The sequence below is a fragment of the Zea mays genome, chromosome 7 (assembly GCF_902167145.1).
Source record: "Zea mays cultivar B73 chromosome 7, Zm-B73-REFERENCE-NAM-5.0, whole genome shotgun sequence".
NCBI classification, from domain to species: Eukaryota; Viridiplantae; Streptophyta; class Magnoliopsida; order Poales; family Poaceae; genus Zea; species Zea mays.
The window spans coordinates 152,682,818-152,753,163 of record NC_050102.1 but is presented as its reverse complement, the minus strand read 5'-3'; the positions used below and the strand labels follow the sequence as shown (position 1 = coordinate 152,753,163).

Sequence of the window (70,346 nt, the reverse complement as noted above, 5' to 3'; positions counted from 1 at the left end):
TAAAACTTGCATTTGGGTCCCTAAGACAATTTTGACTAACCTTGTAGGACCCAACAAGAGTTGGGTACCTAAGACCCAAGCCTAAATTTGCCTTGCAGGTTTATGCATCCGGGGGTTCAAGCTGGATTATCGACAGCGGATGCACGAACCATATGACGGGGGAAAAGAAGATGTTCACCTTCTACGTCAAGAATAAGGATTCCCAAGATTTAATCATATTCGGTGATGGGAACCAAGGCAAGATGAAAGGTTTAGGCAAAATTGCAATATCAAATGAGCACTCTATCTCTAATGTGTTTTTAGTTGAGTCTCTTGGATATAATTTACTATCTGTCAGTCAATTATGTAATATGGGATATAATTGTCTATTTACAAATGTAGATGTGTCTGTCTTTAGAAGATGTGATGGTTCACTAGCTTTTAAGGGTGTACTAGACGGCAAACTTTATTTAGTTGATTTTGCAAAAGAGGAGGCCGGTCTAGATGCATGCTTAATTGCTAAGACTAGCATGGGCTGGCTGTGGCATCGCCGCTTAGCACATGTGGGGATGAAGAACCTTCACAAGCTTTTAAAGGGAGAACACGTGATAGGTTTGACTAACGTGCAATTCGAAAAAGATAGACCTTGTGCAGCTTGTCAAGCAGGTAAACAAGTGGGAGGAGCACATCACAGCAAGAATGTGATGACCACATCAAGACCTCTGGAGCTGCTGCATATGGACCTCTTCGGACCCGTCGCCTATCTGAGCATAGGAGGAAGTAAGTATGGTCTAGTTATTGTTGATGCCTTTTCCCGCTTCACTTGGGTGTTCTTTTTGCAGGATAAGTCTGAAACTCAAGGGACCCTCAAGCGCTTTCTAAGGAGAGCTCAAAATGAGTTTGAGCTCAAGGTGAAGAAGATAAGAAGCGACAACGGGTCCGAATTCAAGAATCTTCAAGTGGAGGAGTTCCTTGAGGAGGAGGGGATCAAGCACGAGTTCTCCGCTCCCTACACACCTCAACAAAATGGTGTGGTAGAGAGGAAGAACAGGATGCTCATTGATATGGCGAGGACTATGCTTGGAGAGTTCAAGACCCCCGAGCGTTTTTGGTCGGAAGCCGTGAACACGGCTTGCCACGCCATCAACAGGGTCTACCTTCACCGCCTCCTCAAAAAGACTTCATATGAGCTGCTAACTGGTAACAAACCCAATGTGTCTTATTTTCGTGTATTTGGGAGCAAGTGTTATATTCTTGTGAAGAAAGGTAGAACTTCTAAATTTGCTCCCAAAGCTGTAGAAGGGTTTTTATTAGGTTATGATTCAAATACAAAGGCGTATAGGGTCTTCAACAAATCATCGGGTTTGGTTGAAGTCTCTAGCGACGTTGTATTTGATGAGACTAATGGCTCTCCAAGAGAGCAAGTTGTTGATCTTGATGATGTAGATGAAGAAGATGTTCCAACGGCCGCGATACGCACCATGGCGATTGGAGATGTGCGGCCTCAGGAACAATTGGAGCAAGATCAACTGTCTTCCTCAACTATGGTGCATCCCCCAACCCAAGATGACGAACAGGTACCTCAAGTGGAGGCGCATGATCAAGGGGGAGCACAGGATGATCAAGTTGAAGAGGAAGAAGCACCTCAGGCACCTCCAACCCAAGCTCGAGCGACGATTCAAAGGGATCATCCCGTCGACCAAATATTGGGTGATATTAGCAAGGGAGTAACTACTCGTTCGAGATTAGTTAATTTTTGTGAGCATTACTCCTTTGTCTCTTCTATTGAGCCTTTCAGGGTAGAAGAGGCCTTGCTAGATCCGGACTGGGTGTTGGCCATGCAGGAGGAACTCAACAACTTCAAGCGCAATGAAGTTTGGACACTGGTGCCTCGTCCCAAGCAAAATGTTGTGGGAACCAAATGGGTGTTTCGCAACAAACAGGACAAGCACGGGGTGGTGACAAGGAACAAGGCTCGACTTGTGGCAAAAGGTTATGCCCAAGTCGCAGGTTTGGACTTTAAGGAGACATTCGCTCCTGTGGCTAGGCTAGAATCAATTCGTATTTTGCTAGCATATGCCGCTCACCATTCTTTCAGGTTGTACCAAATGGATGTGAAGAGCGCTTTCCTCAACGGGCCGATCAAAGAGGAGGTGTACGTGGAGCAACCCCCTGGCTTCGAGGATGAACGGTACCCCGATCACGTGTGTAAGCTCTCTAAGGCGCTCTATGGACTTAAGCAAGCCCCAAGAGCATGGTATGAATGCCTTAGAGACTTTTTAATTGCTAATGCTTTCAAGGTTGGGAAAGCCGATCCAACTCTTTTTACTAAGACTTGCGATGGTGATCTTTTTGTGTGCCAAATTTATGTCGATGACATAATATTTGGTTCTACTAACCAAAAGTCTTGTGAAGAGTTTAGCAGGGTGATGACGCAGAAATTTGAGATGTCGATGATGGGCGAGTTGAACTACTTCCTTGGGTTCCAAGTGAAGCAACTCAAGGACGACACCTTCATCTCCCAAACGAAGTACACGCAAGATTTGCTAAAGCGGTTTGGGATGAAGGACGCCAAGCCCGCAAAGACGCCGATGGGAACCGACGGACACACCGACCTCAACAAAGGTGGTAAGTCCGTTGATCAAAAAGCATACCGGTCCATGATAGGTTCTTTGCTTTATTTATGTGCTAGTAGACCGGATATTATGCTTAGCGTATGCATGTGTGCTAGATTTCAATCCGATCCTAAGGAGTGTCACTTAGTGGCTGTGAAGCGAATTCTTAGATATTTAGTCGCTATGCCTTGCTTCGGGATCTGGTATCCAAAGGGGTCTAACTTTGACTTGATTGGATATTCAGATTCCGACTATGCTGGATGTAAGGTCGATAGGAAGAGTACATCGGGGACGTGCCAATTCTTAGGAAGGTCCCTGGTGTCGTGGAACTCTAAGAAACAAATCTCCGTTGCCCTATCCACCGCTGAGGCCGAGTACGTTGCCGCAAGACAGTGTTGCGCGCAACTACTTTGGATGAGCCAAACCCTCCGGGACTTTGGCTACAATCTGAGCAAAGTCCCACTCCTATGTGACAATGAGAGTGCTATCCGAATAGCGGAAAATCCTGTTGAGCACAGCCGCACAAAGCACATTGACATCCGGCATCACTTTTTGAGAGACCACCAACAAAAGGAAGATATCGAAGTGTTTCATGTTAGCACCGAGAACCAGCTAGCCAATATCTTCACTAAGCCTTTAGATGAAAAGACCTTTTGCAGGCTGCGTAGTGAGCTAAATGTTCTAGATTCGCGGAACTTGGATTGATTTATAACATACATGTGTTTATGCCTTTGATCATGTTCCTTATGCATTTTGTTGCTTACTATGGTGCTCAAGTTGTACAATCACTCTCCGGACCTCACAAGTCCTTGTGCAAGTGATGCACATATTTAGGGGGAGTTGTGCTACAACTTGACCTTTTGAGACTAACCGTTTGCTTGAGTTTGCTTGAATTTAGTCTCAAAGGAGGTTTGAAAGGGAAAAGGTGGACTTGGACCATGAAAGACTTCCACTGCACTCCGATGAGAGGGTAACTTACTCCAAGTTCATCTCATGTCCTCTTATTGCCTTTGTACTCTTATTTGAAGATTTTGGTGAGGCAATGGGGTTAAAGGGCCAAGATTAATCCCGTTTTGGTGTTTGATGCCAAAGGGGGAGAAAATAAAGGCCAAAGCGATAAATGGATCAGCTACCACTTGAGAAATTTTGAAAATAGTAAAATAGAGCTTTTGGTTTGTCAAAACTCTTTTATTGTCTCTCTTGTCAAAAGTTGGCTTCTTGTGGGGAGAAATGTTGATTATGGGAAAAAGGGGGGAGTTTTTGAAATCTTGAATCAATTTCTCTTGTAATGACTCTCTTTATGTTTTAACAAGTATGTTTGACTTAGAGTTAGAAATTTGGGTTTGATTTGCAAAAACAAATCAAGTGGTGGCAAATGATGATCCATATATGTCAAAATTGAATCAAAACAATTTTGAGTTCTTATTTGAATTGATTTTGTACTTGTTCTACTTGCTTTATGTTGTGTTGGCATAAATCACCAAAAAGGGGGAGATTGAAAGGAAAATGTGCCCTTGGGCCATTTCTAAGTATTTTGGTGATTTAGTGTCCAACACAAGTGCCCTAGTGTAAAAAGGTGGACAAAGTACAAATCAAGGATAAAGGTATGTTTCTCAGACTTAGTACATTGTTTTATGGACTAATGTATTGTGTCTAAGTGTTGGAAACAGGAAAAATCCAATTGAAAATGCCTTGGCTCGAGCAGCCAAGAGTCTGCTCAGTCTGGAGCACCAGACTGTCCGGTGGTGCACCGGACAGTGTCCGGTGCGCCAGGTTGGCTCTGGCGAACAGGCTGTTCTCGGGACTTCGACGGCGGTGTACGGCTATAATTCACCGGACTGTCCGGTGGTGCACCGGACTGTCCGGTGGGCCGTTCACAGGCGAACTCGTCGCTCTCGGGAATTCATCGGCGACGTACGGCTATAATTCACCGGACTGTCCGGTGTGCACCGGACTGTCCGGTGAGCCAACGGTCGGCAGGGCCAACGGTCGGCCGCGCGATCTGCGCGGAACACGTGGCCGAGCCAACGGCTAGAAGGGGGCACCGGACTGTCCGGTGGGCACCGGACATGTCCGGTGCGCCAACGGCTCTCAGGCTGCCAACGGTCGACTGCGCCATTTTTGGAAGGAAATCGGGCACCGGACAGTGTCCGGTGTGCACCGGACTGTCCGGTGCGCCAGTCGACAGAAGGCAAGATCAGCCTTCCTAGATTGCTCTCAACGGCTCCTAGCTGCCTTGGGGCTATAAAAGGGACCCCTAGGCGCATGGAGGAGAACACCAAGCATTCCTACAACATTCCTAAGCACTAAGACCTCGATTCCGCGCCTTTGATTCTTTGCAATAGCAATTAGAGCTCTAGTTGAGTGGTGAACTCATTGAGTTGTGTTGTGAGCTCTCGTTGCGACTTGTGTGCGTGGTATTGCTGTGATTTTTGTGTCTTGTGTGTGTTGCTAATCCCACCCTTGCTCCGTGCTTCTTTGTGAACTTCAAGTGTAAGGGCGAGAGGCTCCAAGTTGTGGAGATTCCTCGCAAACGGGATTAAGAAAAGCAAGCAAAACACCGTGGTATTCAAGTGGGTCTTTGGACCGCTTGAGAGGGGTTGATTGCAACCCTCGTCCGTTGGGACGCCACAACGTGGAGTAGGCAAGCGTTGGTCTTGGCCGAACCACGGGATAACCACCGTGCCATCTCTGTGATTGATCTCTTGTGGTTATTGTGTTTTGACTCCTCTCTAGCCACTTGGCAATTATTGTGCTAACACTTAACCAAGTTTTTGTGGCTTAAGTTTCAAGTTTTACCGGATCACCTATTCACCCCCCTCTAGGTGCTCTCAAACCCCCCTACGTCCATAGGCTCCATTGGATATAGAGGTGGAGTATAGAGGAGAAACGAGGAGGAAGAAGAAGATATAAAAATGAGCTCCCATATCATTAGAGAAATAGGAGCATGATAGAGGAGAAGGGAGAAGGATGAAGAATAGAGAAAAATAAGGCTCTACCAGCTTATGCTACCTTCACCACTAGTCACTAGAAAATTAGCCCCCCTTTTGGTCCATTTCTGAACTCGTCACTGTTACCCTCTTACCATAAATGATGTGAGTTCATCAAAGCAATTCTAGACTTTGGATCTAGGAGGATGCTTCCTCAAGGTCGAGCTACTACAGACAACAATGCTTTGTTATGGATGTTGGGCTCGTAGAACCTATGGCAATCCCACCACCAAGTAGTGCATCATGGTCATCAATGTTGATAGCATTACTAACATCGAACATGGCCTGATCGTCCTCATCCTTTTTATGGCCCTAGAGATAGTACTCTGCGCCCGAATCAGTGTCCATGACCTCGATCAACTATCTAGCGCCTCGTCGGTGACTCATGTTCTTCAATAGTTAGGTGACATCGCCATGAGACGAAGATTGATACCTACAAGGCACAAGCAAACAATGAAAGGTTAAGATATATGGGATGAATATTAGAAGTGGGGGTAAAGGAGGTCAACATCTATGGGAGAGGAGAGAATTGATGGGAAAAAAGCTCACCTACATAGCCGGAGCACCTGAATCACCTGTAAAGACACCAAGTGGAGGAACACCACACCCATGAACTACGTGCGGTAAGAAGGGGATTGTAGCCAATTGAGGCTAGATTGATTGGTTGGAATGATTCTCAGTCGAATTGCTTTCTTTACTTTATATAAACTTTGATCATCTGAAATGGTTTTAGGTGCAATCCTGCACAAATGAACAAGATCTAAAGGAATGTTTAAATTAAGTAAAAAACTAAGGTAGTGTTTGGTTGAAGAGCCAAGTAGAACGGAGCTGTTCTGTCCCAGTTTTGTTGTTGTTTGGTTACAAAGTAACTAGAACGGAGTGGCTCCAATTAGGGAATATTCTCCTCAGATCCGGAACCATTCTACTCTAAAAAATCAACCGGATAGAGCCGCTCTGTTCCCAGCCCGCTCGCACAGTCACGGATGGAGCCTGCATGTTGTGATGAACTTCAGTGACTCTTCAACCAAACAAAGGATGGAGCCGCTTTGCTCCAGTTCACTCTGCAACCAAACAAAAAACAGAGCCGCTCCATTCCAGCTTACCAAACACAGAACAGAGCGGCTTCGTTCCTAAAATCAGGGATGGAACGACTCCGTTCTAGTTGGCTCCTCAACCAAACACTACCCTAGATACTCTTGAGTGCGTTTGGTTGTAATGACAACACGGGACAGGATGAGACGATCCCTCGAATAAGGTTGTTTGGTTCAGGATCAAGAATTGAGACATGACTATTTTAATATTGTCCCTAGTTGTCTCCAGTTATCTCTTAAAATTGGAGGGACGAGAGAGGACGCCAGAGGACGTCCCTGTCCTCGATATCCCGGAACCAAACGTACCCTTGGATTTAGAGAGGGGTAGGGCTGCATGGGCCGCAGTTAGTACGTGCGCCACGCGGCAGGCTATGCGGGATGCATCGTGTCAGTCTCGAACTCTCGTCAGATAACCTATAAACCTGGGTCATGCATAGAGATGGCAATGGGTACCCGCTACCCGAAACCCGGTGGGTTTTTGCTCTATTAGGGTATGGGTTTGGGTCAATTTCTCTACCCATGAGTTTGTTAATGGGTTCAAATGGAAACCCAACGGGTACGTGGGTACGGGTTCGTTCTTCCACTACCCATACCTGCAAACCCATGGATTTTTAAAACCCGCCTTAAAATCAACATTCCTTATAAATATGTCTCATAATATTATTAATTAAATATGTTCTAATTGAAATAAACTTCATGTAATAAATTTTAGGCTAAAATTAGTTATCACTTGTTCCTTTTATGCTAGCTTATTAATGTATTGATTGTCATTTACATGATGAATTATTTTTTATGTTGATGTTAGTGGGTATGAGAAACCCGTTGGGTACCCGAAACCCGCATGGGTATGGGTTTGGGCAAAATTTCATACCCGTCATGGGTATGGGTTTTTTAGCGGGCGTATTTTTTCTTCGCGGGTATGGGTTTGGGCACGTAATACCCAGCGGGTTTTTACCCATTGCCATCTCTAGCCATGCACTGTCCTTCATTCGCGCGACCAGACCAACTCACTAAAAACATCATGGGCCTCGAACTGTCCGTCTCGGAAAGGGCTCTCAGCCATGGGAAGCCCAACGAGAACTCGGGCCTAATCCGCTCACGCACCTTTCTCCGTCTTCACGAACGAATCACGATCACGGGTGCCACAACTCCCTGCCGATCCAGTCCCCCGGCAAATTCCCAACCGCCGCACAGCAACACCAGCGGTCGGATCGGGGGAGAAACGGAAGGGCAACAGCAGAGCGCGAATTCCTCAGACAAATCCAAGGTTTCGAGCACAGACACAGGCGAAACTCGATGGCGGAGGGGTCCAAGCCGGACGTGCCGCTGTTCCAGCTCCTCAGCGATCTTCTCCAGCAGGTACGCAGCTGTGCCTCTGCGGTCCCGATCTTCCAATCGATTCGGTTCTTCCATGGCCGCCGATTTGGGGAGAATTGCCGGGCGGGTGCGGCCGCACTAATTTCTCCGACTCGGAGCGTTGCTGCGTTTCGTCGTCCCACAGTTTTTGTTTCCTGGATCTCGATTAGAGCATAAAAGATCAAACTACTGGCGGTGTCATCATTAATCAGTAACTTCTGCATCCAAATTAGCCTCGAATAATGGAATGGATGCATCTCATATGGTCATCTCAGTCCCTTGTAAATACTGTAAACTAATTAGACGTGGTGGTAGGTAGCACCTCTAATGCATTAGCTCAAGGGGCATGCCAGCATGAATCTGTTAATGCATGCCCATCCGGTTACTGCTGGACTTCTCTGCGTGTAATTCCTTGTGTTTTTACAACTCCTTGTAGTTCTTAAACAATCATCTTTTCCTACCATCCTTTCAAATCTGTCCATGTTGCTTGTGTTGTGACAAGACAAAACAGGGACAGGCATAATTTTGTTTGTGCCTGTGACTCGTGACATGACAAAATAGATATTAATCAGAATCATACTCGTGCTGTTACCCTTGCTTCACCCAATGGTCAGGTAGAGCCAGCTGAGTTGATCTTGTCAGTTTATGTCTGAAGCCAGTCTGGCTGAAAACAACTAGGGACATGCAAACATTGTTGGAGCCAGCAGAAACCCTTTGCTTACTGTCCATTCGCACCTTAGAGAGAACTATTTTGTATTGGAAGCTGGTCTTAGGAAAGTCCCACCCATACTGGCACCATGCACAAGACAGAGAATTGAACCCTTTGCTATCTAAAGTGTCTGTTGAAACTTGTGAGAAATGCTGACCAAGTGACCTGGACCCATTAAGGCCCTGTTTGGATACAAAGTGTTTTTGAGGTATTGGAGAAATAATGCTATGGTTTTACAGAATACTTTGGTTTTCAAAAGCTACTAGGTGTTTGGATGCAACAAATCAATGTTTCTCTGAAACCATGATTTTGTCAAAACTGTAGCCTTTTTGGAGTTTTAGAAACTCCACTCATGACCTCTTTTTTCCCTAAACTACAGTTTTGTGCCTCTTTGCCCTTATAAACCACAGTTTTGTGATTCTAAGGTTTTCAAAAACTGCATCATCTAAACAGGCCCAACATATTAGCATAATCTTTATTCTACGATAATGGGTGGTTTTGTTGGTTCTGTATTGTGCTTGCGTTCTTTTGCATATAATACGTAAAGAGCATTACTCTGGTATAGCAGTGATTGGTTGCTATGCTGTGCTATTTTTCTACCGCTGTCATGTCATAATTTTTTTTCCATTCGTTGTCTTTCAAACTTAATCCTGGTCTGTTCAGTTGGAAACTTTTCTTTTCTGTTTTATATTTCTGACATATGGTAGCAGAAAGACAGCAGCACTTGTATCTGTAGGCTGATTATTGAACAATGGGTATTTGATTTATACAAATGTAGGTGGAGTCAATGAGCAATCAGGAAGAAGTAGAGCTGCGCGCTAAGATTGAAGCATTAGGATTAGAAGTCACTAAGGTACCAGAGCAGCCCGCTAATCATCTCAGCGAGGTAAATGCAGATGCTCTTATATCATGTATAATTGTTCTCTTCACCATGCACCATTTGAATTGTCTCATCGGCTCCCGTTTGGCCTTCTTTAGCTAGAAATAGCTGCAGAGTTGGACAAGCTGTCATCGCGGCTTGATAACGTCGACAAGATGATATCATCTGCCATGGCCTCAGATCCAGAGGTGAAGTCTCTTCTGAGCAGCACATCTGATATCTGGATGCCGGTCATAACAGCGTCTGCCAATGAGAGGCGGGGGTTTGTTGGGACGAGCAGCGAAGGCAGCCAGGAAGAGCAGGAGAATTCCAAGCAATAGCTGGTATATGGGCTGTTAATAGTTTCGTTTTGTGGGTCTGTACCGACCTTATCTATGTTCATTCAAACTAGTGTTTCCATGCCAAAAAGTTTGTGGCGTAATAAACAATAAAAACCCATGTCCTTCATTCGGATTAGTAATGAGTGTGATGATAGAGCTAAACTACTATCACTGTCGCCCGCTAGTTTATTTTTAACTAAAACGCGACAAATAAAAAAGAATGAAGGGAGTATGATTTATGAGACCTTAAGCTGCCCCCAAAGTAAAACTTTTCACTTCTTTTTTGAGGCCGTTATTCTGTTCTGTTCTGTTTCAAAGCTGCCAATGCATTGAGTACCCTGGATGAAAAAGGGTAATCCCATTTCCATTTCTAAAATCTGTTGAATTATCTGTGGATGGCACGATTTGTCAGGTCCTGCTGACGAGTTTCTCACAACTAGATTAGCGATCACGTCAGTTAATCCAGCGTGCCACGTGGAATGCCACATATCATCCACACATTATCTTGTAGTAAAACCTGTTTGTGCCGAGCCATTGGCAATTTTGCCATTATCAGTTGTGGGCTTCGCCAGTATGCCATCGGACCCACAAATCATAGACACAGACGGTCCCACCAGTCATAGACACGGGATGGCATAATAACAGGCAGCCAAATTTGAGAGTGGCAAAACAGCAAATTTCTCGTTTGTGCCCGACGTGTCTTCACAGCACAAGGACTCGAACTATCCATCCAGATCCAGCATATATCGGGACCAATTTAGCGCTAAACCAACGGTCACATGAACACCGCAAGTTTGCCCGCCTCTTCTCCTCCATCCGCTCCTTCCGAATCACTCCAAAACTGTCACCAACCACGGCGCCGTCAACGTCCTCCCTCTCATCCCGCCATACACTTCACCGTCTCCACTCCTCCCATCCCTCACTTATCCACTCGACAGGCTTTACTTGCTTCCTGGCTTGACGAACTTAGCAAGCTACCAGCGGTCGGTGAGGTCGAGCGCTGGTGCATCGCCATGGCCGAGGACGGGAAGTCCAATGATCAAATCCTCAGTGAGCTCGACGCACTCAGCCACACGCTCTACCAGACGCACACCAAGCGCCGCACCACCTCGCTCGCGCTCCGTCGCTCTGCCGTCGACGAAAATGCAGGCGGCGCTGACGCTGTCGCTGTCCGCACCGCGGCGCGCCCGCTCTCCCGCCGCATGTCCATGTCGCCGTTCCGGTCGAGGCCTAAGCTGGACAATAACTTGAACGACGACGACGACGAAGACGACGACGCGGGCGTGGCGCTGCCGTCCAAGAGCCAGAGCTTCGCTGCGGTGACAACGTCGCCGACCGTGGTCGGGGAGAAAAAGGGCATTCGGGGATGGAAGCCGATGCGCGCGTTGTCGCGCATCGGCATGCATCGGATGGGCTGCCTCTTCTCCGTGGAGGTGGTGGCCGCGCAGGGCCTTCCCACGTCCATGAATGGGCTGCGCCTCGCGGTGGCCGTTCGCAAGAAGGAGACGCGCGACGGCGGCGTGCAGACCATGCCGTCGCGCGTGCAGCAGGGTGCGGCCGACTTCGAGGAGACGCTCTTCGTCCGGTGCAACCTCTACTGCAGCGGGGGCGGCGCCACGGGTAAGCCACTCAAGTTCGAGCCCCGGCCGTTCCTCGTGTCTGCGGTCGCCGTGGAGGCGCCGGAGCTCGACTTGGGCCGGAATGCCGTGGACTTGAGCCTTCTCGTGAAGGAGTCCTCGGAAAAGAGCCAGCAAGGGGAGCGTGTCAGGCAGTGGCACATGGCGTTCCCACTAGCCGGTAAGGCCAAGGGCGGCGAGCTCGTCGTCAAGCTGGCGTTCCAGATCATGGATGACGGAGGCGTCGGGCTGTACAGCCAACCGCCCGTTGCAGCTTCAGGCAAAACTAGCTCCTCTTCGTCCTCCTCCTTGTTTGCACGGAAACATAGCAAGTCGTCGTTCAGCATCCCGAGCCCCAAGGTGATGCGCTCGGAGCCGGCGCTGATACCATCCATGGGAGCGCCATCGGTGGACTTGCTAGGAATCGACGATTTCAAGCTCGATGAGCCTAGCCCGGTGGTGGCCGAGGTCAAGCAGGAGCCACAGAAAGAGCCGGAGCGCGTGCCCGAGGACGCGAAAGCCGATGACTCGGAGTTCCCGGAGTTCGACTTCGACATCGTCGACAAGGGCGTGGAGGTGCAAGAAGAGAAAGATGAACCGAAAGAAGAGGCTGAGGACAAGAAAGAAACCGGGGACGGGGAGGAGGGTGAGGAGGAGGATGCTTCAGCGGCTACCGGGGACGAGGTGGTCAAGGAGGTGGTGCTCGACAGTGCGCACACGTGGCGCCTCAACGAACTCGAGGCGATCACCAATCAGATCAAGGCCCTCGAGAATATGATGCACAGTGATGTGCTGGAGGCTGGCGCCAAGTCGCCGGAGCGGCAGGACGACGAGGTCGCGGTGCTCGACACCTATGAGGAGGAAGTGACTAGAGAGTTCTTGATGCTGATGGAACAAGGGGAGGAAAAAGGCGCGAACGCCAAGTCTTCGTCTCCACAGGTGTCCTCGCTCAAGTCCGGAGCGAAGCCCGGCTCTGGCGTCGACGCCACGTGCTACATCTCCGACCTCGGTAAGGGTCTGGGCCCCGTCGTGCAGACCCGGGACGGCGGCTACCTGGCTGCCACGAACCCATTCGACATCCCGGTGGAGCGGAAGGAGCTCCCCAAGCTCGCCATGCAACTGTCCAAGCCGTTCATCCTCCGCGACCAGAAGCCCCCCGGCGGTGGCGCCGAGGTGTTCCAACGCCTGTGCGCGGGCGGGTCTGAGGCACTGTGCGCGAAGCTGGGCGCGCTCATCTCCATGGACGACGTCGTTGGCAAGACAGCCGAGCAGATCGCGTTCGAGGGCATGGCCTCCGCGATCATCAGCGCACGCAGCAAGGATCTCGTCGCGAGCTCCAGCGCGGCCGAGTCCGTCTCGTTGCTCCGGACAATGTCCGCGGCGACGAACTACGGGCGCCAGGAAAGGATCGCCACCGGCATCTGGAACGCCCAGGAAGCGCCGGTGACTGCCGACGAGATCCTGGCGTTCTCGCTGCCGAAGATCGAGTCGATGGCAGTGGAAGCGCTCAAGGTCCAGGCCGACATGAGCGACGAGCAGGCCCCGTTCGAGGTATCGCCAGATGCGGCACAGGCGGCGGGGCACCTTCTGGACGCCGCCACGCCACCAGAGGAGTGGGCGAGCGCCTGCGCCAGCGCGGACGCGGTCACTCTGCTCGTGGTGGTCCAGCTGAGGGATCCCCTGCGCCGGTACGAGGCCGTGGGCGCACCGTCAGTCGTGATCATCCAGGCCGTGCGTGCCGGCGGCGTCAGGGACGACGAGCCGAAGTTCAAGGTAGCGAACCTGCACCTCGGAGGCCTGCGGCTGAAGTCGCCCGACCGGCGCAACATGTGGGACGGCGAGAAGCAGCGGCTTACGGCGATGCACTGGCTCGTCGCCTACGGGCTGGGCAAGGCCGCCGGCAGGAAGAACCGAGCCGCGGTGTCCGGGAAGGCCGGGAATGAAGTGCTGTGGAGCATGTCGTCGAGGGTGATGGCTGACATGTGGCTCAAGCCGATGCGCAATCCGGACGTGAAGATCTACCAGAAGTAGTGTTACTACAGCGAGTCCGGCTTCCTGCCCTGGGACTGTCTAGTGGCTAAAGCATCACGTGCAAATAAGCTTTTGCATTTTGTTTGAGAAAATTGTACGAATTCTTGCAATAAACCATGAATACTACTGTTGCAATAAATGAGAGAAAGTTTGGCCCGAAAATGTAGAAGTGCCAAAGAAAATATATGCAATGAGACAGTTGACATCGCCGCAGAACATGAACATTCCCTCCAGTCAACTTTAAATGATGTTTCGAGGCTTATTTGTGGTTCTATCCTGCTGTCCAAAACATCACATACTACATGGTAAAGATGAATGCCTTTAGGAAATATCAACCATATGGCAGGGAAAAAATAAAAATTAAGGGCATGTTTGGTTTGATAACTAAGTTGTCACACTTTAACTAACTTTTCTACCTAAGGTTAGTTCTTCAATCCGAACAACTAACAAAAGGCAAAATGTGACACAGTTAGCCACGAACCAAACAGGCCCTAAGAACACTAGCATAACACAGAATTGCACTTCTAATTTCGGTCCTTTCAAAGGGATTGTTGACAATAAAGGTTGCATAAGAAGTGCATTCTTCTCACACATTAGATCTTACAAAATACTGAATGGACTTACACTTACTCGAGCACCATCTGGCCACAATGCTGTACCTGGAGGGGTGCTGAAGCTCATGATTGTTTAAGACGTGGAAAAACTTACACTGCAAGGCAAACTTTCATACGCAACAGCAGAAATCTTACACATGCTGTATTCCGGTCAGTTGGCTCTTCCCTGAAACTATCAAACAGTACTACCTCCGTTTTTGAATATTTATCATATGCTAATCTATTTTTAAACTAAACCGCGACAAATAAAAAGAAGGGACCCTAAAAAGAATGGAGGGAATACCAATCATACTCTTCTCCTAGCAAAGTAGCAAGTCTGGGGTGGTAATGAGCAACATCCATACCAGCTTGCAGCAGCATAGTCTACAGGTTAGTAGGTCTCAGAGCTGGTAATCACAACCACCCGATTCAACACAAGCCGCATAGCTTAGTCCTTATTGGGTTATTCCTATTCTATGGGGGTTGAAGATGATTAAAAGGTATTAGGAGTGAATTTGACTTGCTATGGATTTAAACCACTAAACCCCCTCCATTCATATGAATCTAGATTAAAACGATAAGATACTTAGCAGCCCAAAAAGAAAGAACAACAGACCATCGGTTAAATAAAAAAGAATTCAACGACCTAACAGTCAAATAGACATCTCAAACAAACAAAAGCAGATAGTTTTATAACATTATTTGTACCATATAAAAAGCAAACATTAGCTGGTTTCCCATAATATAATATTACACCATGGGCCAGGTGCTGATGAACCCACAAACGACTTCCTTTATTATGAAGGCAGGCAGGCAATCAAAGTTCAGCCTGACACTGCTAGCCAAAGCCAACCCACCTGGAACTGGAAGAGCATATTCAAAGCATACCCTACCACTACCAGGCAACAGGTCTTCCGCTGAAAACTTCAGAATGGCGGTATGGATGTGGCTAAATCGCGCCCTTTGATGGGCACAATCTCACACGACAAGTTGGCGGTGCTGTCACTTCCTTGCGCAAACTGCAGAACTTCTCGCGGGACTTGAGCGGTGAGGAAATCGGGGACAGTTCTTCTGTTGTTCTTGCTCCTAGGATCGGTGGTCGCGCCAGGACGTCTCTTGTGGCAAGGCCAGGTCCGGTGCTCTGTCCTGCTTTGAGCAAGCAGGCCATTCCACTGCTCTCTTGGTGACGGGGTGACTGGGCCTTGCCACTGGGAGAAGCTCTGGATTGTATGGTTGCAATGTGTTGTCTGTCCTGCTAAGTTCTCTGTTAGGACTGGCAGTGGGATTCCTGATGCATTAGTTTTCCCTTTCCCTGGTCCAGTATGAGAGAAGGAGGTATTATTCGTATCGTGATGATTGATAACAAGCCTGACATCATTGATGGTGTGCCTCTGCCTCCTATCATCCAGCTCGTTCTTCTTTATTCTGTCGAAATGCTTCTGAGCATGGCTTGCCAACTGGGCTGGTGTCCTGGACGGGACAAAATACTTGGAAATCCATTTCCACTCGCCTCGCCCGAAATGCTGTACACCACGTAGAAACTGCCTGCATGCATTTGCACGTAGATTGATAAGCTGCACTCTACCAGGTAATGGAGTGAGTGACAACTACTGTGTTAGTCAGACAATGTGAAGTGACCGCTACAGATTATAATTCCATAGACTATAAACACAAGGGATTCCATCTGAGTCTCATGTGGAATTCTGATTCACAATATCCACAGTACGTATTTCTAGTTGAAAATGCTTGTTCGAATGTTCGATTGACATTTGACAACATACAGATATATAAAAAGAAAGAGAACGACCGTTGTACAAGCATAACTTAGGTGCAAGCGTGTAAGCGAGCCTGGGGATTTTAGATCATGAAATAAGTCTTTACTACCCACATGTCTTATTCAGAGATACACATAACTGTATAAGTTGTGGAAAGTAAAATATAAAGGAACAAGAACATAATAAAACAAAATTGAAGGAGGGTGTGTGTGTGTGTGTGAAAGAACGAACCTGTGTTCCTCGGCAGTCCAAGCTTGCCTTTCCTTCCGTGATGGTTCGCAGTGTGACCTTTGAATTACCTCCTGATCTCCAGCTGCCTTGAATACCACTTGTTCAGAAGGTTGGAACAAAGATGTTTCCACTGGTGGTCCCAGAACTGAGTCATGGGCGTCTCCTTCTAAAAGTCTGTACCAATCATGCAAATCACTAGTTGCATCATCTCTGCTTGGTTGACCATCTATCTCGCTGTAAAGCATGTCCGCAAAGACTTCAGCATATTTATCTCTCAGCTGCTGAACAGTCTTTGCAGGGAACCTCTTTGCAAGCACCTCCATCCTGTCACATGGTTTTTCATTCCTTAGCTCGGCAAAAAGTGCCTTGAACTCTGCTGCTTCGCATGATGACCACTCTTGGGTAGCCTTCAGATCCATAACTTCAACGAGTTTGTGTGCCCCTGTTGTAAAGTTAATAAAATAAGTGCATATCCAATCCAACTGATCAGTTGAAATTTGAGATTTGCATGGGCAAGAAATAGGCCAGGCTAACCAAAAAAAATGACACTTCCCTTACCTTCGATTCAGGTCGCTCAACCTCAAAAACAATTCAGGATCAGATCCTCCCACTCTTGGTAAAGAGAGGAAGCTTTGTGATTTTCTTATGTCAAAGAGAGTCAAAGCTTAAAGGGGATTATATAGGACTATGTGATTAATGGAAAAACTGTGTGCAGCATGCATGAAATGATATCTAGCCATATCACACAAAGATTGTGCATTTACTTTCTAAATCAAATTTGAGAAATATAAACAGGGTTTGACATTAATGCACTGGTCAATAATTGAGAACAATCTTTTGTGCCACATATTAACACAATACCATCACATAACACGCCAACAGAAAAAAAAAGATGTTGCTGAATATGATAATGCCTTATTTTAAAATACTGTGTACATGCACAGCAGAAACTTTAGTCTCGGAAATATTGGTTCGAGATATTGCAATAAACGTCTTGATATCCACTGGTATCTGCTAGCTATTCGACCCACTTAGAAAATCCACAGATTATTCTTCAATATACTGGTAACGTGTAACTATATAAGCCATTTGCAAGCTATGTCATACGTTGACTTTGTGACAACTTTCTTCTCTCTCTAACCCTCCTAAGAAATTTGATAGTATCTTACAAAATTGTTGGCATTATACGCGTGCAAGTCAACATTGATCGCAAGAACTATATGTTCAGTGATACATGGATGAATTACTCGTTTATTGCTGCATATGTATAAAGACTAAAACAGCAGATTTACCATCGTTGACCTCATGTTCATTCATTCGGGACATGGTACTACTGCAGATGTGACAAGAGCATTTCCAGTACAAAGTTCAAAGCACCCATCAGACAATAACGCACCTGCAGCATCCAAAGCGTGAAGCTTTAACCTATTATACCACCACATGGCAAACACTGACCTCCTTTGAAACGAATGATTGGTAAAACATAGGGATAGGAAAAATGTAGAGATAGAGTTGCATGGCATTGAAAATCATAGAAGAAGTTCCAAAAGGTTGGACCACGTGTTAGAAATCCTCTAAAATCCCACTACAATGGTAAAACCCATAGAGATTTTTAAAGGATTTTGTAGGAACTCGATGCTTTGTTTCAAAGGATCACATAGAAACCTTTCTTATATGATTTTAATCCTTCTAAATTACTTCACTTTCCCTTTATTTCAAAGAAAGCCTAAGTTCGTGGAGCTTGTTTGGAATACAAACCCTCTTGGTCTCGACAAGAAACTAACATAGCCTATTCAAATAGAAAGTATACTCTAGCTCAAAAGACTGGTCAGAGAAAATGCATCTACACTGAAGCCAAACTGGCTCGATCAGCATCAGACAATACAACGACCCGACCCAACCCAACCCAACCCAAATCCCAATCACGAATCATCCATCACCCAGTAACAGCTATTCAGTTAAATTATTCTGATCCTCCTCTGACCCTTCCGCACGGGGGCATCCTGCAATCCATACAGCATCAAAATTAGCCGCAAACTAATAGGATGTTTAGTTTGAGAAATAAATTACTCTATCTTTTTTTCATTTCTCACTTTTTTATTTGATTTACAGAATGAAATGAGTTGATCCATTACCACCTTAATTTTTATTGTTAGTTAGTACTAATATGAGAAATGAAGTCATCCTACCAAATTTGAGAAATACACTTATAATATACCGCCTTATCGGATTCAGTGATTGCTCAAACTAAACACATCTTTAGAATGTTTAGTTTGAGGATTGAGTTAGTCTATCATCCTCTCACTTCTCAATTTTTTGTTTGATCTGTGGAATGTAATGAGTTGATCCATCATCACCTTATTTCTCATAATTAGTTAGTTAGTACTAATATAAGAAATAAGGTCATTCCACTAAATTTAAGAAATTAACTTATGATACACCATCTAAGTGACGCGAATGAAATGTCTTCCCGACGAACCAGCACATCGACTCTCGAACTGGACACATGTTTGTGAGGCTGGAACTAGGGCTGGAAATGAACTGAGCTCGGCTCGGCTCGGTGCCTGAACGATCTCGGCTTGGCTCGTCCATTCCACGTGCTGGTGAAAGAGGCTCGGCTCGACTAGCGAGCCATATTTTGGTACTCATTGTTGCATTATTTAGTGTATTAACATTATATAAATTTGAAATATAGAATCATAATTTAACATTATGAGTAATTTAAATTATAATTTATAATTTATTTATCATCAAAGACTAAAAATGAGCTATTATCTATAAAATTATCTAATATTTTTTATTATTATATAAATTGATTAATTTTGCAAGAACGGCTCACGAGCTGGAGCTGGAACGTGTCGGCTCGACTCGCTGAAAAAACGAGCTCAAAGAAGAAGCTCGGCTTATATCGTTCCAGACTCACGAGCAGCTTCGAGCCAAGCCGTACCGCTCTGAGCTTATTTTCCAGCCCAGCTGCAAGCCTGCAACCCACGAGTACCATGCGAGCCTTCTTCCCGGCAGCAACACCAGCTTCTCCACGCTGCCCCCGTGTCTAGCCACTAGGCCAGTACGGCACTGATGAAATGCCGAAATGGAGTGAAAATGTGATCGACGCGAATGGATACCGAATCAACAAGGTAGTACCGGCAGGAAGGAGACTACCTGAATTTTCTGGGGGAAAAGAACGAAGTCTGTTTATGCCGGCAAAAAAGGGCCGCTTTTATGCACGTCAGTTAGGCCTTTTGGGCTGTAACAACGAAGCAAGCCTGCTTTACACGTCATCCAGTTTATTTTAAAGGAATGGTGAATCGAGTATATCAGGAGAGAATTATCATAACCGTGGAATTTTACTAAGGCTTCGTGAGTTTACATCAATTAGCATGGATCGAAATTAAATACATGTCTCAAACTGATCCAAGTCTACTCAAAAAAATTTATTCCGTTAAACTGATCATAGATTATAACCCAAGGGTTTGAGAATTTTTTAAACTATAGAAGGCATGGATTCTATTCATAACTCATTAGGTATGGAATAAATACATGAAGATATTGCACAAGTTTATATTAGAATTAATGGATCAAAAGAATAACTAGTTTTGAGAGATACATAGATTAAATTATAGATTTAATTCCACCATGGGATTGAGTGTGAGGTATAGATTCACCTAATCCAAACCCGGATTAAATTTATGGTGGGATTTTATCCCTGGTAACCGAACAAGACCTAAATGTGTTTCCAAATTTATATCGTTAAATTCAAGATCCATTAAAAAAAATCTGATATGTTTTATTGAGCTATGTGCATGTACGTTAAAATCCATTAGGATCCTATTTTCTCAAGGTTTTTTATTTTCTCGAAATAAATTAGTTCAATTTTTTCTGGAAAATGAGAATTCTTAGGAAAATGGAGTTATCAAACTAACCCTTAGATGGGATTATAGGATTATGAGATCTTTATCTGGGTTGTTGGAATCCTATATCGACTGATTGGTACCTGCACACACTCATCCGAACTCTTCAGATGCATTGACCAAAGAAGCAAAACTCTAGTGACTAAACTTTAGTGACTTTTAATCTCTAAAGAAGCAAACAGGGTGACTAAGAAGATGTTTGGTTCCCAACTAAACTTTAGTGAGTCCCTAAAATAACAAACAGGGTAACTAAAATAGGTCTTACAAATAGGATTTTTAGGGACTAAAGTTTACTCCCTAAAGATTATGAGAGTGACTAATGGTGCATTTGGTTGGAGAGTCAACTAGAATGAATTGACTTCATTCTAGTTTTTGAGAATGGAGCCATTCTATTATGTGTTTGGCAAGCAGAACAGAGCCACTCTATTTTTTGGTTGAAGAGTAGAATAAAGCGGAGCCGCTCTATTTTTTGTTTGGTTGGATAGTGGTATGAGTGTAGAGGTGAAGGAGAGCGCTCACATCCAGTCGTTTTGGTGGGGCGGAAGTTTTCCAATAATTTATGCTAATTTGCATATGGAAACTCTAGGAGTCGCTCCACTCTTTTTTTTGTTGGAAACTAAACATTCATAAAATAGAAATAGAGCCTCTCCATTCTCCTCCACTTTTCAACCAAATACACCCTAAAGGTTTGTTCGGTTTAGAGGTAGATTGAAGGAGATTAAATCTCTTTCTATATAAATTTATATGGAGGAGATTTAATCACATCTAATCCTACTCAATCCACTCCTAAGCTAACAAGCCCTAAAAAACCCAAACAACCTATAAAACCCCAACTAAAATTTAGTCCTCTAGTCACAAAGAGATGACTAAAAGAGACTAAAAATGGATATTAATTGACAGCTCTTACCGTCTCTCTCTAATGCACGGTGAAGACATGCGTGCGTACGGTGAAGTCCCAATCACCTAGGCATACATTAATTAAGGGTATTGCATTCAATATACACAATAATTAATACTGATTACTAAAATCAAATAAAGTATTTTAATAATTAAATATTAGTCACTGAAATTTAGTGAGGTGACCAAACACCGCCTCGATATGACACGGACTAAATTAAACTTTAGGGGTCGTTCGGTAGCTCAGGATCGGATCCAGGCCGGGAGCAGTTACAAGCCAGGATTCAGTGAAGCCAACCCTTTCACTCATTTCGGACAGATTCGATCCGGAGGGAATAAGACCGAGATTTGTACTGGGCAGTAGTGGGAGAGGAAACTCCAAACCGGATCGCTTTTGTTTTTTATTCAGGTCGTAACGAACGGTTCATAGAGAGACAACCGAATTTCAAACCGGCTCATTTTTTCCATCCGGAACCAGACCTGGAATAAACCAGACCAACTGAAACGAACGAGGCCTTATCCCTATTCCATCCGGATATATTTGGTCAGGATTGAAACCAGAAACAACTAATAATAGTTGTTCGGCTATGTCTAACTCAGAATGAAACCAGATTGAAAACAGGTCATTCCAACCATTTTCACCTCCTCAGCAGCTCGGATCAAATACACATCTACAAGCTCTCGGAAACCAAAACTAAACAGGCCCTGCATCACGTGCCACGTCCGATCTTTGCCCAAGCTGTCCGACAATAGGACGCCGAGCAAATGCAAATTCGGCCACGCGGCGCCCCATGTCCTGGTGCCTGATGCCCGTCCGGCACGTACGGCAAGTACATATACTCCATGCCATGCATGGAGCCCTGCCTCGGTGGCCTAGGACACTTGGCATCGAGGCTCGTCCGTGTCCGTACGCGCGTATTCTGACGTCACGACCTAACTTTATCACGAGCTCGGGCCCCCAGTCCACCGTGCCGTCCACGATGTGATCCAGTCCAGTGACACCTTGACACGACCGCCGCCATGATCCACCCCGGCCCGGTCCGCCGCTCCCCCCCTCGATGGATTGGATTCCGTTCATCTCGTCTAGTGCAGTACAGTAGGCAGTACAAAAAGTGACACTCCCATCGTCTTATCGATTGATGCTAGTCTTTTCTTTGCAAGCGCTTTTTTTTTTCTTTTCTCTACGGAACTGTATGTCTGCGGCTAACCACGAGCATGTAGCAGAAAACAAAACGCTTCTCTGTTTCGTGCACGACTGCACGTCGATCGAGAGGACAAACTCGCCATCGCCGGTAAAATTTACAGCTAGGCAACCAGTCAGACGTAGTAGGAGTACAAGTGAAGTGATTTGTCTAATGCACCATCGCGCACTGTACACAACTTCACTAGTAATCTGGCGAGTATGTACAAGGTGTCGGCGTCAATTGGACGCTCGCTGGGCATCGCCAGCCTACGGTACTGACGTCCGGCAAGGTCCGCGCTCGACGACGACGACGACGGCGAGGGGGAGGACGGGGCACTCTGCCGGCCCCGCCGAGGCCTGCGCCGACGCGCAGGCGCAGCACTGCATCAGGGGGTCCGCGGATGCCGGCGGCTCCAGCGCCTGCGCCAGCACGAGGGCGGTGCGGCAGGAGGGGCACGTGGACGTGCAGAGGAGCCAGGTGTCGACGCAGGCCGCGTGGAAGGCGTGGGCGCAGGGCGGGAGCACGCGGACCTCGTCCCCGGGCGCGAACTCGGCGAGGCAGATGGCGCACTCCGGCCGCTCCCCGTCCTGGCCCTCCTCGAACGCGAACGGCACGGTCGGCAGCTTCTCCAGCGCGGCCCTGTCGACCCCCTTGCGCGGCGCCGGCATTGCCGCCTCGTCGTCGCCGTCGTCGACGGGGCCCCGCGCGTCCACGGAGTAGGACGAGGGGTTGCACAGCCGCGAGCACCGCGCGACGAAGGCCAGGCCGACGACGCAGAGCAGGAAGCAGAGCACGGCGGCCAGGATGAGGAACGTGTCCGTGTGCACGCCGCCCCCCGCGGACGCCGGCGGGGGCGTGGCCGCCACCCCGGCCAGGTGCTCGACGGTGGCCTGCAAGTGCCGCATGCTATTGCTCGGTGGGAGACGAGTGGTGGGGCGGAGGCAGCAGAGAGGGACCAGTTTAGGTCAGGGTGCTGCAGGGTGCAGTGGAGCTCTCTCTCTCTCTCTCTCTCAGTCTTTCTCTTGTTGGGCTAGCTGGTGGTGGTGGGATGGGAAGGAGGCCGGGTTTAGGCGCCGGGGCTGCGTTTTTATAGTGTAGTGCCATGTCAGCCAGGAGACGGCGATACATACATAGTACACGGCGCCTAGGCCGCATTTTTATTATTATTGTTGGGTGTGTCCTCTACAGCTGGTCATCAGTGACCGGATTGGGCTAAACCCAACTATCTATCTCTTTAAATGGGCCCTTGATTGGGAGGGCCCACGCTAACCTCGGTTGGAGCCCCCAGACACACGACGCTATATATAGGACTAAGGGGTCGCAGGAAAGATTAACGCTAGTACCTCGCCCCAAAAAAAAACCCTAGTCCGAGAGGCCCCCATCGCCTAGGCGTCGAAGTGTTTGGAAACGCGACAACCAGACAGTGGCTCGGATCACGATGCCTGCTGCTTCTCTGCAGGGCAACAATATGAAGATAGCAACAGCAACAACAAGGTATGTTTCCCCGTTCCTCTCAGTAGATCAGTAGATCAGATCTACACGTCATCAAGGTTTTACTTTCAGTTACGGATTTGTATTCTAGGGACTTAGGAATCGATCCTAGACAGCATAGATTCTAACAATGGTATCAGAGGCATCCTAAGAACCCTAGAACTCCTAATCCACATCAGTTTTATGAGATCACAGAAAGGTCTCGATTAATGTGATTGAGCTTATTTTTTTTTATTATTGTTCATCACCGAGATCAGAGAGATAATAGAACAGAAAGAAGTCGATGCTCTCAGGTTAGGGTTTTCCCTAACCCTAGAGATTTAGGTTTGACCACTGTAAGAGACACAGTGTGTCTCAGCCTCAAACCAGAGAGAGGTCACATAACTGTCTAGGGTTAGGATTTATGACCTAACCCTAATCGGTACACCTGTAAACAGGTACTCGTGATTTTTTTTAATAAACGGTCAAGAACAGATCAGAAAAAAGTCGTACAGAACGAAGCTAGGGTTAGAACCCTAATTTTTTTCAAAAACCACGTGAATCAAAAGTGTACAGATGCACTAAAATCATCACAGAAAATAACAGAAATATCGCGGGACCCAGATCTATGATTCTTTACCTCCAAAACTCGATCCCGTTACAAAATCACTTGAGGGATCGAGTTGAGGATAGATCCTGGGGAGAGAGAGGTTCGCAGGCGACGGCTAACAGTGCCGCAGTTCTTAACTCGTCGGACTGGGCCTCGACCACCGCGCAGCACCCATCCGACGACGGCGCGCCCACCCGAAGGGACGCGCACGTCGGCGGGATGGGGATGCGAGGCGGCTCAGGCCGGCCATCTCCGGTGCATTGAAGCCAACCGTGCGTTAGTAATCTCCAAAATCAGTAAACAGTGAAAGAAAGAAAAAAAAAAGAGAGAGATAGGAGCATGCAACGCGCAGGAACGGCCGTACTCGGGCACGTTCGGCCAGTAGCTCTGTGCTCTAGCGGCTGCTCAGACAAAGAATCAGAGAAAGAAACAAGCGTGATGCTCCCTGGCGGCCGAGTGGAGCAGCGGCTGGGGAGAAGAAAATTAAAAAAAAAAAAAGGGAAACCAGAGGCGGCACTTGAGCATAGCTCGGCCATGAGGCCCATGCAGAAATGCATGGATAGCTCCTGGCGGCCGGCAGTCTGTTAGTGGCCATGCAGCCATGCAGGAACGCAAGGAGAAATCCTGGCGGCCGGCTGGCTGTTTGTGGCGGCTGGGATACAGGAGTAGAATGTTTTAGGGTTTTTTTTTTTCCACCGGCACCGAGATCTCCGCCTTTTATAGCATGCGCGCAAGAATCTGGACCGTCGATCCGGCTGCACGGCCAGGATTTCGGCGGGGTGGGGGTAGCGCCCCGCATGGGCTAACTTCACGGCCTGGGCCCAGGTTGCAGTCCAGGCGCGCGCCCTCTCCTCTCATGGGCCGCCAGCGCGCGGCTGGGCCACATGGCCAGACCCGGGGTGGGCCGAACAAGGCCGAGCCGGGTGGTCGGCCAGGCCGAAATGGCTCCAATTTTTTTTTTCTGGAATTTGTTTTTCTATTTCCAGAAATTAGAAACAGTGCAGAAAATTCAGAAAATTCTTAGAAATATTTTTCCAGTTATAGAAAATTACAGATATATTTATGGACTATTTTATTCCGCTGCGTACTTTGGTACTTTATTCAGTATTTTATGCAATTTTTCAGTTAATTATGAAACCAACGTGGATTAATTTATTTGTTTAAATTGCATAGAATTCAGAAAATTTGTGGTAATTGAATATTCTAACCAACGTTAGATATTGTTACCACATTTGGAACAGAAGTATACATATTCTAGATCATCCAACGATGGTTTTAGAATTTTAGAACCAGATTATTATTTGTTTTTCTATGCATTATTGTTTATTATGAAGCCTACGTGGATTAATTCTCTTTAAGTGCATAGAAATTCAGATTTTTTTGTGGTGATTGAATATTTTGACCAACGTCGAATATTGTTGCCACATTTTATACAAGAATTAAGTTTTCTAGATCATCCAACGATGGTTTAGAATTTTAGAACTAGAAAATTTGTAGATCAGACATGATTATTATTTGACCAACGTCGAATATTTAATTCATGCAAGTTTTATGTTTCAGTATTTACTTCAGACGTCCTAAATATTTTCTGTTTTACTTTGCAAAAGTGCATATTCTGGCTACTAGTTGGTCAGACAAGACAGATTAAACCGCTATGTGGTATTTATTGCCACTTATGGCGTGAAAAGATTGAAATGATAACTACAGTGGATGAAATAGATTCCTCACTGTGGTTTGAGAAACCCAGTAAGCCTACAGTAGGCTCACCTTAGGATGACCTTAAGATGGCGCAATGCAACATCCATAAGGTCAATTAGAAAAGACCCAAGTGTAATGTACTTGATCACAATAAGAGTCTCATCCAGGATCCTATTGAGGGTGCTATTCTAGAATATGAGACATTTGATTATCAGTAAAACACCTGTCTAAATAGACAAGTGCTATATAGATCAACTCACGACACTGTGTGTCTAAAAGGAGGAAAGGTTGATAAGTCAAATAAGTGATTCTATCAATCTTTCCAAACTAAGAATCCTCAAACAGAACAAGACCTCTAAGAAAGGTTCAAGAATAAGATCAAACATGATCACGATGTTTTCTACATGCAACAATCAGACAGATTCTCTGATCCCCCTGAGACCTGCCTCTATTGCAAGAAGACAGGGCATACAAAAGAAAGTGTCCAGCATTCCTGCAATAGATGCTACAGAATGCAATTCCGTACAAACCTAAAGGCTCCAGAGGGCTGAAAACAGTTGCAGTGGTTAACGGAAAGCAAGCAGACACTTAACTTCAGTTTCGTGATTAGACAATCAGCACATCCACTATCACTTCAGTGACAGAGACTGTGTGTTATTCAGTTTTGATAATAAAGATGTTGGTCTCGCCATCTGACGAGATATGCTTTATTTATCTTCGCACAGTGGTGCTAGATACACAAGAAAACAAACCAGGCAACATTGGCAGGAGTAAGAAAACAATGTGATGGAGAAACCTCGTCGAAATTATGGCACTATCGTTTGGGCCATATTTCGAGGGGGAGAAAAGAAGTCTCGTTAAGGGACAGATTCTCCATCACCTAGACTTCACAGACTTAGAGGATTGCATAGATTGCATGCATAGTATGAGAGTGTTAGAAATTATTCATATAGATATATGTGGTCCTTTTCCAGTTAGGACAGTAGATGGGTTTGACTTGTTCATAACCTTCACAGATGACTACTCTCACTACAATTATATTTACCCTTTTTTTTAAGGGACAGATCATAAGATGTAGACAAGTTTAAATAGTTCAAGGCTGATGTAGAAAAACAACACGATTTGAACACAAAGATTGTCATATCAAATCGTGTGGGGGAGTACTGTGGGCACCATACTGAGTATGGACAGGTCCCAGGATCCTTTCGCGAGGTTCCTAAGTGAAAACAGTATTGTAGCTCAGTATTCAACACCTGGTGAACCGCAACAGAATGTGGTTGCCTAAAGGCGTAAGAAGAACACTGATGGACATGGTAATGAGTATGCTTAGTTACTCTAACTTACCATTGGGTTTATGGATGGAGGCTTTAAAAACCGCTATGCAAATACTCAACAAAGTTCCTAGCAAATCGGTGGCTAAAACTCCATATGAGTTGTGAACTGGCAGAAAGCTCACGCTCAACTACTTCCACATATGGGGTTGTCCAACAGAAGCTAGAATATTTAATCCTGGGCAGGAAAAGCTAGATGAGAGAACCACTAGCTACCATTTTATTGGCTATTCTGAGAGATCGAAGTGTTACAGATTCTACTGCCCAGGTAGACAAATCAAGTTTATAGAAACCAGACATGCCATTTTCCTAGAAGATGACATGATCAAGGGGAGTAAGGTACTCAGAGAGGTTGACCTTCAGGAAAAGAGGACGTATGTCCCGATTCCGATGGTTGAAGAACCATACTTCTCGATACCCGCTGTGGTTCCACCAACGGTTGTAACGACTCGAGGTGAAACCCCTGCTGCAAATATTGTATCACCAAGTGCAACTACTACAGAGCAAGTTACTTCACCTTCTGCACACTCTGGCTCTTCTGAGTCGGTTGCACAGGAGAGTTCACATGACAGTAGTAGTGTTGCGCCAAGTGATGCACCAATGCAGGAGCCCCAGAACAAACCAGAACTAGAAACAAGTTTATGAAGGTCTCAAAGGTCTATACGATCTGCGATTCATGATGATTATGGAGTTTACACAAGTGTAGACATAGAAAGCGATGAGATTTATATGTGTGAGGACATCGATGCAGAAGGTGATCCCACTACATATGAAACAGCTACGAGAATCGCAAATTAGTGGGTCTAGAAGATCAAGCGTGACTCCAAAGGGAATATAGAAAGAGACAAGGACATGTGGCCAAGGCGTTCACACAGTGAGAATGCATTGACTACCTTGAAACCTTCTCACTTGTCCTAACAAAAGATTAATTTCGGATCATTATGGCACTAGTGGCTCATTTGATCTAGAGTTCCATCAGATGGATGTAATGACAACATCACTAAATGGAGAGTTAACAGAAAACATGTTCATGGCATAACCAAAGGGTTTTGTCATGAGCAGTAAAAGAAAAAACAAGGGATGTCACTTAAGGAGGTCCATTTATGGATTAAAACATTCATCCTGACAGATGTACATCAAGTCTGATCAGACTATCAGAAAGTTTTGGTTTCGAGGAAAACGAGGAAGACAATTGCATTTATGCGAAGTCTAAGGAAAGTATATCTTCCTTGTTTTTGTATGTCGATGACATATTTTTTAGCTAGTAGTGATAAATGTCTACTGGCGGAAACAGAAAGTTTTCTTTTCTCGACCTTCGATATAAAAGACATAGGAGAAGCCTCTTATGTTCTAGAATAGAATTTCACAGAAATAGACATAATGGAGTATTAGAACTCTCACAGAAGTCATACATAGAAAAGTACTAAAGAAGTACATTATGCATCAGTGTAAGGCCACGCCTGCGCCAATAGTCAAGGGTGATAAGTTTGGGAATCATCAGTGTCCCCAGATTCAGTGTCAGAAAGATCAGATAAAGTCAGTACCATATGCTTCTACTATTAGAAGCGTTTTGTATGCTCAAATATATATTCGCCCTGACTTAGAATTTACTACCGGGATGCTTGGGAGATATCAGATCAACCCAGGCATAGAACACAGTTAAGAAGGCTCTAATGTACCTCCAAGGTACGAAAATGGCCTCATGCTAACAAACAGAAGATCTAGTTCCTATTTCGAGGTATAAATTTACTATATCTGGGGGAGTTATTTCTTATAAAAGTTGCAAACAGACAGCGAGAGCATCGTCGACAATGCACACTGAGTTTGTAACCATGCATGAGGCAAATGGGCAGGCAATAAAGATAAAGAAATTTGTACCCGGATTAAGAGTGGTTGATAGCATAGAGCGACCATTGAGAAATTACCGCGATAATGAGCCAGCGGTACTGTACTCCTATAACAGCAAGTCATGTGGCGCTGCCAAGTTCATTGACTTTTAGTATTATGTTGTTAAGGAGTAGATTCAGGATCAAATCATAAAAGATGAGCATAACAGAAGATAGCAGATGCTAGCGGATCCGCTCACAAAAGGTCTTCCACCCAGCGTGTTTAGTAAGCACGCAGCCGGCATGGGTTTAAGGGAGTACCTATGATCTTGAATCACAGGGGCTACAGACTGCAACCAAATAAAGTCTTTTCCCGTTCTGAAGCAGGCGAGCATGTTGTAGTCAATGAGTGCGATGATACTTAATCGGTCATTGTCACACCTTGGTCTATGTGTAAACTTGTCAAGGGATGGAATCCAGAAAAGTTGAGAATAAGGAATGTAGAGAACAAAGGGGAGATTGTTGGGTGTGTCCTCTACAGCTGGTCATCAGTGACCGGATTGGGCTAAACCCAACTATCTATCTCTTTAAATGGGCCCTTGATTGGGAGGGCCCACGCTAACCTCGGTTGGAGCCCCCAGACACACGACGCTATATATAGGACTAAGGGGTCGCAGGAAAGATTAACGCTAGTACCTCGCCCCAAAAAAAAACCCTAGTCCGAGAGGCCCCCATCGCCTAGGCGTCGAAGTGTTTGGAAACGCGACAACCAGACAGTGGCTCGGATCACGATGCCTGCTGCTTCTCTGCAGGGCAACAATATGAAGATAGCAACAGCAACAACAAGGTATGTTTCCCCGTTCCTCTCAGTAGATCAGTAGATCAGATCTACACGTCATCAAGGTTTTACTTTCAGTTACGGATTTGTATTCTAGGGACTTAGGAATCGATCCTAGACAGCATAGATTCTAACAATTATCAGTAGTACATCACAAACAAACAGGGATAATTCAATTCATCCACGAGAGCAAGAAGCTCCACAAAGCGGAGTGTCGCTCTCGTACTGTTCTTCTTGGAAAATTCCTCGCCACACGGTTCATTGCTCCTCCTCGCTAGCACACCCCCTTTCTGGCTTTCTGTTGCAACTGGACGCGAGTCCTTTTCTAGATTAAGGCGTGGGCTAATCCCTCCTCCGTTTTCCGTCCGAGGTGCATGCAGCTCATGTTCAGCCCTCAGTCCACCACGCTGGCTTGAAACTTGAAAGCGCAGTCCACGACTGACCCGGCCGGCGGGCCTTCCGCCTGCCCTGCAAGGCTGCAACTTGCATCGGAAAACGACCTAGGGATCAGGGGAAACGAGCATGGATGGACCAAGACACCAAGTACAGCATCTACTTGTTGGAGAAAGAAAAGGGGGTGGAAAGCGTGCAGCGGGCAGTGGGCAGTGGCAGCGCAGCTACGCGATGAGCTTGGAAGAATGTGATTCCGCGACCGCAGGCGCCTGAAAACAAACAATAATGCCCAATAGATGCATGCATTATTGTAGATAGATAAGAGTAAGAGGAGGGAAAAAGGTATTCTCTTCTCTCTCCGAGAGTACTCTCCGTGCGTGCATAGGGTAGGGTACCCCGCCACGTCAGGCACACATGTCACAACTCACAAAGTGCATGCAAGAGTACTTACTTACCAGCCTTCGGGGAAAGGACAAAGGAGTAGCTTATTATCCCTTGCTCATTATTCCTTGGCTGTTGGCGGTCGGTCCTCTCGTCCTCTCCCTTGCTCATTCGTTGTGGGCCTGCTAATGGCAAAAAATCCAATCCACTCCCACCCATACCCAAATCTAATTACTTTGATATCCATCCCACACCCAACCAAAATTACTAGAAAGAAGTTAAACCCAACTCATCCAATAACATTATTGATCCCAAACCAACCCGTAATTGGGTGGAAACCCATGGAAAACCCGTGAGTTTTTCCAACACTAGACAAAGACAATTTAAAAATCACATTTTAACACAGTAAATTAATTCAAATGAAAAAGTTTTCAACTACAAATTTGTATAACTCATCATGATATACATTTTATATTTTGAACATTTCTTCATATGATAAACTAAAAATAAATTTGTTCATAAAACCTATATCTCTCTCGTAGTTTATGGAACTACGAGAGATATGTATAGAATTTATGCATATTGTTAGAACTATCATGTGAGATGAACAAATGATCAAACAACAAAAATAAACTTTGTAGATCTTGAAAAGTTATAGATGCTTGTAGTTGACAACTTTTTCATTTGAAGTCATATTGTCAACGAAAACTATGTCTGAATTTAAAAAATTTAAAATTTAAATTTTGAAAACAAACTTAAAAGAAAATACCACCAACATGAAAGTTGTAGGTATTCAAGAGTTATGAAACTTTGTAGTTGACAATGTTTTGGTTTGAAATCATCTTATCATGCAAAACTATGTTTGAATTTTGAAATTTGAATTTTTCAAACTACCTCGGATGGAAAAACTACCAAAATAAAAGTTGTAGGTCTTGAAATATAATGAAACTTTGTAATTGTCAACTTTTTTATTTGAAATCATCTTATCATTGAAAAATTCGTGTGAAGTTTTTAAATTTAAAATTCAAATTTTGTAAACGGCATTGGATGTAAAAACTATTAAAATAGAATTTGTAGATCTCAAAAAATTATGCAACTTTATAGTTGGTCACATTTTCAAATAAAATGGTACTGATAAAATGGTATAGTATAGTGTGCTGTGTGTGACTAAAGAAATCAAAGACTTCTTTAAACCTGAAATAAAATGGTATTGATTAGAGTGGTAGTCTGATTGGTGAATACCCATGGAAACCCATACCTATACAAATCCATCTATACCCATGGGTATCAACCATTCTGACCCGCAATATAAAATAAACCCACCCAACCCAACCCGTTAATAATTAAAACCCATCATAACCCATCAAAACAAAACCATTTCTTAAACCCACCTAAAATACCCATTTACACCCACCCCATTTGCAGGCCTAATTCCTTGACTTGAAGGCACGGCCAGGACATAAAAATTGCTCTACATATTCGATGTATGATGCTGCCGCCTCCTCGTTCTCTTCCTATGCTTCTCTCCTGAGTAGTAGTAGCTTATTTCAACATTTCAGTAAAATCCATACAATAGAACAGTTGCAATAATAAATGATAACATTAAAAGGGCGGGAGTTTATCTTATTTGATTTGTTAGACGAGAAGTGAAGGAGTGAGAATAGACTTGCGCGGGAGGACCATCGAAACTGCTGCCGAGCATATGGTGCGTGACCGGTTTTGTCGTGCGGGAAGCGGAGGAGAGAGACGGATAAGACTTACCTTATCTGATTTGTTAGACAAAAGGCGGGGAGAGGGAAATAGACTTATACGTATCGCGTGACGTATATCGAGCGACCGTGGTGTGCTTTATAGTGGAGATTTTAGCGTCAAAAATCACAACATGAAACCGTGTTGCCTCACCACTATCAGCGTCAACTTCTTAGTCCTTAGGTCTGAAAAAATAGATTCACTGTCAACACCAGGAGATCACCTGGAAGTAAAGGTGGGGGTCAAATTAGAGAGAGGAAAAAACGGTATTTTACGTGATCCTGGAGTGGGCATGGTGGGTACTACCAGACACACGTCCGGGGAGCTCCATTGGAGGAGCAGCGTATATGGGTATGACGGACGATAAAGGCAACGACGGGAGGCGGGTGGTTCACGGCGCGGCGCGAATGGTGCGGCCACACGTGCTCGCGCGGCCTAAAACTATCACCTCACTGGTGGCGGCCTGGCGGGTGAGCCGGTGAGACGCCTCAGACGGGCAAATGGGCGTGATCCGAAAGCAACACCGGCGGCGCTCACTGGCCCGGCCGAGCCCCTCGCCGACGCAGTGCCAATGCCAACGCGCGCCGTACCTGTACGAGAGCGAGGTCGAGCACCGTGTTTTCCTCGTTTCCTGACCTGACGCGGGGTCGCGCGCGCAAAGTAATATAAAGCGGACAGGCAAAAAGCGGACGACGGACGGATTAGTGCGTCCTCCGCTCCGGATTCCTGGACTGGGAGGGCCCCCAGCTCGGCGCAAACCAGCTGCGCCCCGCCCTTTCCGTCACGTTTCTTTCTGTCAGCCACTGCACTGCACTGCCCGGTATCAGCAGACTCCGTCCAGATGGCCGAGTGAATTCTTCGGGGGCAATCATGGTGATTAGGAAGAAAAAAACCGGTCGAAAGGGAGGGCCAGTGGCGCGGCGCGGTGCAAGGAGGAGCCAAGCCAAGGACGGGGGTGAAAGTGCATGTCCATGGATCGGGCAGAGGATAAGTTAGAATAAATATCCCGCCGTTCCATTCGTCCATCAGGTTAGCTACTAGTAGCTGGTATAGTGGGCGATTAGCTAGCCTTGTGACTGGTGATTGACGCCCCCTTAATAACCAGATAGATACGCCAGCAAAAGCGCGCGGCGGCGGAAGTTGGTGCCGCGTCCCTGCTCTGCTCTTGGCCTTCTGCCTCAGCGGTCAAAACGGCCATCATTCTCTGGCCCTTCTGGATCTGGTCTGGGGGGTGGACGCTTTCGCTTTGCCTCCGAGTTGGTGGACGCGCGGATACCGGATAGGGATTGGGGCGCTGCTGTCTTTTTGCTGTCTGTCCCGCGCGCCTTCCTGTAAAACATGCATGTCCCTTCCCTGCCTTCTTTTTCCTTTTTTTTTCCTTTTATTTTATATAATTTTTTTACCTCTTCCTGCCTAGAACGGGCGCTGCTGCCCGTTTTGGAACTCGGGGGTCGGGGCCTGTGGTCATGCATGAGCATGCACCCTGTCGTCCCACTATAAGAGCAACTCCAATAGTTCTCTAATAAATTTCTTAAATCAACAATTTAAGTAGTTAACACAAAAATTTATCTCCAACAGTTCTCTAAATGAACTTTCTAAATTTAACAACTTCTCATCTAACATTATTTTCTCTCTACATTTGGCAATCATTTAGTAACTCCCTAAATAAAAATGTTTACTGCATTATGTAGATAATGAAGGTAATTGATGACATTTGTGACTTTTATTTTTTTATGTGGATACATACAAAACAAAACTACAACGTATATTTAGAGAACTATTGGAGGACCCACATTTTTTACTCCCAAAGTTATTTAGCAACTTCTTAAATCTGTGATTTAGAAAGCTAAAATTTACATAATTATTGGAGTTGCTCTAAACACCCAAGTCAAGTCTGTGATACTCCCTCCGTTTCTTTTTATTTGTCGCTGGATAGTGCAAAATTGCACTATCCAGCGACAAATAAAAAGAAACGGAGGGAGTACCTGTCTAGCGCTGCTGTTGCCTGCCTGGATGGCTGTATGTAAACCAAGCAGGCCCTTCTTGGCTTGCTCTGGCCACTCACTCTCACTTTCTGGAGGTCCTCCCTCGTGACCGAGTGTGTTTTCTACTCTGCTCTCGGGGTCTTTGGCGGTTTGGCCCTAGGTGTCAGTGGCACATAAAAACGGTATCATACAATTTGTCTGGTCAGCATCCCAGGTGGTTCCGATCAGATTCAGGCCGCTGCACGTTTCTTCTGAATTCCTCCTCGAAATCGTTCCAAATTACACATACAATTCGCCCAGGAATCTTCCCAGGCCACAGTTTCAAAGGAACCGAATGGGCCCTCAAGGGAAAAAAAATCCTTGATGGTGGCGTTGAGCTTGCTATTTTTCTTCTTTATACCAATAGCTTACACATCTTTTATATTCAATCTTCACTGTACGAACAGTACAATATACAGTGTAAATCATTATTTTAGGTGATTATATAGGTGAACTGCTGGACACGGTCTTAGTTTGATCGATATCTAGGCTGCTTATATTGTTCTGTCCAATTCGATCTCGTGATGCAACCATGAACTAAATCATTTAAGGCTTCTATCTGCGAATTCGAAGACAAAACAAACCTAAACTTAAAACTACGTACAAAAGAGCTAGGTCACTCACACCCACGTAAGACAAAAGGGATAAATTTTAGCAGTGAGATCATTCACGCAGGTGCCACACGCTCATGCCCTTCGCCTCACTCGGCCTAGCTAGTGAGGCGAGCATGCGCATGGGGTTTCTTCCTCTTCCTCGCACTACGCATGGGGTAATCTTATGCGCCACGTTTCATAATTCTTTAAATATTGTCAGTGGTGATTGACTGTCAGCTGGTTCGCGACACTTCTTTGCGAAGGAAGTGATGCTAGCTAGGACCATCGTCTTGGCACTGCCAATCAGCTCTGCATGGGAGAATACATTGGTGTGTGCTGTGTACTGTTGTGTGGCCTTGCGATCCTAGAGGTATATTCTCAGTTATTAGTAGTGCCTCTACAAGGTTTGCTGAAAGAGTATCTTATATAAGCAGTAGCAGAATGGGGCCGTGTCTAGCACAGGATTGGCAAAATCAGCACGATGACTCGTGGAAGAGAACTAAGGGTATAGGGATCACAAACAAGGGCTAATTTGGAGTTCAGAGGCATGGACATTGAGAACAAGCGCGTTTTCTGTAATCAGAAGTCCAGAACAGCAAAGATGGCAGCACGCAGCCTACTATTTGTTTTTTTCTTCCAAATGTCACTTGGCTAAAGAATTATGGGCCGGACTGGGTATGGAATGATATCGAGAGCGGCCAGGTTAGCATCGCCACTGCAAGAGGAGTCTCTGGTATATCCTGGGGCCCGAAAAAGGATTCTCAACTGAAAGTGTCTATAGAGATATGGTCGTGGTGGTCAGAGAGGAGGGGAAGCGAATATGTGGAGGAGATTGTTGGGGGTGTGTGTGTGTGTGGGGAGGAGGGGGGGGGGGGGGGGGGGGGGGCGTTTATATCACCCTACTAGACTCCTTCCAAGTGCAGCTTGTGGCTTTGGCTTGTTGGCGGCGCTCCGGAGATGGAAGAAAGAAGAGCACGCAAAACAGCAAAAGAAAAAGAAACTGAAGCCGTATATCTGTGATGGATGACAACGGTGGGCATCAACTCTGCTTAGTCTTTGTTTGGATATTGTAATATTGATCTCAATCCACGTGTATTATGTATTGAGGTTGTTCGAAATATAAGTTAGTTTATGTTACAGCTCAATACACATCAATACATGTGAATTGAGTTTAATAGTAGAATACTCAAACTAAGTTTTAGAGGTGTTTGGTTTTATGAACTGATTTTTAGTTCATCTATTTTATTCTATTTTAGTCCATAAATTACTAAATACAGAAACTAAAACTCTATTTTACTTTTCGTATTTGACAATTTAGAGACTAAAATAGAATAAAATAGATGGACTAAAAATTAGTATATAGAAATCAAATACTCTCTTTATTTGATATTTGATATGGTCTCTATGTATGTATTTAATAGTTTTGGGAGCTAGATCTATGTTTTTGACGGACGTGGAGTTTGCAGAGGTAGAATAATGTTTGAGTGAAAAACAAAAAATACAAGTTATTTTTTAGGATTTAGAACTGGCCTGCTTATTACGTGCTTTGACTGAACACCAAGTTCATCTGAAGATGTTGAACAGAAAATACCCCTTCCATCTCAAAATATTAATAAATAGTGATGAATCTAGACACATATGTAAAACAGATACATTAAATATTATATGAATTAATTAAAAAGTTAAAATGAATTTTATTTTGGAACGGAGGCAGCGTCATTTTTGGCTTCACCAGATTCACATGCCATCCGGTTAACACAGCGTTCAGCACACGGACTTGACGACGTGAGACGCACGCATTATTACTCATCCGGGAAGACAGGAGAGGAGGACCCGTTCGAATCCTAGTCATGGATTGGCGTTGATTGCTTTTGCGAATGATAGTTCGATTATACTGACTGCAAACCAAGTCCAAGTGCGATTTGGGTTCTCGGCACATGCACGCATCACAGTCAGCCTAGACTCATCCGCGTCATTCTTAGCTGCAGCCTGTATGGCATGGCATGGCATGGCATGGCATGGCATGGCATGGCATGGCAGCCCAACTGGAACTGGAATGGGCCGAGGAGATTAGATGGCGATGGATGGCGGCCAGAACAGGAAGGAAGAGTCAGCGAAACGCTCACAAGTACACCAACTATAATTATAATAATAATAAGTACAGTGACGACTAATACGCAAACACTTACTGGATGCAAACATGTAAGTAGATATTTTGATCCGTTAAATTTAGATCCAACGGTATATCATATTTAGCATTTAAATATTTCCACCACCGCTTCATATAGTTTTATAAAAAATCTTCTAACAAATTATAATTATATATTTATATCTACACGTTTGTAGCTAGTAGTACATAATTGCTCCTACCGAGCACCAAGCAAGCGGACGAGATCGAACTGGCCACTGCAACAGAGAGCCGACGGCGAGCACAGCCAGCAGTCCAGCACAAGGACTTGGACAGGTAACACGACGGTGACCGGTGCCCGCAGCCGACAGCTGACCGCTGCGTTGGCGCCCGGGTGGATGCGGTGCAGGATCCATCTCTTCAGCCTTCTCCCGCTTCCGCTCGGCTGCGCTCGCATCGCCTGTGCCTTGTTGCTGCCTCTGCCGTTGAGTCGTTGAAGCCCGCCTGGTGTATCTATACTACTCTATAAGACTCTAATGTAGACCACCCGTGCACCATGGTTCTGCCTCCGGTCAATCGGTACCGTCCGTATCATCCGACGGCTCGTGTGCGTCGAACCCCCCGTTCTGGCGAGCCGTCGCCACTCCACCCCTCCAATTCTCCATTTCTCACGCCAGTAGGGTTTTGTCACCTCCCTGCCGCCGCCTCCGTTCGTTGTCCGCACCGCCGCCTCCATTCCCCATCCGCACCATCGTCGTCCACGCTGGTCGCCTCTGTTCCCCATCCGCACCATCGCCGTCCACGCTGGTCGCCTCCGTTCCCCATCCACACCAGCGATTCTGGTCAAGGCCGACCACTGTCAAACAATCGAGAGCTGGAGGAGCGGCTGGCGCGCCTCCGCGGCGAGGCGGCGGCGTGGCAGGCCAAGGCGCTCTCCGAGCAGGCCGCCGCGGTCGCCCTGCACGCGCAGCTGCAGTAGGCCGCGGCCGCGGCGCGGGCGTCGGTCGAGGAGCTCGCCACCGCCGTCCAGACGGAGTCGTCGCGTTCGTGGACCCTCGCCGCGCCGGGCCGCCGCCAAACCACGCGTGTCTGGGCTGCCGCCTCAGGCCGGCCTCCGTGGTGCTCCTCCCCTGCAGGCACCTGTCCCTCTGGGCGGCGGAGGCGGAGCGCGAGGCGTGGCGCGGCGCCGAGCTGGAGGAGCGGCTAGCGCGTCTCCGAGGCGAGACGACGGCGTGGCAGGCCAAGGCGCTCTCCGAGCAGGCTGCCGCGGTCGCCCTGCACGCGTAGCTGGTCGGTCGAGGAGCTCGCCGCCACAGCGGGCGACGTCGGCCAGCCAGGCGGAGTCGTCGGCGTCGGCATTCGTGGACCCTCGCTGCGCAGGGCCGCCGCCAGACCACGCGTGCCTAAGCTGCCGCCTCAGGCCGGCCTTCGTGGTGCTCCTCCCCTGCAGGCACTGTCCCTCTGCGGCGGCGCCATGCCGTGTCCCGTGTGCCTGTGCGTGCAGACGGAGAGCATGGAGGCCATCCTCTGCTGAGCTTTCCCCGCCTCTCGTCATCGATCATCCGGCCGTCCACCTCGTGAGCCGGTGAGTGCATGATATGCAGGAACCCATCAATGCCTTCCCAAGAAATCGAGAAGGAAAAAACGTAGGAAAGCTAGAACTTTCTCCTGTTTATTTATTTTTCAAGTTTTTGTTCATATTAATTTTGACTCCTCTGCCCTACCTTCTCTGGGTTTTAGGAGAATTCAATTGATAAGTTCATTGTTAATTGTAAGCAGCAAGTGCATCGGATGAACGGGGGTGGCTCGGCACACCTTGATTTCTTTCTTTCTCAATCTAACGCTCTCGTGTTTCTTCTTGGGCACACTGATCAGAGAGCAGGTTTTCCATGACATTATGGTGGCGCCTAATTTTGCTGGTCGTGTGTGCCGGATATCGCGATGTCAGCAGATTGGCATGGTGAAGAGTCAAAAACAGTTGTTGTGCCATCTCTAGGACTAGCTTTTTATTTCATTCAGACCTTTGGATGGGTTGTGCCATCTCTGGGATGAGCACTAACATCTGTTGTTTCCCTTGTTCTAGAAATGTTGTCGAGAAGGGAGAAGGCCACAAACTTCAAACCAGACTATGATATTGATATCCATATGAAGGTGAGGCTGTTACAGATAATATATATAAAGAGCATTATGTGCTTCACAAAAAAAACTATTTATGAAAGTAAAAAATAGGAAGGTTTCAACACTTAATGTGGGCTGTTATAAACTTCTCTAGGTCTTAGCTATGAGTGGGCAAGAATCCAGTATTCTTACAGGCTACAAATTGAAGGTACATTTTGCTACATGTAACACAACAAGAATGACTTTTTAAAAACAAAACAAGAATATGAGATCTCATGCCTGCTGCTCTCTCTATATTACCTGCAGTGCTGATACGGTGGTAGGAAATGAGATGATGATGGGTATTTTTGGTGCTTCATTTGCATGTCCAGTACCATAGCTCATAACCTGCTTGCCTCTAGGAATGTTGCGAACAACGATTTCACTGGTTAGATTCCCAATCAGCTTAAGAAGATAAACAATCTACAGTGAGTTATCTCGACTTCTTGACATGCAACTTCTACAGACCTATATCTTGCACTAATATGCTTGTATATAGGACTAAAGGAATTCTTGGAGCAAAGGACCAGCGCACGGTCACCTCCAAAGCAAGACCCAGACTGCTTCTACAAGGAGCTGTACAAAGGTATTGTTTTCTTTTTCATTTTTGTGACCATGCACTTGTCTATATTATTCAGTTTGTGCATTTGGTTGGGAATATACTATCAGTTATTGGCTCATTCAGTTATTAAAACAAAATGACCTATTTAGATAAGGGAGTATTTTTATAAATCCTGGTGGTTTGGATCCTAATCATCCATATCAAGACAGGTCCTTGAGTATCCCATGCGTCAAAGCTGTATTTTTCATTAACACTGATCAAATCAGCCAATAATCATGTGCGTCAAATCTATAATTTCCATTGACACTGATCAAATCAGCCAATACTCGTTTGTTGTGCTTCCTAGGTTGCCTAAAATTACAGCTCTATTTGATAGAATTAAAAAACAAATTTACTCAACATTGTCAGATGATACATGGATTCACTTGTTCTCATTTCTTGTTAATGGTTTGTGCCTTCGTAGTCTTCTCCGATATATTGAAGGTACCGCAGATTCAAATACTTGCTGACTCGGATGAACAGTCCATACAATATATTTACTTATTGGAATGACAATTTCAAATGTTGATCTGTCATACAGCTATGTGCAGCGGGTGCCAGATAAGCTGCAAGTAACTAAGAAGGCAGTACTTCATGTCTTCCCTGCTGCTCTCCCGCAATCGATCCGGCTCTCATGCCTGTGCCCGCGCTGTCAACTCTCCGGGCTCGATGTGCCTTTCCACGCAGCACCCACCTCCACTCACACTCCCACCGTGGTGACCCCCTGTTCGTCGACGCGTCGATCCATGGTCAGCCAACCAGGTTTGTTTCCTATTCCACAGTGATGACTAGGAGGTTAGGCAATTTGTACGGTATGTCTGTACCATGGAATGTAATTTAGTTTGTGCATTGTCTGACAGTGAAAACCTTCTTCGCAATCACTCTGTATGGTACTGCCAATTCACATTTTACAAGTGTTGTTTGGAAGGTACGGTCCTGCAGTATTTTGCATTGGATTGGAACTTGTTTCTCAGCTCAGTTTATGTGCCAACCACTCTTCTTGTGCAGGCATCTACCAACTCCAATGCTCTCTTCTTGATAGCGGCTGCACATAACCTATTGTGTTTGAAGTTAGGAAAGGAGATTGGTGTTAGTATCGGAAACCCATGATTACTTGGTTCGAGGTTGCTAGCGTGCCAGCACTTTTTGGGCTTTTAGTGACTCCTTATTTAATTTACTCCTGAAGCCCCAAAATTAGCTGTTGAGAAGCTAAAGAACATGGGTCCAATAACAAGAAATGAATGCATCATGATTGGAACGATGCTTTTTGCACTCTCACTACGGATTTTTGGGTAAGATTTTTCTTTTTAAAGAGTGTTTTTAACCATGAGTTGACTTGCAATTTGAAGCTAAACTTTTAGTAGCTGAACTTATGTATTTAGTCGTTTACACTTTTCTTGGAATCATGCAAGTAAGTACATATACACATAGCACAAGTATATTTCTTGACTGGTGCCTATTGTAGTTGTCATTGTGATAATGTTCACATCAGAGCACTGAGCAGCACTCGATTGGTGTAAGCAATATCATTTTGTGTGTTTAGGGTTTAAAAGTTCCTTTATTAGTCTGTGGTTACACTCATGATTGTGGAGACAACTAAAATATCTTTTTTCCTTTTTGAGTTATCCTTATGCTAGAGTGCTAGACAAATAAAGGATCCTTGATTTTGTTTGGTTTATGTATCATTTTGCCTTTTGAGTTCTGCTATCAGATATGGCACCTCATATCATGTTCTCGCAATAATATGTTGTACATAAATAGTATTTTTACCATCAGGGACATGTTTTCATGATATGCCAGATTGAAATCATGTAATTTTTGGTAGTTGCCTGTAATTTTGGATTCCAGCATGACGTATCTGGTCTTTTAACAGAAGCGAATGGAGGAGGTTGTTCATGCTTTGGCTACCAGCCATGCTTCAACCGATGCCATGACGAAGCAGCCTGTGAAGGTGTACGGGGAGCTTTTCAACATTTTACTAGATATACCAAATCATACGGTAAAAAACCTTTGAAACTAAGCCAAGTATCTCTCTATCTTTTCTCTGTAGCCATTTTTTCTAATGCTTCATACAAGTTCTTATATACATGTATTAGTGTCTAAGAGTATAGCTTTAGCATAAAAACCACCTAATCCATCTGGAACAATTCAGTGCAATTTATAATGGAAAATAAAAACATGTTTTCATGTTGAATAAATATAAGAAATCGTAAAGATGCAGATATCTGGGTTATTACAGGATTTCATGAGCTGCATCATGACTTTAAATCTTACTAGCCATCATACTATATTAATGACAACAGATATGTAGGCACAAGTGCAAGCAACCAGGCAACACCTTCAAATAAATGAGTACATAGAAACCAATAAAAGGAAACTTAGAGAACACACGCAACTGAAAAGAATGAACTGCAGCATTCTACAGTGACACTACTAATTGGAAGTGCTTGAGCAAATTTACCTTTCTTCCTGGGTCATTCCAGAATGAATGCAGATTGATGGGAAGTTGCATTCACAAAGTAACTTATTCAGTTCGGCAGCTCTGCTAACACTCTTCACGAATATCACAACTTGGTTGAAATCAAGAGCGTCCAAGAGATCATTCAGTTTCCGGTTCTTCTCTGCCTCGCTAAGTTTTATATAGTGTTGCAAAAATATACGATTCCAATTATTTAGAGAAAATAAATAAAAAAATGTGCACGACTCAAATGCAGAGTATTCTTGTATTACCTGTACAAGACCATGGAGGGTCAACTTTGCCTCATCATCAACATATATTTCCATCGGATGTAAGGGAACAAATGATACATGAAACAAATTAGCATTCCAGCGTCAGTCTTGCAGTATATATACCAATAGAGTGATAGACCCCCTCTGTCAGTACATGCAGCCTCCATACAGAAGTTCAGTTATGCATTGTTCAACACTAGATTCTTTCCAAATATGCTTAAGTTTTGCAACGGTGCTTCCAAATACAACTCCAGCAGAAGAATTCTTTCTCCACCCGCACGAGATAGTTGGAGAACCAGCACCAGTGAAGTCCAATTAAGTGAAACCAAGTTAACATTGAGTGTGCAGCAAACTGGAGATGTCGACCAGGAGCTCGGAGACCGCATCTTCAGGACAGAAGGTAACCCTTCATCTGCCCCCAGTTACCAACACATCGCCAAAAAAACACCATTTGGACACGCCCCTTACTCTCCATTTTCTACTGTACAGGTGTGGGATAACGAAAAAAAGCAAAGAGAACTGACTTATGTACTACAAATGGAGACACTGAGGAATAGAATCCTCCCACCTAGAAAGAGCAGAAGACACAACTACAACTCCAAAGCTGGTAGATGACTAACAGCTACAGGAGGACCACCACAGGAGCAATGGGAATAAAATATGATGACTTTGGAAAGGAGAGCTGGAGAAGGCTGCAGGGCATTACATCTTGCATAAATTTCTTGCATACAGGACGGATCTCCTTGCTGAGTGTTGCTGAAAACATCATGACTTGCTTATCATGAGGAGTCATTTTGAAGATCTCCTGAACATCTCTCCGCATGTCTGCATAATACATATATTTGTCAAGGATAGCAATTATACTTTATACTATAATTAAACATGTTGACAATAGCAGATAGAAAATTACCAAGTGATTCTAGCATTTTGTCACATTCATCAAGAATGAAGTGCCTCACATTCTTCAAGGAGAGATCCTTAAGTGGCTTCGATCATCAGTCGATGGATTTCTTTGATGTGTAAGGCTTTTAATGTATGTAAAAATTCTGAACTTTTAAAAAGATGCTAACAAGAACATAAAATGGGAATTAGTAGTTTTAAATTTCAATATATCTTATCCTAACATGTTTACTCCGTAGCAACGCACGGGCGTTCACCTAGTATATATATAAGATAATAAAAGGCCGCCGCATCTCCCATTCTCCCTGCACCGTTTCGTCGTCTCATTTCAGCAGCTACTAGAAGTAGTAGCTGGCTCGCTCCTGCTGCCGGTTTCTTGCCGTCTTCTTCTTCACCGACGACGGTCGCGCGTTCCTACACCAGGTGGTCCGGTGAGCCTCTCCTCTCCTCGCCTTGTGCTGCGTTTTTTGCTGTCGCCGCCCGTATCACAGCGTTTAGTTCTGTTTCTTGTGTTCGGGATTTGATGCGCGTCGTACGGGGATCTCTCGGGTAGGGTAGGTTATGCCATGATGGGGTCGTGGATCTCTGCTCACAACCCCTGCGTAGCATTTACTTGGAGCATATACGGCCGGATGCGCGTCCATTGTAAAACGAAAAGTGCCTGAAACGAGGGGCACGCAAATTTGGGCCGGCCAAAGCTTTGAATGGACCTGGATTTTCTGCTATTTATCCCCATTTCCGGGGCCTTTTATTTGCATCTAGTTTTTTTCTTCTTCTTTTTGTTGCGAAAACGAAATATGCATGCGGTCCAAGTAATGTGGAGTTGTCCTTTTCAAATCCCAACTAGAATGTGCTAGAGAGTAGGGAAGGCCTCATCATTGTGAGGTGCCACAAATGTAAATTACCAGCTCCTCTTCTTTTTCTCTCTTCACTTTCTAGATTCCAGATGCTTATTCTCCCTTTTTTTTTCTTCTGAATTGTTTTACCAGGGTGGAACGGATTCGTATCCAGGAGACGTTTGAGGTCGTCCTTCAGCGCTTATCATATACATACATCAAGCAGATCAACAAGGGCTTAATTCACAAGACAAGAGAGGATGGGTTTCTTCTCTCTATTTCTGGTGGCGTCTATGCCGATCATCCAGGTCCTGCTCATAGGTGTCATTGGAGCTTACCTGGCCTCTGGTTTCAGCAACGTTCTGACGACGAGTGCTCGAAGGGATATGAACAAGGTGAGCTCTGTCATTCAGTTTTCCACACATCTTTTTTTTCTCTCTCTCCAAAACGCATCACCAAGAAAGAAATCTGCTGTCCATGTATCAATAGCAAAGAAACACGAGCTTTTCACAGTTTGACGAAACCTAATCTCAGTTAAATTGCTGGCAGGTTGTTTTTACTGTGTTCACCCCATCTTTGATGTTCGCCAGCCTCGCGAAGACGGTCACCCTTGCAGACGTCATTTCTTGGTAGCTGTTCAGTCACTGCAAGTCTGAACTTTTATAGTACTTGTTTGTAGCTGTTCAAGTGCCATAATTGACACAACACACGCACGTACGCCTTCTGTTCTGCAGGTGGTTTATGCCAGTTAATATAGCGATCACGTTCATGATCGGTGGCACTCTGGGCTGGATAGCTTGCAACATCTTGAAGCCACCGCAGCACTTCAGGGGCTTGATCATGGCCTTCTGCTCAGCAGGTTCAGTTTCGTCACTGCACGTTCATGTTTCATTCAGTCTGCATTTTTTTTAGATAATAGAAACATAATGTTCATTCTGCATGCATGCCGAGTTGATACATCAGTAATGGACTCTAATGACAAACGCAGGAAACCTCGGAAACCTGCTACTGATCATTGTCCCGGCTGTATGCGACGAAGACGGGAACCCGTTTGGGGATGATTCAAGCACTTGCCGCTCACGCAGTCTCTCCTACTCGTCCTTGTCCATGGCTGTAAGGGTTGTTTAATTTCCCACGTACATACACGAGTCTAGTGAGTTCTTCAGTCTGAGTGAATCTGTCTCGCTCCGCATTGGGCAGCTGGGTGGCCTCTTCATATGGACGCACACGTACAGCCTGATGCAGAAGTCCGGCAAGCTGTACCACAAGATGCAGTCCAAAAGCATCCAGTGCCCAGCCGACAGCGACGAGGAGCATGAGCAAGCCAAAGAAGATGGGCCAGCTGGCTGCGCTGACGAGGAGGCACCTCTTCCGACGTCAGTCAAGCCTCGCGAGCACGAGCACGAGCACGAGCACGGGGAAGAAGAAGAACACCAAATGGTAAGCAATTTTACAGCGCAGTCGACTGCATCGTCGGCGGCCATGCATGGTCACGGTGGAATATTGGGAGAAACTGACTCGCCAGAACTGCAGGAGGCCCCTCTCTTGTCCTGCGAGAGCGAGGTCGCTGACAAGGGGTTCTGGACGAAGCTGAAAGACGCTATCCACCAGTTCATCGAGGAGCTGATGGCACCGCCCACCATATCCGCGGTATGTTTCAGGCACCATCTCGCTTCTCACTTCGCTGTGGCACGTAGTTGGAATTGGAAGGACCAAATCTGATGTTGATGCCACATCTTGGATCAGATAATTGGGTTCGTTGTTGGCCTGGTCCCATGGCTAAAATCCCTAATCGTCGGCGACGGAGCTCCTTTCAAAGTTATACAGGATTCCCTCCAGCTGATGGGGTAAGCATGCACATCGGACGACGGACTATTTCAAACCGCCTACTGCTGCTGCCTGTCAACACCTCTTCAGGCTGGTCACTCACGGTCTGCTTCTGTTGCAGCGACGGCACGATCCCTTGCATCACCCTTATCCTAGGCGGAAACCTGACTCAAGGTGGGCGCTATTTCGATCAGAATCAGACACGGGCGGCGATCCAAGCACGTCCACCCCCCTGGACGGGACGACCGCGTTCTGGAACCGCTCTGAATGAAGTCGCTATGGATGTGTGTGCGTGCAGGGCTTCGGAAGTCGGGGCTGAAGCGTGCGGTGATCGTCGCGGTCCTGTGCGTCCGCTTCGTGCTCCTCCCGCTGATCGGCATCGCCGTCGTCCGCGCCGCGTACGGGCTCGGCTTCCTGTCCCGCGACCCGCTGTACCGCTACGTGCTGATGGTGCAGTTCGCCGTGCCTCCCGCGATGAACATCGGTACGTACGCCCTGAAACTCTGAAGCCCCGATCGATGGCGCTCCGTTTCTGCTGTGTTCGGCAGCCTGATTCCTGAGATACTCGTGTGGTTCAGGAACGATGGCTCAGCTGTTCGACGTTGGACAAGAGGAATGCTCCGTGATCTTTCTCTGGACGTACCTCGTTGCCGCGGTTGCGCTGACGGCGTGGTCGACGGTCTTCATGTCCGTTCTGTCTTGATTGAAGTCTGTCACCGGAACCAATGCACAGCCGCATTTTCCGAGCCTATTGTTGCTCAAGGCATTCAGCTTAGCAACAGGAAAGGAGGGGATGGTGATGGGTCTCATGTCTCAATGAGCAGGAGCAAAAGCTAAAGGTGACATACAACAGTTTATATACACACATAGGCAGTAGTAGACTATGATCATATAGGTAATTGTTTATTATTTTATTGTGTTGGGCTGATGGGTGATGGCTGACCTATTCGTCGGCAATTATTGGCATAGTTCAAACAGTTCATGGAACTAGAGGGTTCCATTTTGTTCCATGTATACGGACGAAGAAACAAGGAATCATCCCTACAGAAAAACAAATGAAGAAGGGTACTATTATTCTTGAGTATTTGATCAGTACATACTATTATTCTTGAGTATTTGATCAGTACAAAAGATTCCGTGTTAGCTCTCAAGGCTGAGAAATTACCATACTAATTAAAGAAAATAAAATAAAAGACCCCCTCAAATATTGTTGAATCAATTACTTACTGTCGCCGTTGCTGAAAATAAAAGAAAATAGTATTTCCTACTTATTTCTCCACTATTATTACTCATTCTATTACTAAAACAATTACCGGTCACTGCCATTACATTAAAGATAATCTTTTAATGAAAATCGAGTGTGTGGGTCTCATGTTTGCGGATGTTTTACCGCCAAGGTTGCTCTGATATTCTCGGACGAATACTTCGTCGCCGTTGTTGGCTTGTTGCTAGTTGTTTATTATCTCTGTTAGAATTATTTGAGCCTAGTCAAGAGGTGTATGACAATGTTTAGCCCCGCATTACAAGTTCAGTTTGGTGTGAACACGACTTAAATAGTTAGATGTTGTGTATAGTATTACATGTGCTGGGTGAGAGTGAAGAACACACACGCTCACCTTGAGGCACGGTGAAGACAGGGCGGCAGGGCTAGCCCTGAGCCCATGCAACGGAGGCGACCGTCGGGGTCCAGAAAGAAGAGGGGCTCAACATCTTATAGAATGTCGAATTGTACATAAGTAAAAGAGATGTCGTATGTCAGACTAGAGCGTCAGTTGAAGGTCTCCTCCACCGCTACCCTGCAGGAAAAAAATATTCATGAGAACTCATCCCATGTTGAGATCAATGATTTTTACTTAGAATTAAAGGTGTTGTAACTGAGTTTGTCAAATTATTCGATGTGAGCGTCTGAGATTCTGAAGCTTGTTATAGATGCAAATTGCTATCCAAATATTTCAGTTGCTTATCGAACTCTCTTAACTATACTTGTGACTGTAGTTTTGCTGAAATAAATTTCTCCAAATTGAAGTTGTCGAAGAAATGTCTGAGATCAACTATATCGCAAAAAAAGTTAACTAGCTTGACATTGTGCTCTATCGATAAGGATATATTGAATATATATATAATTAGATGGACCAATAAATCTTTTTTTATATTTAACCTCAGTTAAAGATATAAATATTAGAAATATCATCTGAAATCTGACTAAACTTTAAAAATTGATTTCACGGAAACCATAGCAACATTTGAAAACGAAGCATGCCATGTTAATTACAATTGCATCGTTATAGACGGAGTGGTCGGATTTGTCACTTGCGTAGGTCAGATCGCCACAATCGCAGGCATCAAAGCGCCCGCGCACACGCGTGTCGGCCCATGGGCGCCCCGCGCCTCGCCACATAAACCCCGTGAATCGCGGGGACGGCAGCCCATTCGATCGGCCGGTTGGCCCGCTTCGATCTCCAACGACTCAACGGCCGGTGGTGTTCTCCCTTCCCGTCTCCGGTGCGGCCGTGCTTGTCCATTCCATTCCATCCGCGCGTGGCGTCACCCACCCCTCAACCCTTCATCGGCGCCTGCGCCTCGCACGCTTTCCCCAACTCCCACTCCAACCACCACCGCCCAAATAATCCCGCGTCGCCTACCCGCCCCGCGCGACGCCATGCTCTCTATCTCCTTCCTCGCCAAGCTCCTCGCCATCCTCCTCCGGGACATCCTCCTCCACCTCCACGCCCCCACCATCCCGTCCTCCGCGCACCACTTCTTCTCCACCTAGCGCTTGAACTCGCCTTGCTGCTCCCATGACGAGAGCTCTACAGAGATCTGGCAGCAATAGCCTGGCCTCCCTGCTCCGCGCCGAGCCAGCGGACGATGTGCTCCCCGACTGGAAGCCGACCGAGCGCGATGGCCGCCGCCGCCTCCGCAGGAGGAGGAGCTGCCTCCGGCTGCCCCTCGGCGCGGCCGGTGGCTGCCGCGTCTGCGCCTGCGACGAGATGGACTCCTCCGCCGCCGCCCCGCGCCGGCGCACGCCGGGGAACGACGAAGACGAGGACGGGGCCGCAGTGCAGTGCTTCGCCTGGAAGAAGGGTGACGCCGCCGCGGCGCGCGGGCCGTCGTCAGGAGCTGGCGGCGCGGGTGCGGTGGTGGTGACGGAGGCGGCCGCGGCCGCGGCCGCGGCGTCCCTGGCGGTGCTCCCGGACGACGTGATGGAGATGGTGCTGTGCCGGCTGCCGTTCGCCTCGCTCCTGGCGGCGCGGTGCGTGTGCAGGCGGTGGAAGGACCTCACCGTCGCTCCGCAGTTCCTGCGGATGCGCCGCGAGGAGGAGACCGGGGAGCGCCGGGCGCCGTGGCTGTTCCTGTTCAGTGTGGACGGCGACGTCGGGTGGGGCGCCGCCCCTGCCCCGGCCGTGCACGCGCTCGACGTGGCCGCGCACCGGTGGCGCCGTGTCGGGGCGGCCGGGCTGAAGGGGAGGTTCTTGTTCTCCGTCGCCGGCGTCGGGGACGACCTCTACGTCGTCGGTGGCCGGTCCGGTGGCTCGGATGCCAGCAAGGTGAAGACGCACAAGGGAGTGCTGGTGTTCAGCCCTCCCACCGGCTCGTGGCGGAAGGTGGCGCCCATGCGGAGCCCGCGGTCTCGCCCGGTGCTGGGGGTGTTTGAGATGTCCGCCAGCTGCAGCATTCTCCACACTCGCGCAGAGAAGAACGTCCGGCGCGGCAAGTCTCGGTTGGGTGGTGGCGCATCCGCTGTGTACGAGGACCCGCACCGGCTCTCCCTCAGGCGCCTCCGAATCAGGGACATGCTGGACGAGGACACTGATTCCACTGAGCGCGCTTCGTATCATCACGGCAGATCCGCCGGACACGAGGAGGGCAAGGAAGGCCAACCGAGGCTCGCCATTGTCGCCGTCGGCGGACGCGGTCGCTGGGACGAACCACTGGTGTCGGGGGAGATATACGATCCCGTGGTCGACAAGTGGGTTGAGATTGCCGGGTTTCCCACCGACGTCGGGCTGGCCTGCTCCGGCGTCGTCTGTGGCCGGACGTTCTACGTGTACTGCGAGTCCGACACGCTCGTCGCCTACCATCTGGACAAGGGCTCCTGGGCCGTCATCCAGACGCTCCGCCCGCCTCCGCGGCTCCGCGACTACGCCCCGACGCTGGTGTGCTGCGCGTCGCGGCTGTTCATGCTCTGCGTGTCGTGGTGCGACCGCCACGAGCCGGTGAGCCGTAGGGAGAAGGTGGTGCGGAAGCTGTTCGAGCTTGACCTCGGCTCGCTCCAGTGGACTGACGCGTCGGTGCACCCGGACGCGCCGATGGATCCCCACGCCGCGTTCGCCGTCGGGCAGGACAGGATCTACGCCGTAGAGATGTTCAGGATCTTCGGTAAAGTGCTTGATTTCGTTACTGCCTGCCGGGTTTCGGACGCCGAACAGATGTGGAGCCGGGTTGGCCGGGAAAACGCGGCGACGGAGGCCGACTCCATGTCATGCAGGCTCAAATCTATGGCGGTGCTGCACTTGTAACTGCTGCTTACTTTTGATTTTTTTTTCTTTCTTTATTCCTTTCTTCCTCCTTGTGTGTTGTAGCTTGTAGCGTATAGTCTGGTTGCACAGATTTGTCGTCATCACGGCTTTTCCATTATTCATTTATTTGTAGGCGAATCATACTCGTGGTTCCCGAGATTGTTTTGTATTCTGTGACAGTGATCAGACTCGTATTCTCAACATCTGTATCCGGTACTACCAACTATTCCAGTTACTGTAACAAACATTCCAAGGTCTCAGAGTATTGGCCACATTTCATTGATGAGCCCTAGTTCTTGTTGCTTGCCTTTTTGTCAAGAGCCAAGGCCTTGTTTGGAATCTGAGATAGCTGCTAAAATTAGTGGTAGAGGTTCTAAACAATTAATTTATTAGCTGGCTTAACTCAGCTAATAATTTGTTAGCTGACTAACTATTATATCTAGGGGTTTCAAACAGGGTCTAACCTAACTACCTTGAATGCATTTGTATGGTCCTTAATTTGTGAGTTGTGATTAGTCGCATCTCTATCATTATACATATCATCAATCCATTCGGTTGGTAGAGATCCAGGGAGGCCATGATTTAATTAAGGCATGTGGCACATACATTGTGGCTTAATCATCCTTATCTTGCCCTAGCAGTCTGTACAGAGTAGAGACTGTAGACCACAGATTTAGTGGTTGGCTTTTGCATAGCTCGAGTACGACAAGACACGAGATATCAAATGTTGTCGAATTATCCACGAGACCACGACATATTCGTAGGGGCATGCACCCATGACCCATGCATGCGTACAACTCTTTTATCCGTTCGAAAATTTATCACCACTAGTTCATATTTAAACTAAAACGTGATAAATAAAAAAATAAAACGGAAGGAGTATATCGCTCGCCGCTTGGTCTTGCAGGTTCTAGCTTGATCGTGTCAGCAATTCTGCTCATGATAGGAAAACGTATATTTGCCTGATCACAATCTAGGAAAATGAGGCACATCTTCACTCACGCAAATAAGCAAAATAAACAGGTCTTTCTAGTAGGCCATCACCCTTAGGTTGTGATCATTCATATAGTAGAAATATAGAACCAAAATACCCACAATTCTGGTAGGTAGGTAGGTGCTCTTTATAAAATAATAATAAAAACGATTGCAAGTCATCATAAGCAAAGCTCCAGGCACATGCTTTATCCACCACCAGAACTTTAAAAAAACAAAGCAGTTCCATGATTTCTAAAGTAGAAAAAAAAGAAGAAGAGCAAAGCAGCCTCACAACGCATCAATATATTCCCATTAGCCGGAACCAAATCATCTAGCCATGGACTTTGCAAACAGCATCACAAGAAATGTGTACCAGCCAGTGGGCTACTGATCCAGATCGGCGAGGTGATGTGGCCACGTGCTGTTGGCATCCTGGAGTTGTGCTGCCGATGGCAATTCACCGCTTTTCGGCGCTTAATAACTGCCGAAGCACACCGCTTGGTGGCCCCATGGGCACTCTGGTTGGTACATTACGTTGCTGCCTTCAACTGCCAAACGGCAAGCTGCAGGGCCCCACTGGCGACTGATGCAATGTAATGTAATGGCACTCACCGTGCACAATTAAGAGAAGCACGTGGCAGGCATCACGAACTGATTAATGTGGGCACGGATCCATCCCACCTTTGCAGCTGTTCAGTTCAATCAATCAATCAATCTTTTCTCTTCGGAACAAAACCTGCAGGGCTCCCACAGTGAAAATGTGTGACACTGGATGATGTTGCTCTGCTTACATCTAGCCCAGAGATAGATGAACAAGAAAAATATATGTCAGCATGTACCTCAGTCCCTAGAAGAGCTAATAAGTAAGCTCCTTGCCTTATTGACAACTCGAAATGGTGACCTGCGAACGTGTGTGCTGAGATCTTGTTGCCAAGCTTTAGTTTCTCTCTCTCTCTCTCTCTCTCTCTCTCTCTCTCCACATATATTGTATTATTGTTGAAACGTCACAGTCACAGGAGATAGTGACCACGGAATTTGTGGGCCTCGGGTTCGGTGAGTCTAGTGGCCTGCCCAGCGAACCATGACATCTACAGAAAACCAGAAACACAACTAGTTAGCAAGAAAAATGGTGGGGTTACATTGCATGGTCACTACGGAACACTGAAGAGGACAACCTACTTCTGAAACCGAACCAAAGCAAAAAAGAATAAGTTGTCCTTTTTCAGTATTTTCTATGTAGGTGGACTTTGCAACTTAAATTATACATCAACGTTGATTTTGCTCATGGATGTGATGAACCTGGACGCTCTTTAAGAAATGTGCTTAGTCAACAGTACACCTATGCTCAGCCTTCAACAGGAGGGGTGTGTGCTTGGTGATGAACATTACTCTCTCCAGCTCAAAATACATGTCACTGCCCTCATTTATACAACACCAGAAACATATGTGTCATTTATTTGGCAAGGGCGAGGAAGGAAGGGGGGAATAGCTAGTTCTAGGATGACCTGTATTTTGAAGGAAGTTCTGAATCAGACGGGGTAACTTGTAAAGCAATATGCCAACCACATTCATCTTCATTCTGTATAGTGCCTGAGTCAGAAATATTATGAACATGTAACTGATCCTGAAAAGAATTCCAGACAAATTCCTTCACTCTACCACACATAGCTCTTCTGGATGCACAGCCAAGGGATGCACAGAAATCAAATGATACGACAGCTGATCAACTACTGCATAAATCTCGCTTGAGCTTTCATGTCTAATATCTTCAACTCCAAATTCATGGATGCTGTTGTTTATTTCGATTGAACTAACACCCATATCCTTTCTTGTTCCTCGCTCTTTCATTAACTTCCTGAGTCTTTTCATGTCTTCCCACTGGTTAGTTTCGTATAACAGGTTTGAAATAAGAACAAACAAACCTCCACTGATGCCCTCCAGTTCAAGTAATTGCTTGATCACTTGCTTGCCAATCTTGACATTCCCATGGATTCTGCAAGCTCCAAGCAATGCACCCCAGACCACAACATCAGGCTTCATTGGCATCTCTTTTATTAGACAAACAGCCTTTTCAAGATGGCCGCGTCGGCCAAGAAGGTCAACCATGCAAGCATAATGCTCAACTTCATGCTTAACATTGTAAACATGTCTCATAGATTCAAAGTAATGTTGTCCAGTTTCTAGTAGACCCCCGTGACTGCATGAAGAAAGAAGGGCCACAAAGGTAATCCCATCTGGTGAGGTGTTTCTTACCATTGATCTGAAGAACGTGATTGCATCCAATGCACGACCATGCATTGCCAGCCCCCCAATAATAACATTCCAAGAAACTACATTTCTATTACACATTTCACGAAACAGCCTAATTGCTGTGTCTACCTGACCACATTTTGCATACATGTCAAGAAGTGAATTAATTAGAGATATATCAGGATTGTGGATATTGTCTCTAATATAAAGGTGTACCATCTTCCCTACAGTCAAGTCACCAATTCGCCCACAAGCAGAGAGGACAGGCACTAAGGTAGCCTCATCTGGAGCAGGACCGTGGGATTGCATTTGTTTATAAAGATCCAAAGCTTCATGGTATTGGCCACGTTGAACGTAGCAAGAGATCATGGTATTCCATGAGACTGTGTTCCTCTCTGGCATGTGGTCAAACCAGCATCTTGCAGCATCGACTGAACCATGCTTTGTCTGAGCGCAAAGCATGGATGTCCATGAAACGACACTCTTGATGGGCATCATCTCAAAGCATCTACGAGCCATGCACAGATCCCCACACTTACTGTACATGTCCACCAAAGCGCCTCCAAGAATCAGATCAACCGGAGACCCACTGACCAACATAAGACAATGCACAAGGCGACCAAACTCAAGGTTCCCCTCTTGTGAGCAGGCGAGAAGCAGGCTGGCCAACGTGAACTCATCACCCAAGAACCCTTGACGCCTCATCTCTCCGAACAAGGCGCAGGCCTCTCTAGTATCCCCTGCCTGCGCGTATCCACCGATCATCGAGTTCCACGACACAACATTCCTGCCCGCCATCTCATCAAAGAACCGCCTAGAGTCCCCCAGCGACCCAGCCGACGCATAGGAATGCAGAAGCGCGTTGGCCACAAACACCTGCCCCACAAAGCCAAGCTTCAGAGCGACGCCGTGTACGGCCAGCGCATTATCCCACGCCTGCGCTCTTGTGCACGCCTTGACAACAAATGGCAGGGTAAACTCATTCGGCAGGACCCCTCGCCTGAGCATGCAGCGGTGGAGGCGTAGTGCTTCCCGTGGGCAGTCGCTGTTGCAGTAGGCTCTGGTGATGGTATTGTACATGACCCTGTCCGGGTCAAGAATTCCGTCGAACATACGGCGCGCGTGGCAGATGGCGCCATATCCGGCAGTTACCGAGGCCGAGAGGGCGCAGTAGGAGGCGAGGAGATCGGATGCCACGGACAAGGACCCGTGGACGAGGAGGTGGGCGTGGAGCTGGTTGAGGCGCTGGATGGAGCGGCACTGGCGCAGCAACTTTTTGAGGGACGGGAGATGGCGGGGGGCGGCCGCGGGCGTAAGCATCGAAAGGCGAGGAGAAGCTAGCAGTTTGCGTTTGCGAGGTTAATTGTGTGGGAAAGCCCAGCCCATGGGCCGCGAACAATTCTTACTGGACCCTGGACCAACTGCTTTACATAGCCGGCAGACAGTCTATTTTTGGTTCACACAAAATTACATTTAGGGGCCCTTTAGATCCGTTTATTTTTTTAAAATTATAATTTACTTAATAAAGTAGCCTATTTGATTTGAAATTTGATATTCCACCATTTTATAAAGTCTAGATATAAGTCTATCTCAGATTTATGAGGTAGAGGGAGTTAAGAGCATCTCCAACAGAAATCTTAAACTGAGTTCTAAATTTAAATATAACACTCAAGTCATAAAAAATTGTCTCCAAGAGTCCTAATTTATTACTATTTTTGTCAATTAGATTAAGGACTCGGTGGTTGGGGTATAGGGCGTGTTTAGCATGGCTCTGCTCCACCCCAGAGCAGCTCTACTCCAAAACTCCAGGTGGAGCAACTCTGCTCCAGAGTTTAGATTGTTTCTCATAACCGATGGCAGTGGCAGATAAATAACTCCAAACTCCATAATTAGGTTGTTTTTTTGGAGTTCCCGGAGTAGCAAAAGAGACACTTTAAAAATTGTACTACAACTCCAAAAACTCGATAGAGTTTACAACTCTGGAGTTAGAGTGTTCGGCATGCCCTGCCAGCTCTTCTTTAGAGTTTTGCTCTGGAGCCATGCGAAACACGCCTACCCATCGACCTGAGCTTTATCTCTCCATTTTCCTCTAAACCAATTGATAGGAACTGTTGTTGGAGTTAAAAAAAGCAGAAAAAAGGACGCCAACACTTTTGATGGGTAAAGACAAAAACCAGAAAACACTTTATTATAGGGTCGATCGACTGTTTGAGTTCAAAAAAGTTAATTGAGCCCTAAACATTTTAAACCATGTCTTATTTTAAGTTTTAGGATTTATGGTTGGAGATGCATTATAAGCTCAACTAGAAAATACTGGTTTCCTCATGTGAATTTGCCCCTGTGTTTTTAGTGCTATGAAACTTTAGCAGCGATTAATCACACAACATTTCAATAAATACATACGCAAATATTTCAAATCTAAGCAATGTTTAACAAGCTGAGCATGCTTAACCAAACATCAACTAAATCCGAGGGCTACGTAGTAGTAGTACCATCTTTTTATTAATTATTTTTCTTTAATTTGTTTATTTGGCATTAATCTAGCAGGACCTAAAACAAGAGGACGATGGTTTTGGATTTAAAAAAAAACCCTGAAAATTTGCCTTCAGAATAGGAGCAACAACGCCAGACCCCCTTTTAATGCATTGGAAACCTTAGTACTTTAGGCGAATTGGGATGCAGATCTCGTCATGGCATTGCATTGCTTCTCTTTTTGGTCCAATATATTTTGGAATGGACGTATTCTTTTGCCCTCGCAGCATCTGTATTATGGGCCGCGCGGCTAGGCCCATTGGACGACTGTTTGGGACAGCTAATTGGGTCACAGAAATTCCGGCACCGACATAACATTCTCGACCCAGAAATATCTCTTCTCAGCTACCAAAAAAAAAAACATTCCTGGTGTGTTGAAAAAAAAAGGAAATTATGCGTCGCTAGGTGCTACTCCTCCGTATATACATGAAAATAATTAGTTAGTACATTCAAAAAGGAGCCACCACCATTGCGTGATACATATGTGGACACATGAAAAAAAACACATCACTGTATATTGTAGGGCAACTAGGCTAACAGTAGGAGGAGGACAGCAGGAGGCATATTGCGTATCAGCCGTCCCTTCCACAGGTTCTCTCTCTAATATATTTTCGGCAGCGAGGAACGGAAGGCCAGCATCCCAGCAGTTCGTACAGCCAGCCAATGCTGCTGTACCTGTACACGAACAACTAGCCTTCCTCCTGCCTGGGCCATATATTCCTTGACCATCCTACAATATTCCTACTCATACACAAAAACAAAACGCTCGGTCGATGGTTCGCGAGACTCTGACCACACGCATAGCCAGCCAACAGAACAGATTGGTACATTCTAGAGTTGATAACGTACGTAAAATAAAGCTTGTTTAAAAAACGTATATATATAGTTAAATAAAGCATGGAAAAGGACGTGGAAGATCCGGGTTGCAAACTCTCTGTCTGTTCTGTTCTGTTAAATAATAACGCATGAAAACAGATCGGCGTCCAGCGTTTTGCACCCATTATATTAGCAAGCTCTCTGTCTGTTCTGAATAAACTAGAGCAAGCGAGCCTGGGCGGGAGAAAGAAGCACGCAAGGTCTATCTCAATATATTTGAACGTCTGAGCTGATGCGACCTGCGACGTACGTGGCGTTTCGCTGGGATTTTCGGCTAAATAAGTACACTTCGGTTGCAGCACGATCTTGCAGACACGGACTGATGATGATGACGAGCGGAAGCTCTCCTTGTGATTACTTGCAAGTTGCCACAGCTGACAGCGCAGGCATGGCTGTGTTCCCGTCCGTGTATAGATGTCCAAACGGGCCACCCGGCACGGGCACGGCCCGAACCCGATTCGGCCCGGTCCAAATAGTGCCGGGCCAGGCACGACCCGTTAATAGATCGGGCCGGGCCGTGCCGGCCCACGTGCTCAGACGTGTGCCCAAGCACGGCACGTCCATGCTAGGATCGTGCCGGGCCGGCCCTAAAACCCGGCGTGCCAAACAGGCCGTGCCGCGCACTGGCCCGCCCAACAGCTCAATTTATAACAGCCCAGTTATCACAGATTACAAACCAGTTATAACAGATTACAGAACAGGTATAACATATTTTAACAGATCAGTTATAACATAAAAATATATTACACACAGATTACATACAAAACATATTACACACACAGAAAAAACATATTACACAAGTTAGAACAGATCACTCGCAGACACAAATATGCAAATGAAATAAATTATATGGAGCTGTTAGTGCAATGGCTGCCTCATTAAAAACCTTCTTAGGTAAAAACTCACACCTCGTGAGAAAACCCTAAGAAGGAAAAAAGAGTGCAGCCCAGCTCCTAAGTTCATTAGTTTATTACAATCCACAACTCCACAGTTCATAAGTTTATACACGCATACAACTCATAAGACATAAGACATGCAGATCCACCTAAGCATTTTCAGCATTCCTAGATAGTGTTGTTGGGTCATCAAGCCAAAGGTTTTCATGCTCAGCTTCAAGTTCTTGTGTGTCCTCCTCCACACTGTGTTGCAGGTGAGCGTCATCGAGTTCCCAATCTTTGATGCAGGACAAGATCTCAACCATATCAGGAGCTAGTCGTCGGCGGCGCTCTTCAATCACCCTGCCAGCAAGACTAAAGGTAGATTCTGAAGAAATAGTAGATGCTGGCACGGTTAAGACATCCTTAGCAAGTAGTGAAAGAATAGGATAAGTTAATTTATGCTGATGCCACCAAGATAGGACATTGAAGTCCTCATCAAACTCAGTGATAGTGTCACTGTCTAAGTAGGAAGCTAGCTCAGATGTTGATGCAACAGTAGAGATAGATTGAGGGGTAGAAGAAGAGGAACCTGGTCTCCTTCCTAGTGTAGAAGAATACTCACCATCAAGGTCATCTTCACCATATATCAGAGGTAAGACAAATAGAACCAACATCACTGTTAAGAGTACCAATTAAGTTCTGCATACGCTCATTATATAATTTAACCATGTCCCTAGCAGTGGTTTGCCTAGAAACATGCACAAATCTAGGGTTATGAGCTCGATTAATGTAACATTGAAAAGCAGCAGTAGAACCATGCCATAGAGGCAGATCATCCCTAGCAATTAAACGGCATAGTTCAGTCCTAGCAACAGCAGGAGAGTACTCCCAACGCTGCAAAGTACCATCAGCATTGTACTTAAGCACCGATTGGACTTGGCCAGAGCGTTCATGTGCTTTCTTAGAAGGACAATTATGTCGCAACAAATGGCCAGTACCAGAACTAGATCGAGCACTGAGTGTTTGCTTACAGTGCTTGCAACGAGCAGCATACCTGACTTTCTTACCATCGACAGTCTTAGTCAATTCATCGAAGTCATTCCAGCACTTGGACCTTTTCTTCAATTTGGTACCACTAGCATCAGGATCATTCTGACTAGGATCAAGGACTGGTGGGCTTGTGGATCCAGTGCCCGTACCAATTTGAGAGCTGACAACAGTATCAACTTCAATAGGATCCCCATGGGTGTCACCGAACCCCAGAAAGTACCTAGCATCCTGCGCCTCATTGTGATCCTCAAGCCGGCGCTCCTCCTCCTCTGCAGCCGCGTCAAGGTCCATGACCCCGACTTCGACCACGAGCCCGAGGAGCTAAACCAGCTAGACCTGTCAACTGTCGACTCCGGTTCCTCAACGACTGCAATGTACCAAAACTTAAATTAAACTAAATTCTACAAATAGGCTACATTAACCAGAGACAAATAAACATTAAAGACATACCTTTGAAAGCCGGAGCACCAGAGACGACAAGTCGACAACAAAGAGGCTGGATTCTGGGACTGGGAGACAGCCAGATGCGAGTGAGGAGGTCAGGAAGACACCGAAGCAAGTGAACAGCAACAGCAAGCGAACATAGCCAACATATGTACTGCACCAAATCTAGATGAACATAGCACAAGGTACTGCACCAAATCTAGATGAACATAGCCCACAACCACTGCACCAAAACAGCAACTGGGAGACACCGAAGCAAGCGAACATAGCACAACCACAGCCACTGAGCCACCGCCCACCAGCAAGCGAACAGCAACAGCAAGCGAACATAGCAAACATAGGTACTGCACCAAATCTAGATGAACATAGCACAAGGTACTGCACCAAATCTAGATGAACATAGCACAAGGTACTGCACCAAATCTAGATGAACATAGCCCACAACCACAGCAACTGAGCCACTGAGCACAACCACTGCACCAAAACAGCAACTGGGAGACACCGAAGCAAGCGAACATAGCACAACCACAGCCACTGAGCCACCGCCCACCAGCAAGCGAACAGCAACAGCAAGCGAACAGCGACCAGCAAAGCTACAAGATCTAGATGAGTTCTGCACAGCTACAGCAACCGAACTGCACCAAATCTAGATGAGTTCTGCACAGCTACAACTACAAGATGTGTTCTAAACAGCTACAACTACAAGCAAGCGAACAGACATAGACGGAGGGAGGGATGAGGGAGGAGGACGGAGTACCGGAGTCTGGAGCCGGTAGCGACGGTCGACGTCGAGGAGCGGAGGGGTTAGGGTTAGGGTTAGGGAGTACCAGAGAACACAGACGGAGGGAGGGACGAGGACGGAGCACCAGAGCCTGTAGCGACGGCCGACGGTCCGACGTCGAGGAGTCGCGGACGTCGAGGAGGAGCGCCGCCGCCGAATCGCCTTGGAATCGCCTCGGAGCTGGGAGTCGCGGACTCGCGGTTAGGGTTGTGTGTGTGAGTGTGCGGTGGGGGAGTGGACGAGTGGGCTACTGGGCTGGGGACCTGGGGAATTAACGTGGGGCAGGCATTACCGCGTCCGCGTGGGCTGTGCTGGCTAACGGGCCGCCGCCGTGCCGGCCTGTAGCGCGTGCCGGGCCGGGCCATAGCACGCGGGCCTCTATTGCCGCCCAAACCCGACCCGCTCAACGGGCCGTGCCGGCCCGAGCCCGTTCCCACCCGTGCCGGGCCGTGCTTGGGCCGGGCCAGATTCGTGCCGGGTCACGGGCTAAACGGGCGGCCCGCACTGTTTGGACATCTATACGTCCGTGTCTGCAGGGAGAACCCCAGCACGGCCTGAATTTAGTAATACGTTGCATGATTTTGGTGAACTCGTGTTTTACGATTACTATCCTTCACAGTGGGGGAACGTAAGGCTATCTCCAACCATTTTTACCCTCAAATCCCCTGTCTCTACTTTCTATACATATATAAATATCTTGCTCTCAATCATTTTCTCATATTTCACCTTCACTCTAACTCTCTCTCTATTCAGTTTCTCTTTGTATTTTAACTGAGTTATTTGACTTTTCAAATCAGATTTTGAAGTTTTAAAAGTTGGTACAATATTTATAGTATCGTAATACATATTATTATTTATTAAATAAGATTAATTTTAACAGTAAATAAAATTAATTAGTAGAGAGTAGAAGATTAGAGCAGGGTCCCGAGCGAAAGTCGTTGCGCGACGACGGGGCGGCCGAGCTCACAGCAGGCTGGGGAGCGGGACCGGTGTCCCGTTTTAAAAGAGCGTAAGAGCATCTCTAAGAGATTCCCAGAAATTAATTATACTAATACAGTTCTATACTAATATATTTGTATCACTAGTACAATTTGGCTCTATACAAGCGGTAGGATTTTTACATCACAGGCGGTTCGGTTAGAAAACCGCCTGTGATGTCCCAGGCGGTTTAGTACGCCTGTGATGTAATAGTATCACAAGCGGTTTTTGTTTAGGACCGCCTGTGATGCTCTATCCTTTTCACAAGCGGACCCTAAGACAAAACCGCATGTGATTGTAAAAATATGAAAATACAATTTAAATATGAAAATAATTTTAATTTTTAACAGAAATATGCAAATACAATTTAAATGAATTAATATTTAATTTTTAACAATAATATGCAAATACAATTTAAATGAATTATAATAGCACACATAGATAACTAGAGAGATTTTAAATTAATTGGCAACCACAATTCATAGTCGATCATACATGATAACAAATACAATTTGATTCATACAATTTTTCATGAACTACCATTTTTCCGCATGTATGGCTTTAAGTTCTTATCAATTTTCTTTTCCACACGCTTGATTCTCTCTGGACCGTTAAAGACGAACATCTCTTCATACTTATTGTATTCCTCATCTTGGTCTCCCACATTCTCAACTCCAACAATTTTTTGCTTTCCAGAAATAACTACATGCATCTTCTCATCTGCTGGATCGAGTACATAGAACACTTGTGCAACACATTCGGCGAGAACCCACGGGTCATCTTTATATCCTACTTTCTTTAAGTCTACCAGTGTGAGTCCGTAGTTATCCACTATCACCCCCACGGGATGTTGTACCCATTGGCACTTAAACAAGGGTATTTTCATGCTTGGGCCATAATCAAGTTCCCATATTTCCTCTATGAATCCAAAATATGTGGTCTTCTGTCCATGTAGGTCAAAAGCATCGATACGAACACCGCTATTTTGTGCAACACTTTTCATGTCTTTTGATTTAGTGTAGAATGTGTACCCATTGATGTCATATGCTTGCCATGATGTCACAAAACACGATGGCCCAGAAGCCAAATTCTTCATTGTTTTCTCATCCGAAGAGTCTCCGAATGGGATGTTTTTGTCCATTAACCATTCGCTGAAACGATGTTTGTGCTCCCTCATGATCCAGTCCTCTGTGCGGTTCTGATTTTCTTTACGAAGCTCATTCAGGTGTTCCTCTATGTAAGGCTCGGCTATCGTGAGATGTTGTAGTACACTACCATGAGCACAATGTACTAGCTTGTAATCCTCAACGCGAAAAGTTTTCTTGCCCATTCTCCCTCTCCCACATAGTTTACCCTCATGTTTAGGTACAGGCACACCTATCATTGTTCCGTCACTGATGTAATCTATACAGCTCTCAATCACTTCTTCTGTAGTGTATCCCTCCATGATTGAACCCTCTGGGTGAGCGCGATTTCGCACATAACCTTTTAATACTCCCAGGTATCGCTCCAACTGAAACATATGATGTAAATATAGTGGCCCTAATATTTTTATCTGATCCACGAGATGTATGATTAGGTGTACTTGCATATCAAAAAATGATGGAGGAAAACACATTTCAAGCTTGCACATAGTCTCGATGATGTATGCCTTTAGATAGTCCAAGTCTTCTAAAGCTATTACTTTTTGTGAAACCGCATTGAAAAAGTAACACAAGCGTGTGATGACAACTTTGACATGCTCTGTTTCGAGGGCTCTTACCGCAATTGGGAGGAACACCGTCATCATCACATGGCAGTCATGAGAGTTGTAGCCAAATAGAGACAAGTCCTTCATCCTGACTAGTCTGCTGATATTGGATGAGAAACCTGTGGGCACTTTGACCCCACGCAAACATTTGCAAATCTTTGTTCTCTCCTCAACTGACAAGTTGTAGCTAGCTGGGGGGAGGTAAGGCTTCCCTTTGCCACTATCCACTGGATGAAGTTCCGGTCTGATTTGAAGATCTACTAGATCATTGCGTGATTTAAGTCCGTCTTTTGTCTTACTCGGCATGCCCAGCAAGGTTCCAATGATGCTGTCAAAAACATTTTTTGTTACATGCATCAAATCAATGCTGTGGCAAATTTCCATATCCTTCCAGTATGGGAGGTACTTGAAAAATATTGATTGCTTCTTGAAAGTTGTGTAAGTTGAAGGGTCAGTTCTCTTTCTCTTTTCTCCTTTGTTTTTTCCCTTTCCGAATACAACATGAATGTTCTTTACAATTTCAAAAACAAGTTTCCCACTATAAGGCTTTGGTGCACCTTCACTTTCCAGTTGATTGTTAAATTCCTCTTTCATCTTTCGGTACTTATGCTGCTTCATCAAGAACCGTCTGTGTCCCATGAACACCAACTTCTTGGATGATTTAAGGTACATGGAAGCAGTTCCATCGACGCACACTACACAACCATTCTTTCCTTTAGTCTTTTGCCCTGATAGTGTGGCGCCACCGGGAGAATCATGGATGGTAACAAATATAATTGCTCTTAAGTTGAAATACTCACGGCAATACTCATCCCATATTCTAACTCCTTCATTCCAGAGCTTTGTCATATCTTCCATAAGAGGTTCTAGGAACACATCAATATCAACACCAGCTGATTTCGGACCTTGAATAAGAATAGTCAACATAATATACTTTCTTTTGTGACACAGCCATGATGGAAGGTTGTACATCGTTAAAGTCACGGGCCAGGTGCTATGTACACTTCTTTTTTTCACCAAATGGATTCATTCCGTCTGTACCCAAAGCAAATCTTACATTTCTGGTTTCTTTGGCAAACTCAGGATACATAAGATCGAAATTTTTCCATTGTGATGCATCAGCAGGGTGTCGAATCTGTTTGTTATTCTGCTTGCGATTTTCAGCATGCCAACGCATAAGCTCAGCCTCCCTAGGGTTTGAGAACAAACGTTTTAAGCGATCAATTACTGGAAGATACCACATCACCAAAGCTGGGTTCTTTGACTTCTTTTTCCCATCCATGTCATCAAAAGTGTCATCGTCACTTTCAGGTCCAATAGTGGATTTCTTGTTTTTATTTTTCTTCTGGAATTTTTTTACACAGTCTTGATTGTAGCTCTTCTTGTATCGACTGACATTGCAAACTGGGCATCTTGATGCGTTCTCAAAATCGCCACGATACAGAATACAATGGTTCGGACATGCATGAATTTTTTGCACACCTAGAGCTATGGGAGATATAAGCTTCTTCGCTTTATAAGTGCTTGTTGGTAGTTTGTTGGGTTTTGGTAGTAATTGAGACAGAAAATTCAAAAGATCTGTGAAGCTAGTATCAGACCATCCGGCGCTAGCCTTCAACTTCAGAAGTTCTAGAACTGTACGCAGTGTAGTAAACTCTTTGTCACAACCCTTTGATTCATCATATAAAGGTTCTTTTGAGGCACTTTCCAGTCCCTCCATTTTAGATAGCCCTTTCTGCGATCCCACAGAACTTAACATTTCTGGTTCCATATGGCGCAACATCTCTTCACAATCAAATTCTTCAAATTCTTGATTAGCATCCACATTATCCACTTTACCATCAACTTTAAGATCTAAAATTCCGACAACTCTCTCGTCATTACCAGGCACTTCACACGGATCCAACTCACCATGTTCTGACCATATCGTGTAATTGTTTTTAAACCCTCTTTTTAGCAGATGTGATTGGATTACTCCTATATCTCTCCAAGCTATCTTATTATCACAATCGATGCACGGACATAATATCTCCTTGCTCTTTCGCAAATTCGCGTGCTTGTTGGCCGCTTCAATAAAGCTTCTCAAATTTCGAATGTACGACGGATGTGGTCTTGGCACATTGTACATCCAACCTCGGTCCATTACCTATCCCTATATTGATTAACGTCAATATCGAGATGTAACATGAAAAAATAAATGTTCATTAAAGTGAAACAAGATCATATCGAGATGTACCTAGTACATGAGACAAAATTTTTTAAAATATCCCTAATTAATTGAATTTAATCCCTAAATCATGAACGAATTAATGTGCATGAAAATGAAACAAGATTGCAGCAATATAGGTACCTTGAGGTGAGACAACTCTTCAAAAAAATCTTTAAATTAGATCAACTACAAGTCCAAATCTTGAAATTCCTGAGTTTTTCTTCAATTCCGGTCTATATTACAAAATTGAGGCAAAAAATCGTATCAAAATGAGAAAGAAAACAAACGGAGATCATATATATGCATAAACTCTTGAAATCAAGCCCGAAAATCAAAAACAAAACCTTCTCCCCGTAGATCAAAAAAATCCGCCGCCGCTACAGTAGTGTGCAGCCTAGCGGCGTCGGGCTCTGGAAGTTAGGGTTCCTGCGCTGGAACCGAGCCTTTTATACTACATACACATCACAGGCGGATTTTAAGAAAAACCGCTTGTGTTGTATAACATCACAAGCGGTTTTCTATTTCGACCGCCTGTGATGTTTACATATCACAGGCGGTCGAAATAGAAAACCGCTTGTGATGTTATACATCACAAGCGGTTGTTCTAAAAATCCGCCTGTGATGTGTTTACTATATAAAAGCCTCGGTACGGTGGCTTAGGGTTTAGTTTTCACCCGGAGCTGATACTACGCCGCCAGGCTGCTGCGCCGCCGTTCCCGTCCCCGTCTCCGAGCCGTGAGCGCCCGCCACGCCGTCGCCGAGCCCGAGCCCAAGCGCCACCGTCTCCGAGCTGGGCGCCCGTCCTCGTCCCCGAGCGCCACCGTCTCCGAGGCCAAGCTCCACCGTCCTCGTCCCCGAGCCCGAGCGCCGCCGAGCCCGAGCGCCGAGCCCGCCGCCGTGCCCATCTCCGAGTGCGCCACCGTCCCCGTCCCCGTCCCCGTCCCCGAGCCCAAGCGCCACCGTCTCCGAGGCCAAGCGCCACCGTCTCCGTCCTCGAGCCCGAGCGCCGCCGAGCCCGAGCGCCGAGTGCGCCGCCGTGCCCATCTCCGAGCCCTCGGTGCACTCCTTGATCATGCCTTAATTACTTGTTAAAAATTCATGCCTTGATTACTTGTTTTTGCTAGTCATGCCTTAATTATTGTTAATCTTATATTGTTAATGTTGGTCATTATGCTTATATTGTTGGTGTTTTCACTTACATATTTTGTTAAGGTCACCATTTTTGCTTTAGTAGCTTGTATCCCTTGTGATTAAATGTTGGTAATTATGCTTATGAACAATTTTGTCATGGATAGTTGATGCAACTACTAGGACCCCTTCTTGGTAGAAAATCTCCATAGTGATTGGGGAAACAAGTCTATTTTTAGTGCTTATGGCCACATACATCATGGAAGTACATAGCCATGGCAATGTTATTATCTCCCTATGTTATAAGACTTGTTCTTATCTCCCTTCTTAGTTTTTTGACTACCTATCTTTGCTTCCCAACCCTATGTTATAAGACTTGTTCTTATCTCCCATCTTTGACTTGTTCATAGCCATGACAATGTTATTTGGACCCCTCTTTTTGCCCTATAAGCCACATCCTTGTTTTCCCTCTGATCCCTGCCTTTGTTGCGATCTCAATGTTGATTGTGAGACTTGGCCATTTTCAGTTTCAGAGATGGAAAAAGAGCCACTTGACATGGTTGAGAGCTCAGTTCGAGTCATCGAGACACATGTTGACATCATTCGCAGTCTAGTGACTGATGGGGTTGTGGATACTAGTGAACCGGAATCAGTGTACACACTTAAGACCACTTTGTTTCAAATTGGAGATGTATGCGACATGCTTGAGAAGTGTGCTCTGTCCATCAAAAAGTATGCTGACTCCAAGAGGGCTAAAATTATTCAAGATGAAGCCCTGCAATATGCTGAAGATGATGAAGCTGCAGATGATTTGGAGGAACTCCCAAGCCCAGATCTCCTTACTCAAGCCGACATATTGGAAAAATATTTTGGAATTGAGTATGATAGCGACCAGTCAAGGGGTTGTTGATGTTTAGTCCTAAACAACACGATATGAGTATCGTAGGTTTCACTCTTAGAGATAATGTATTTTGTATGAACCTCTTAGAGAGTGTCAAGTCAATGAACTATCTTCGAGTACTATTGGGAAGTGTATCTCTTTGATGTATTTTTTTTCTAGTGATATCGATGGTGCCGAGTAGCACCAAATTTGGACTTGTGTCCATATCTATAGATGCTAGTAGTTGAGCACTAGCGCCTACAATCTTGACTACCTCATCCCTATTCTCTGTTTGGGACTTATATGGAGAATGGCGTCGGCGGAATGCCTGAATCGGCAGACCCCAAGAAGAGATTAAGTCCTGTAGTCTACCACCTCCCGTTATTTGTGGGCTTCACCGATGGCTGGAAACATTTGGTGATAGCAAACGACCTTCGGGTTGAAGACGTCTGCGAGCTTGTTAAGGGGCCAGACGATGGTGAGCCGGTGTACTATGTCCGGATGTGTGGTCACAAAATCTAAAGCTGCCCCGGCTGCATGTGTGTGCTTCTCTTCTCTTAGGTGGGGTGCTAAGTGATCTTAGTAGCCGACATAAGAGAAGAGAAGCGCACAGATGAAGCCGGGGCGGCTTTAAATTTTGTGACCACACATCTGGACAGAGTACACCGGCTCACCATCGTCTGGCCCCTTAACAAGCTCGCAGACGTCCCCAGCCCGAAGGTCGTTTGATGTCACCAAATGTTTCCCGCCCTCGGTGAAGCCCACAAATAACGGGAGGTGGTAGACCACAGGGCTTAATCTCTTCTTGGGGTCCTACAGGGCTTAATCTCTTCTTGGGGTCCTTCAGCATGGCTGTGATGTTATAATGCTGAAGGACCCCAAGAAGAGATTAAGCCCTGTAGTCTACCACCTCCCGTTATTTGTGGGCTTCACCGATGGCTGGAAACATTTGGTGATAGCAAACGACCTTCGGGCTGAAGACGTCTGCGAGCTTGTTAAGAGGCCAGACGATGTTGAGCCGGTGTACTATGTCCGGATGTGTGGTCACAAAATTAAAAGCTGCCCCGGCTGCATGTGTGTGCTTCTCTTCTCTTAGGTGGGGTGCTAAGTGATCTTAGTAGCCGACATAAGAGAAGAGAAGCGCACAGATGAAGCCGGGGCGGCTTTAAATTTTGTGACCACACATCCGGACAGAGTACACCGGCTCACCATCGTCTGGCCCCTTAACAAGCTCGCAGACGTCCCCAGCCCGAAGGTCGTTTGATGTCACCAAATGTTTCCCGCCCTCGATGAAGCCCACAAATAACGAGAGGTGGTAGACTATAGGGCATAATCTCTTCTTGGGGTCCTTCAGCATTATAACATCACAGCCATGCCTTCTCTATCTAACTGCATTGGAAAGTGCCTTTTCTCCAAGTTCCCTTATTGATGGAACCAGTATATCAGACTAACAGTATATCCCTTTATCGATGGAACCAGCTTGAATGGCAGACAACGAGCAGCCTAGTATGGATGTGGTCTGCACCGGTGCGTCTAACAAAGTTGATGAAGACGCGACCAAACTTGAATGGCAGACAACGAGCAGCTCCAGTGAAGGGAGCGGGGAGAATAGTTCTAGTGACGACAATCCTTGTACTCCTATACCTCCAAGGAAGAAAAAAACATCAGATGAGCTTGATGCCGACTATATTCCCAACGATGAAGAGGTAAATAGAAATATGTCGACTATATTGTAAAATAATGTTCATATATGAAAGGCCATTAATTTTTTCACTATATAGATTTCAAATGAAGAGAAGAAAGAGGATGCATCTTCTACACGAAACACGGAGGATGCTCCGATGCCTGAATCATCCGTTTCACATAAGCGGAAACGAGGGCGACGAGGTCCAAATCAGATGAAAGAAGGTGCAGTTATGTATGTAACAAAACTAAATGCAGAGGGGTTTCCTGAAGAACCACTTGACGTGGTTACAAAGTTTCGAAATTCCTGCGGGGCTAATGTTAGAGATATAGTGCCAATCACACTTCAAAAATGGAAGGATTTAGATGAAGACACCCGCAACAAGCTATGGGCTAAGTTGTCTGAGTCATTCAAGTTCCCAAAATGCACAGAGGATGCAGTAAGGAAGTCGATGCTCTCTGCTATGGCCAAGATGTTTCGTGGGTGGAAGGCCGAGATGAATAGGGACTTTGTTAAGAAGAATAAGGTTCCTCCGCCCAAGAAAATGGGGAAAATCACTCAAGCTCAGTGGGAGGAATTTGTTCGTCAGAAGACCGAACTGAAGGCCAAAGAACTGGGCGAAACTAATTCTCAGAGAGCGAAGATGAACAAACACCCCCATCGCCTGGGGTCAAGCGGATATCACCATAAAGTTGTGCAGTGGAACAAGATTATCGAGGAAGCTATTACTAACGGCACTTTGGACCCAATATTAAAAGATATCGATGAGAGAGCTATTCGTTGGATCTTAGGTCGAGCAGGTTTGAGTGAGGACGACAAACTTGTGCATCCAGAATTGGTAGGCGAAGTTTCGTCAAAAATTCAAGAATATGCAGATAAGAGAAAAAAAGGAGAATTTAAGCCTCGGAGGGAGAATGACATATTAACTGCAGCCCTAGGCAATCCTGAACACACTGGACGGGCTCGGGGAATCTCTTCTAAGATTTCCTGGAGAGAGGCGTTTCCAGAGTATGTGTCGTCATATAGGAAACACGAGAAGTCGAAAAGGACCCTTGAAGAGACTATTGATGAAAGGGTACAAAAGGCTATTAATGACGTGATGAACAAAATGAAGAAAACAGAATGCATATCATTTGAACTC

General features: G+C 46.0%; 7 protein-coding genes and 1 pseudogene across 18 annotated transcripts; 5 read left to right on the top strand and 3 right to left on the bottom strand.

The window, feature by feature from the left end:
• The first annotated feature begins 7,684 nt into the window (after nt 1-7,684).
• Nucleotides 7,685-10,099, top strand: LOC100276931 (uncharacterized). Its single transcript, NM_001150624.2, has 3 exons — nt 7,685-8,034; nt 9,519-9,626; nt 9,719-10,099. The coding sequence occupies exons 1-3, from the start codon at nt 7,972-7,974 to the stop codon at nt 9,938-9,940; spliced, it is 393 nt and encodes a 130-aa protein (NP_001144096.2). The 5' UTR covers nt 7,685-7,971; the 3' UTR covers nt 9,941-10,099.
• An 850-nt stretch (nt 10,100-10,949) lies between these two features.
• LOC100275421 (uncharacterized) lies at nt 10,950-13,723 on the top strand. Its single transcript, NM_001149496.2, has one exon. The coding sequence runs from the start codon at nt 10,954-10,956 to the stop codon at nt 13,585-13,587; it is 2,634 nt and encodes an 877-aa protein (NP_001142968.2). The 5' UTR covers nt 10,950-10,953; the 3' UTR covers nt 13,588-13,723.
• Nucleotides 13,724-22,159: 8,436 nt separating this feature from the next.
• Nucleotides 22,160-23,234, bottom strand: LOC100280547 (RING-H2 finger protein ATL2A). The gene has a single exon (NM_001153466.2). The coding sequence runs from the start codon at nt 23,081-23,083 to the stop codon at nt 22,445-22,447; it is 639 nt and encodes a 212-aa protein (NP_001146938.1). The 5' UTR covers nt 23,084-23,234; the 3' UTR covers nt 22,160-22,444.
• A 924-nt stretch (nt 23,235-24,158) lies between these two features.
• Nucleotides 24,159-24,948, bottom strand: LOC100277373 (uncharacterized). Its single transcript, NM_001364192.1, is given in 1 exon segment — nt 24,159-24,948. A coding segment is annotated over 1 exon segment (264 nt). The 5' UTR covers nt 24,816-24,948; the 3' UTR covers nt 24,159-24,551.
• Nucleotides 24,949-38,361: 13,413 nt separating this feature from the next.
• LOC115772138 (uncharacterized) lies at nt 38,362-43,629 on the top strand (annotated as a pseudogene). The gene is made up of 12 exons (NR_164182.1): nt 38,362-38,804; nt 39,095-39,179; nt 39,303-39,370; nt 39,492-39,545; nt 39,644-39,804; nt 39,876-39,962; nt 40,519-40,739; nt 40,838-40,905; nt 40,986-41,269; nt 41,851-41,976; nt 42,962-43,107; nt 43,197-43,629. The product of NR_164182.1 is annotated as an uncharacterized protein (transcript).
• Nucleotides 43,630-44,077: 448 nt separating this feature from the next.
• On the top strand, nt 44,078-47,385 carry LOC100281451 (uncharacterized). 2 transcript variants are annotated; one of them, XM_020540522.3, is made up of 11 exons: nt 44,078-44,503; nt 44,597-44,838; nt 44,993-45,072; nt 45,178-45,302; nt 45,432-45,556; nt 45,644-45,883; nt 45,977-46,093; nt 46,190-46,290; nt 46,392-46,444; nt 46,569-46,754; nt 46,849-47,385. In XM_020540522.3, exons 2-11 carry the CDS (start codon nt 44,704-44,706, stop codon nt 46,971-46,973), a joined length of 1,287 nt encoding a protein of 428 aa, XP_020396111.1. In that variant the 5' UTR covers nt 44,078-44,503; nt 44,597-44,703; the 3' UTR covers nt 46,974-47,385. The 2 variants fall into 2 exon arrangements, with proteins under 2 accessions (XP_020396111.1, NP_001359446.1); NM_001372517.1 differs by lacking the exon at nt 44,078-44,503 and having other exon boundaries at nt 44,534-44,838; nt 46,849-47,354.
• A 1,315-nt stretch (nt 47,386-48,700) lies between these two features.
• On the top strand, nt 48,701-51,069 carry LOC100272966 (F-box/kelch-repeat protein At5g42350). The gene has a single exon (XM_020541227.3). The coding sequence runs from the start codon at nt 49,069-49,071 to the stop codon at nt 50,788-50,790; it is 1,722 nt and encodes a 573-aa protein (XP_020396816.1). The 5' UTR covers nt 48,701-49,068; the 3' UTR covers nt 50,791-51,069.
• Nucleotides 50,963-55,384, bottom strand: LOC100274179 (uncharacterized). Of its 10 annotated transcripts, none has more exons than XM_035960428.1 (4): nt 53,271-55,377; nt 53,065-53,179; nt 52,605-52,853; nt 51,894-52,501 (listed from the first exon to the last, which is right to left on the bottom strand). In XM_035960428.1, the coding sequence occupies exon 1, from the start codon at nt 55,333-55,335 to the stop codon at nt 53,416-53,418; it is 1,920 nt and encodes a 639-aa protein (XP_035816321.1). In that variant the 5' UTR covers nt 55,336-55,377; the 3' UTR covers nt 51,894-52,501; nt 52,605-52,853; nt 53,065-53,179; nt 53,271-53,415. The 10 variants fall into 10 exon arrangements, with proteins under 10 accessions (XP_020395966.1, XP_035816321.1, XP_035816322.1 ...); XM_035960429.1 differs by having other exon boundaries at nt 53,105-53,179; XM_020540377.2 differs by having other exon boundaries at nt 50,963-52,853.
• Between the last annotated feature and the right edge of the window lie 14,962 nt (nt 55,385-70,346).

Coding starts and splice junctions, on each gene's coding strand:
- LOC100276931 (NM_001150624.2), top strand. CDS start 7,972: ATGGCGGAGGGGTCCAAGCCGGACGTGCCGCTGTTCCAGCTCCTCAGC. Junction 8,035..9,518: donor TCAGCGATCTTCTCCAGCAG/GTACGCAGCTGT, acceptor ATACAAATGTAG/GTGGAGTCAATGAGCAATCA. Junction 9,627..9,718: donor CCGCTAATCATCTCAGCGAG/GTAAATGCAGAT, acceptor GGCCTTCTTTAG/CTAGAAATAGCTGCAGAGTT.
- LOC100275421 (NM_001149496.2), top strand. CDS start 10,954: ATGGCCGAGGACGGGAAGTCCAATGATCAAATCCTCAGTGAGCTCGAC.
- LOC100280547 (NM_001153466.2), bottom strand. CDS start 23,083: ATGCGGCACTTGCAGGCCACCGTCGAGCACCTGGCCGGGGTGGCGGCC.
- LOC100281451 (XM_020540522.3), top strand. CDS start 44,704: ATGGGTTTCTTCTCTCTATTTCTGGTGGCGTCTATGCCGATCATCCAG. Junction 45,303..45,431: donor CATGGCCTTCTGCTCAGCAG/GTTCAGTTTCGT, acceptor TGACAAACGCAG/GAAACCTCGGAAACCTGCTA. Junction 46,094..46,189: donor CACCGCCCACCATATCCGCG/GTATGTTTCAGG, acceptor ATCTTGGATCAG/ATAATTGGGTTCGTTGTTGG.
- LOC100272966 (XM_020541227.3), top strand. CDS start 49,069: ATGACGAGAGCTCTACAGAGATCTGGCAGCAATAGCCTGGCCTCCCTG.
- LOC100274179 (XM_035960426.1), bottom strand. CDS start 55,335: ATGCTTACGCCCGCGGCCGCCCCCCGCCATCTCCCGTCCCTCAAAAAG.